Source organism: Medicago truncatula, chromosome 8 (genome assembly GCF_003473485.1).
Source record: "Medicago truncatula cultivar Jemalong A17 chromosome 8, MtrunA17r5.0-ANR, whole genome shotgun sequence".
Taxonomy (NCBI): Eukaryota; Viridiplantae; Streptophyta; class Magnoliopsida; order Fabales; family Fabaceae; genus Medicago; species Medicago truncatula.
The window spans coordinates 30,929,595-31,001,156 of record NC_053049.1 but is presented as its reverse complement, the minus strand read 5'-3'; the positions used below and the strand labels follow the sequence as shown (position 1 = coordinate 31,001,156).

Here is a 71,562-nt window from a genome sequence, read left to right as displayed (position 1 = left end):
AGAACACATGATGGTTGATCACATAGTTTGGCCGATTGTGTCTACCTCTCAAACTTTTAATCGAACTTAGGAATTTACATTGTACAGATTGCATTTACAATATTATCCCTGAACTGTATCCACTTATCGGTAACTATGAGTCATACCTAACACATGTGAATGCAAAGACCAAAGTGAAAAAGAAAAAATATGCTTATTTTGTTACCTGGTCCATGAATGGTCTTTTTGAGGACATGTGGTGGATACATCTGGAAGCTGTTGCCATGACTAGCTTCATTTCAATTGGATCATATTGCTCTCCTAATCTTGGGTCTGCTATTTCTTTCACTTGCTTTGCGTCCAATAGTGGTTTAGCCTGGCCACAACAGAAGATGGTCAATCATATGCTTTCGACAAATTATTAGTAGGTACTCCATCCGGAATGAAATATAAGCAAAAGTGGTAGTCGAAAAGTCAATGTATGTGAGGGTACATAGAGGATTTGAGTATCGATTGTAAAAGGGTTATGAAAACTTACCCAAATCACAAGACTTTGCTTGCTATTTGAATCAACCGCACGACGACCTGTCAAGAGTTCAAGTAACAATACCCCAAATGCAAAAACATCAGTCTTCTCATCCACAAGTCCATGCATGAAATACTCTGGAGCCAAATACCTGCAACAAAATTACCAACCATAGTTTCTTAAATAGAATTTACACATACAAGAAAATGCATAAAAAAATCATTTGATTTTATGCTAATGCGAACCCGAATGTGCCTTCTATTGGGAATACAACATGGTGCGCCCATTTATCCGGAAGCCACTTAGCTAATCCAAAATCTGAAATCTGCAGTTCATTCAGAATTAAGTGTTTACTATGTACAAAAAAAAAAAAATTCATATATGTTGAAGTTCACAATATTAACATATTGTGTACCTCTGCTTCATCATCATTGTTGAGTAATATGTTTGAGGCTTTGATGTCTCTGTGAATGATTCTTCTTGGACAATCTTGATGGAGATATTGCAAACCTTTGGCTACCCCAACTGCTACCTTGAACCTTATATTCCACGCCAAACATTCAGAACCTGAAATGTTATCTAATGTCACTTTCTTTAACTTTTCGATAGCAATAAATAATAAATTTTAAGTAGGGATTGCAGTGAATCAAACCAATACAAGATTAATTCAAGACTATATTCGACAGTTAATTCGTTTAAACTTTATTTGTGAACCAAATGACCTGAAATTGTATTGAAAATTGAGATTGTAAAATAAATGAATTGAACTCGAGTTATGCATAGTTGAATTTATTTGGTTCATGAATTAGCTTGAATTGAGAGTATGATTTTAGTATTTCTCTCACTATATATAATAGAAATTCACTGGTAGCCCGTACACGATTTTAAATTGCAGTCCGCAAGTGTAATATAAAATATGAGAATGATCATATTTTACCGGAATTTAAGGGTTCGCAATATAACTACAACTGCAACCACAATTTAAAACCATACATAGCTGCTATAACTATTCATACACAACAAAATAGAAAGAAGAGTTGAATTTAGAAGTAAGAGAAAGATGAAGCAATGCACCAAAGAGCAAAGAGGAAAGGCTTCCATGTGGGGCGAATTGAAGAACAAAGTAGAGGCCACGATCAATTCCAAAACCGATGAGACGCGTTGCATTTGGGTGGTTAATGTGAGCAATAATCCCAAGCTCCGACAAGAAATCACCAGCAGCTCTGTCTCCAGCTTCCTTCTCATTGTTCATTAGCCTCTTTACTGCTACAACCATTCCATCAGGTAAGCGTCCTTTGTACACTTCTGCATGACCACCTTTTCCAATCATGTTCTCTACAAGATCAGAAATCATAAGATTATAATACAATTTATCCAATTAGGTAGGAAAAACAACGACATTTCCTTCAACATTTTGTAAAACTATCAGATAAATCAGCATTTTGGTCCTTGAAATTGTAGGCGACGAATAATTTAGTCCATCAAATTTATGAAATAGCAAATTAGTCATGTAAATTAAAATACGTCATCGATCAATTCAGTCCCTCCATCTACATGGATGTATAGTAAACATATATCAAAACCAATGAAAAACCAATATATTGACTTGCTGCATTATCAAAACGGGCATAGAAACCTCAAAATTGTGGTACATAATTTGAAAAATGACTAATTGAACTGAATTTCTATTTCACAAATTTGAAGAATAAATTATCCATGTATGCAACTTCAATGCTTCATATACATATATAAGCATTAAACAAAAACATTACGGGTTTCTTATATGATACTCCCCTTGATCTCAACTATAAGCAAAAACGTCAAACAAAGTAGATGTATCTGATTCAAATTTTTAACCATACATTAATTTTGCTTGACTTATATTTGCTTATATTTAAGACCGGAGTAGTAATTATGTGAATTAAGAAACGTAGTATTTGATTAATTCCCTTCTTTATTTTGTAAATGCTAATTCCTTACCAGGATTGAAATTGTCGGTTGCAGCAACAAGATCTTCATAACTAAAGTTTCTCCAAGAAGGCTTTGTAATACCATCAAGATCAAAAGCAGCATCAAAAATATTCTCATCTTCATCGTTAGCTGTTCTTTTACGAGCCAACTTGTTCCTCAAATTCTTCCTAGAAATTTCATAACTAGCAGCAAGCAAAGGAATGCTAGAAAATCTCCTCACAGACTTAAACCTCAATGCATCAATCATAGCCTTCCATTGGTGCCCTCCATCTCCTCCTCCTGGTGATGATGGTTTACCTCCATTGCTGTAGTTGCTGCTCCCCGTGCTGTCGGAATCCGAAATAGGTACCTCAAATACACCTCTTGGTGATGCTGTTGGTGAATCATTGTTGTTTTCATTTGCAAAACCAAACTCTTTCTTTGGATTATTGTTATTACCCGTTATCATATCGACCATTCTCCATCTCTTTTCTTTCTTTTCTTGATCCCTTTTGTTCCTTAATCTCTCCATCTTTAATCCTTAATAATAAAAACCAAAACCTCAAAAAAAAAAAAAAAAAATTGAAGACAACTACCTCGTAACCATTGTATGTGGTTTTTTTTTTTCTTTCAAACTATATATATTATGATGTTTTTCTTTTTGTTTGTGTTTACATACTGCGTTGCATGGTATTGGTTATCTTGGTTAAGGGTTTATTCTAAAGATTCCAAATAGGTTCTTAATATTCATTCCCACGCCAAAAAAAATGTGAAAGGAATTAAGAAAAGTTTTTCAACCTTAATATCATTATCAAGCTGAAAATTCCTTTACACAATTTTGAGGCTGTGGGAATGAAACAAGAGAGGGAAGGAAGCAAGATTGAGATTGAGAGCAGAAGGAATGAGACAGAGATGTTTGATTCAACAAATTGGTATATCTTTGAATGGTGGTTATTCTTAGGAAGAAAGGAGAAGTGCATGGAAAAACCAGCTCAGGGTGATTGGAATCTTGACTATATTTATATTTATACACACACAATTTTCTTATTCAATTCATTTGTCTATTAATTATTTTTGTTTTGTATCCTCATTTATATTTACTTATTTATATTGGTTGATTTTGCAAGCGTAAGAATTTCATTTCATACAAGTTGGGTTAACAAGTATTCTTAAAACACCTATTAAGATATAAAAAAGAATAAATTTATATCAAAAATAACATTTTCAAGCTTTTAAAACATATGAGTAAATCATGAGTTTTTTAAGCTTCTAAAAAGGTAATTATTATTAAGCTTTTAAAAATTAAATCATATGAGTTTTTTAATTTTTTTACCTTTAATTTTTTTAACCTAAGAATGAAAGAATTTTAATTTTTTTTTATCAATGCATGAATGTGAGAATTTTTTTAGGTAGGTTATTCATATGATCAATTATTAGAACAACATATATGAAGAAAAAAAAATCTAAAAAAAGAGCTATTTACGAAATTGAAATCATAAAACTTTCTCATTAAAAGGACTTAACTTTGAGGATGGATAAGACTCTCTAATCGCTTCTTTGAGAATATTTTATCTCACTATATCAATGGATTATATTTATAGTGACATATCTTAGAAGAAAAAAGTTATAGTGATATAATAGATCTAGAGGTAATCTCTTACTTATAAAGTTTAACCTGTCTCGTTATACTAAATCTAATTTTAACATAATTTTTTCCTTCACACTTTTGCATTTAATGTTTACCTAAAGTCAAATTATGTTCCTCACTTTATGCTATTTTTTTGGAAAGGAATTACCCCGCCCTATATTACTCTATTGGCATCTACTTATAAAGCTTAATATGTCTCACTATACTAAACTTAATTTTAACGTAATTTTTTCCTCCACACTTTTGCATTTAATGTTTATCTAAAGTCAAATTATGTTCCTAATTTTATGCTATTTTTTTGGAAAGGAATTACCCTGCCCTATATTACTCGTGGCATCTCTTACTTATAAAGCTTAACCTGTCTCGCTATACTAAATCGAATTTTAACCTAATTTTTCCTCCACACTTTTGCATTTAATGTTTCTCTAAAGTCAAATTATGTTCCTAATTTTATGCTATTTTTTTGGATAGGAATTACCCGGCCCTTTATTACTCTATTGGCATCTCTTACTTATAAAGGTATAAGTTTAACATGTCTAGCTATACTAAACCTAATTTTAACATAATTCTTCCCTTCACACTTTTGCATTTAATGTTTATCTAAAGTCAAATTATGTTCCTAATTCTATGCTATTTTTTTTGGAAAGGAATTATCCCGCCCTATATTACTCTACTAGCATCTCTTATAAAGTTTAACCTGTCTCGCTATCTCTTACTTATAAAGTTTAACTTGTCTCGCTATACTAAACCTAATTTTAACATAATTTTTCCCTCCACATTTTTGCATTTAATGTTTATCTAGAGTCAAATTATATTCCTAATTTTATGCTATTTTTTTTTGGAAAGGAATTACCCCGCCCTTTATTACTCTGGCATCTCTTACTTATAAAGTTTAACCTGTCTTGCTATACTAAAACCTAATTTTAACATAATTTTTCCCTTCACACTTTTGCATTTAATGTTTATCTGAAGTCAAATTATGTTCCTAATTCTATGCTATTTTTTTTTTGGAAAGGAATTACTCCGCCCTATATTACTCTACTGGCATCTCTTATAAAGCTTAACATGTCTCGCTATACTAAACCTAATTTTTTCCTTCACACTTTTGCATTTAATGTTTATCTAAAGTCAAATTATGTTTATAATTTTATGCTATTTTTTTGGAAATGAATTACCCCACCCTATATTACTTTACTGGCATCTCTACTTATAAAGTTTAACATGTCTTGCTATACTAAACTTAATTTTAACGTAATTTTTCTCTCCACACTTTTGTATTTAATGTTTATCTAAAGTTAAATTATGTTCCTAATTTTATATGCTATTTTTTTGGAAAGGAATTACCCCGCTCTATATTACTCTAGTGGCATCTCTTACTTATAAAAAACAGATGTTTCATTATGGAATGAACTATGTCATTGCACTCATATTATTTTATATTTCATTGTCAATGACCCGTGTGTAAGCACGAGTCGATGGTCTAGTTATTAAAACTATAAAATAAGGCTCTGCTAGGGTTTTTGGGTAAACTAGGTTTTCGAAACAAGACGAGCAAGGGCCATGCGACGGTTCATCTCTTATCAAGTGAACGAGAGTTAGAGTTTTTTCTCCATCTTTGTGAGAAGCTTATGGTTGTTTCTTTTCTCCATTGAACGTGATAAGTATAGTTTTTTTTTTTTTTCGTTTTGAGTTTCTGGATTCCATTGCAGGAATTGATGAACTTCGATTGAGCGATGGGGAGGACGGGATCTTGAAATTTGAGGTGGAACAGAGCACAGAGGCTAGTGCAGATCTGAGTCTATGTCTGATCGGACGCTTTCTCACCAACAAACCTATTAAGAATCACGTCATGAAGGAGCATATATGGTAGGAAGCCGAGTGAAGGAAGGATGAGGATCCGAGTGAAGGTGGATGTCAGGAAGCCGTTGAAAGGAGGGAAGAAGATTATTACCACGAACGGAGCACCGATAACAGTTCGATTTACATATGAGAAGCTTACATTATTCTGTAACCTCTGCGGCTTGTTAGGACATGGAGATAATAATTGTGAGCAATTGCTTTTGATGGATAAAGATGATGGAGTGAGGAAGTAGGGACCAGAATTGAAAGTTGGGAGATGGTGTGGGTCCAAGTGCCTGCAAGTGGTTGTGTGAAGATAATGGTGCAGCAAATCAGTCGTCTGATGAAACTCAACTTGCGACGGAGCTGGCAAATCCCACTTGGTAACATGCGCACTGAACAACCATTCAATGCAAAAAAGACAAGAAAATAATATTGAGTAAATGGTTATTTTGGTCTCTGGCTCCACACTTCGTTATCACAAAGGTCACTAACTCGGGTTAAATATAAAGTAGGCTGAATATTCCCTTTTGGTTGACTCGGGTTAAATATAAAGTGGTATGAATATGCAGTTCCGTTATCGCTTTAGTCTTTAACGTTATATAATTATGTTAATTGATGATGTGACAAAGGGAATGTTAACTTATGAAGTGACAAAGGATTTATGGTGACAAGGAATATGAGGTGTCATAGTGACTAAAGTGAAAATAGAAAATGATCATTTTGGTTCTTGAACCGAAAATCAATATCTCAAACTCGTCTCAACGAAGTGTTGCTCTTCGTCAAGAACTGAGTCATCTTCCGTTGTTATGTGGTTGCGGGAGACTTTTGATGTTAGGTCCCTGACTGTGCATACTTACTATCAGTTAGGTCCCTGACAGTAAACACTTACTTTCACTAAGGTCCATGACAGTAAACAATTACATGTATACAACATCTGTCATGCTCCTACGCAATGGCTGCTATTCCACGGCTACAACATTTATCATGCATCCATGCAATGGCTGCTATTCCATGAACACACAACTTGCCAAAAAAATGTGATAACAAACACTAAATATTAAGTTCACAATTCACATAAGAGTAGGTTTGACGTTATCTAAAAACAAATATTAAATTAAGTGGCTTAAGTTTCAGTTCTACAGTCATACCACAGAAATGCACATGCTCATATAAATATAGGGTTAAATATGTTTTTAGTCCCCATAAATATGTCAACTTTTCGTTTTAGTCCCTCTAAAATTTTCCTTCAACTTTTAGTCCCTATAAAATTTTCAATTTTCACTTTTGGTCCCTCTTTTAAAGTAAACTCATATGTAGAATTCATATTTTTTAATAAAATTTTTCAGAAAAATTCAAAATATTATAAGAATCACTACAAAAAAAATTTAAATTTTTTTAACAAAACATGAGTTTAATATGAATTTTTATATTTTTTTCGGTTAAAAATTCATATTTAATTTTTACTTTGTTAAAAAATTCTAATTTATTTTAGGAATTTTTTTTAGAATATTTTACACATTTCTGCACAATTTTATTTAAAAATACAAAAATTAAATTAAAAATAGGGACCAAAAGTAGTGATTGAAAATTTTATAGGGACTAAAAATTGAAGGAAAATTTTAGAGGGACTAAAACGAAAAGCTGACATATTTATAGGGACCAAAAACATATTTAACCCATAAATATATTAGGACAATATTTGTAAATAATCAATTGAAATTTAGTTGAATATGTATTCTTGAAACTAATAATCTTTCTTAAAAAAATGAAATAGTATAATTTGAAGTTAACATTAAGATTAAAAAGAAGAAACTATGAAGGAATTCAATATATATACAGAATTTGCAAAAATGTGATTCATAACTAGACCTGAAAACCTGAAACAATTCTTCATATTGCTAGAATTATAAATTGATCTAAAATAGGATCATAGTAGGCCTAGTTTGTGTCTGTAAGTGTTCACTGTCAGAGAGCTTAGTGACAATAAGTATTTACTGTCAGAGACCTGCTAACTGATAGTAAGTATGCACAGTTAGAGACCTAACAACAAATCTTCCGCAGCCACAAGACAACTTCATTGAGGAAGATGACCCAATTATTAAAGAAGAGCAACACTTCGTTGGGACGAGTTTGGGGATATTGATTTTCAGTTCAGGGATAATGATTTTTGGGATATTGATTTTCGGTTCACGGACCAAAATGACAATTTTTTACTTTCACTTTAGTCCATCTGACACTTCATACTCTTTGTCAACATAAAATCTTTGCCACATCATCAGTTAACAAAATTATTTAACGTCAGAGACTAAAATGATAACGGAAGTGCACATTCAAGGATTACTTTGTATTTAATCCTGAGTCAAGAGACCTTTGTAATAACGAGGTACAAAGTCAGGATCTAAGTGACCACTTACTCAAATAATATTCATCATGACAAGAATAAATTATATGATCCTCAACAATGGAAGGCAATTACTATGGAAAAAGAATCACTGAACATGCAACAATGGGAAGTTAATGAGCTAGAGAACAAAAAAAAGAGAGGAAGAGCTTGATAGAAAAAGAAAACGTGGAGTAATAATGCAAATCATATGATATTAGATGGTAACAATACAAAGGCAACACAACAATATGTTTTAACAGTGGGTCCTGGCAATTAGGCCCACATGACCAATGATTGTGTTGAGTTGGAATTGTCGGGGATTGGATCACCCGAGTGCTGTTCCATCACTAACAGTGGCGGTGCCACATATAAGTGAGGGGATGCACTCAGTGGCGGAGCCAGGAAATTTATGGAGCCTGGGCGAAAAATTAATCGTAAATTCACATGTGACATAATATATAAACAGTCATAAATCGATTTTTTTTTTTTACCTAAAAAAAATCAAAATAAATGAAGTTTATCATTTTATCAACAAAAGTACAATTTAAAATAGGGTTATTAATTTAAATTAACCACGTAATATACGTGAAGTCTGAAAATTGACCCTGTAATTAAATAACATGTATTCTGACCATGTAATTCGAGATTTTTATTATTTATAACCTGTAATATACGCGAAGTCCAAAAAAGCAACTGAGAGATTGAATTTTTTCATGATTTTCCAGCGACGAGTTAAGAACGTTAAAATATGGCTTTAACAAAAAAATTATAAATTTTCGACAAACGACAAATTAATTATGAATTTTTAAAGTGTCAAAAGCTCAAAAAACAAAACAACAGAAATCTCGATCTATAAATCAAATTTTGAGCTCATTATTTGCAAAGACATCTATAAAAATACATAAAAGGGATTTGTAAAGTTTCATAGCATTTCGAAATCGTTTAAATTTATTTTGATTTTTCAACTGAAACGTGCAAAATTGAAATTTTGTTCCGCGTAAGCGTATACTCACAAGTCAAATTTAGTTCCCTAATTTTGTAGGCATGACTAGAACATGATAAGAAACATTCACAATGAAATTTTGTAAATTTTAAACGAGATACAAATTAATTATAAATTGTTTAAGAAATTCATAATTATGAGGGAATAAAAATTCATAATTAATTTATCCTTGGTCGAAGAAATTTAATTTTATGTAAAGCTATATTTTAACGTGCTAAACATGTAAGAAAAAAATAGTGAAAAAATTCAACATTTAGGTCACATGTTTAGACTACACGTATATTATAGGGTGGTCAAAATTAAATAAGAAGAAATTCAAGTTACAATGTTAGAGTATATATTTTGTATTTTATTGGGTCATTTTTCAAACATAAAGTATATTAAAGAGTCAATTTGAACAATTAACCCGTTAAAATAAGAGAGATGAAACTGTCAATAGTGTGCCAAATAAAATTCCAAGACCTATTTACGTGTGACAATTTTCAGATTGCCCAAATTTTTCTTTTTATAAATGTGTTAATGAGCTTTTTGGTTGAGTCTAATGTGCAAAAATTATCGATCGAGCCCGGGCGACCGCCCGGGGTCGCTACACGGTGGAACCGCCCATGGATGCACTTGCCCTGGGCTTTTAAAATTTGCACATGATTGCATTGTTTTGTTAGTATTTGAACCTCCTTATATTTTAAGGATGAACCTCCTCATATTTTAACATTGCAATTGAGCCAAACATTTTGCAACAATAATCCAAGTTTTTCTCACCCTATGAATGACACGAGTCTCACTTTTATGTTAACACAACAGTATTTGGCTCAACTAGAGATAATTGACTTCTTTTTTGATATAACTATTTTTAAAAGCCCAACTCTCTATTTGGTTTTTCCTATTACATTTGTTTTCTTTTATTTTCTTATTAATAATTGTAATTGTAATAATTGAATTCTTTCTAAAATAAAAATGAAGTGCTTGAAGATAGAACACAAATCCTAAAAGTCTTTTAAGAAGCTTTTACCACTAAACCAAGTATGTCGCAGAGTTTAATTCTTGCAAATATAATATATATTACTAAATATTTTATATTCTTTCATAACTTAATACTCCCACCATCCTAAATATTTTATATTCTTTCAAATGTCATCTTTTCCAAATAAAATAAAATAAATCTTACTTATTCTCAATTTTCATGAACTCAAATGCAAGGTGTACCCAAATTACTCTCCCTCACATTTTTTCCGTAACCAATAACTTATGCAAATTATTTTTACTTCTTTCCATGAAACATATTTCAACACAAAATGTTATACACCAAATTATTATGCTTTAGAATTATAAATTTATAATTTACACAAATTCTAACTTTCATTTGATAGATTTTGAAATTTATAATTTATACAAAATATGGAAAATATAAAAAATAATAATTAAACATTTATGCAAAAAAAATAGATATTTGATTGGAAAAAAATGACGAAAATTATAAATTTAGTAGTATAAATAAATGATAATTAAAAGAAAAAATAACTGCACAAAACTTTCATAGCTCTAGTAAAGTTGAAAGGTCTGAACCCCCTACTCCAGAATCCTGGCTACGCCACTGATCACTAAGGGACCTAATCCGAGTTCACAAATCAGATATTATATTTTTCTTTTTGAAACCCTTTGCCATGCCAATAAGATTGAGGAGATTCGTAGGATAGTGGGTTATGTGTCTTGTTTTACCGTTGATAGAGAAGGAAGAAGTGGAAGTCTAGCTATGCTTTGGAACATATGAGAGGTTTTGTGAGATTCAAAATTATTCTCGTAATTTTATAAATATCATAGTCAAGGAGGATGATAACGGTATAGAATGGAGGCTAACAAGTTTTTATGGCATTCCTTAACGAGGCCATATAAATAGAAGGGAGTCTTGGAATATTTTAAGAATGTTAGCACGACAATCGAATATTCCATGGTGTATTGTGGGCGTATTTAATGATATCTTGTCAAATGATGATAAAAAAGGGAGTGTTCCCCACCCTTAATGGCTCTTCAATGGTTTCCAGGAAGTAGTAAGTGATTGTGAATTCATCGATGTTCATCTACAAGGACATGCATATACATCATCTTGAAGATTTAGTTCGAATTATGTGGTTGAGGAGAGGCTCGATAGAGCCTTAGTCACACAAGCTAGGATGAATATTTTCCCTCACTGCGCGTTGCAAAATTTGGTGTGTGGTGCATCAGAACACTCTCCCATTATTCTTAGCACTGAAATTCATGTTTTTGAGTATAAGAAACGCCAGTTGTGGTTTTAGAATGCCTGGCTTATTGAACGGGAGCATGAAGAGGTTGTCTTGGATAGCTGGTCTCATGGTGCAAATTAGAGGTGATCATAGATAACTGACCCGGCCGCAAACCGAGTTATCCGAATCAGCCGTGGGTATTGCGGGCGGTTACAGACAGGTCTCGGGTAAGAAAAACAATAAAATTCGAGTCTGTGTGACTTGATTCGGGCGAACTCCAATTTCAAAAATTATGTCCGACGATGCCCATACTCGCCCGAGACATACTGATACTAGTATTAAATTTGAAATAAGTCTCCTCACATTCTCATATGCCTCTGCAACACTCTCCCCCCACTGCATCAGTTGCTGCCACATGCCAAGTGAATTTCCACTTTATCTCTTCCCTATGGTCTGCAATATGTGCGCGCACATAACCATGCTTTTAACTATTAACTCTTTATATACTATTACGTTAATTATTAACAATTTTAATTAAGAAAACTTTGCTACTTCCCCCTTGGTGCATGAGAGAGAAGAAGCATTTACCATTCACATCAATCATTTTTGTGTCACCTATTGCTATCACGTTCTCTATATTTTGTGTGAGAGAAAATGTAATAACAGAAGCAACCGAACCGTCTAAACCGAGACCCGTCCAGACCCAAACCCGCCCAAACCGAGTGTATTTATGGACGGAAATGGGCCTTAAAATGGGGTGGTCGATCGGTTTCATCTGCCAAGGCCATGTTGGGCCGGAACCCGCCCACTGCTCAGCCCTAGTGCTAATGAGTCTATCCTAGATCGTTTTCTCTCATGTACGGAGGAACTTGACCAATGGGGTTGGTCCCTTCGTAAACGGTATAAGGAAGATATCCGTAATTGCAAGAAAAGAATTATGGAATTGTAAGATCTTGTCAACTTTTGAAGCTGATGGTGAAGTGGTGAAATTAAAACAAAGCTTGAGTCTTCTACTTATTCAAGAGAAAACGTTCAGGAAACAACGGGCAAAAACTTTTTGATTGTGTGATGGTGATATGAATTCTAAATTTTTCCATGCGGCTGCCACCTATAGAAAGCAACATAATAAGATCAAGAAGTTGATAAATGATGAGGATATTGAAGTGACTTGAAATGAGGGGTTATGTGAACTCGCCTATTTTTCCAATATTTTTGCTGCCATAATTGTGAGCAAGAACCGATTTTACAAGATGTCCAAACGTGTCTGAACATGGAGGATAACCAAATGCTTATCGCTCCTTTTAATGATGTCGAGTTTTCTGAAGCGGTTAAAAAATCAGGCTTTGTTGCAGGAAGATCCATTACAGAAAATGTGTTTGTCGCCTTAGAAATCATATATTATTTGAAGTGCAAGACTCGAGGTAAGAAAGGGGAAGCAACATTAAAAATAGATATTAGCAAATCATATGATCGTGTTGAATGGAATTATTTTTTTAGAATTTTGGAAAGGATGGGTTTCAACTCAGTGTGGATTACATGTGTGTTACTACAGTAAGTTACCATGTTCTGATCAATGATAACAAAGTAGGTCTAATACATCCAAGGAGAGGTATAAGTCAAGGTGACCCTTTTCACCATATGTGTTTATTATTTGTGATGAAGGTATGACTGCTCTGATCAAACAAGCTGAACGAAATAGAATTCTCCATGGAGTTCAGGTTTGCCGAAGAGCGCCCACTATTAGTCATCTCTTATTTTCAAATGATAGCTTTCTTTTATTTAGAGCAAATGAGTCTGAAACAAAGATTTGAAAGGTATTCTGGATACTTTTGCTAAAGCCTCATGTCAGTTGATCAATATGAAAAAATCATAGATATTTTTTAGTAGGAATCCCCTACGGTAAAGGCTACCCTCCCTAATATTCTTCAAATGACGGAGTGTATTGGGACGGGAAAATATTTAGGACTCCCTTCTATGAAAGGCAGTAGCAAGAAATCTATTTTTAATTATATCAATGATATGGTGTGGAAGCGTATCTCTTCTTGGAGTAGTAAAGTTTTATCACAAGCGGGTAAAGAGGTTTTCATCAAGCCAGTTGCTCAAACTATTTTATCTTATTGCATGAGTGTATTCCTCCTTCCAACGTCTATAGAGGAACATATAGAGATGATGCTTAATTCAAGTTGGTGGGATGAAAAAGGTGAAAATAGAAGAGGGATTAGATTGATGTGTTGGGAAAATCTTACTATGAGGAAGGAACGAGGATAAATGGGTTTTCAGATCATCCATGGTTTTAATTTGGAAATTTTAAGGAAGCAAGGTTGGAATTTCTTAACCAACCTCGGTTCTATGGTTTCAAGAATCTTCAAAGCTAAATATTTTCTAATTGGGGATTTTTTGGGATTGTCTTTGAGACATACTCTTAATTATGTATGGTGTAGCATCTAGACATCTCAAAAATTGTTGTAGAATTGATACCGTTGGAGAATTGGTGATGGCTCCTTGATTCCTATTTGGAACACACCTTGGTTGTGGAACAAGGATAATCCTTGTATTTCTACTCCCAATTTACATTATTTAGGTAATTTTAATATTACTACTCTTATTGATATGAACACTAAGAAGTGGAATGAAAATATTATTCGGCATGTGAGGAATGTGAATGAAATTATAAAAACACCAGATCTTAACCTTGATGGAAAAGATGAAATTATTTGGAGGTTTGACAAAAAATGCTTATACTCAGTTAAGAGTGCTTATAGGGTATGTGTGGATGTGCTAATAAATCAAGATAAGTGGAAAGTGGAAGGTGATTGGAACATATTATGGGCACTACCAATTCCTCCTAAGGTAAAACATTTTATGTGGCGCCTTGGGAGAGAATACTTACCTAATCGACAAAGGTTGATGAATAAAAGTTAATTTAGTAATTTCAATATTTGTCTCTTGTGAACTATCTGTGAGAGTGCAAGTCCCCACTTTATTAAGTATACCAATGTATACGGAATCTTAGAGGATTGATAACCATTTACCGTATTGCACATATGACCTTTAGGGTGATGAGGAACAACATGACACTTGGAGGGATTCTGCCCCACGTATTTAACCACTTTTTTATAATCCCTAGTTCATAGTTGATAGAGATACATTTGCATTAGTCCAACAAAAAGGTAGGTGAATTCAAAGAATCCTAATCGCCGTTAAAATCTGAATCAAATATCCTTTTTATTTATTTCTGCTACCAAATAAACTAGCTTTGCGCAATCAAACAAAACTTGAAAACTCTCCCAATCTACTATTTTAATTTATAGGTTTAGTAAATTGCCTCGAAAACAACAATCCAATCCATGTGAAGAGGATAATTTACTACGTACTTCGAACAGTTTGGTGTACTTGCCAAATTTGTTATCATGTACCTACCATTATCATAAATGTAATGTGAAAAATGTTAAATTGGCAGTGATGCAGGTAATATCAATTAGAGGGTATATATGAGAAGAAGAAAAAGAAATAAGGTTTAAATATGATTTTAGTCCTTATAAATATTGTATTATTTCACTTTGGTCCCTTTAAGTTTTTTTGTTTGGGTTCAAACCTAATAAATTCAAAATTTCTTGATTTTAGTCTTTGGCGTAATATCTGGCACAATATAAACATGACATGTGGTCTAATAAGCTGACTTTAAGAACTAAATACACAACAATTTTTTTTAATTTTTTTTGCAAGGACTTAACCCAATCAAAAAAACTTACTTGGACTAAACTAAAAAAATGTTATAAGTGCGGGGATTAAAATCATATATATACCAAAAAATAATTAATGTTGTATTGAAAGTCAATCAATTATTTTGGCACATTTGTTATATTTTTTTTCCCAATTAGATCAGCCATTTTAAGAAGAAGAAAAAAAGGTAAAATAGATTGGGTGACATAATGGAGACAAAGGCTTGGAGGGTGACTTTCTATCTATCTCCTATATTAATCTCGCTCTTCTATAATTTTTCTTTCACTCATCTCTTTCTCAAAACCGCCTTAAAAAACATATATTTTACTTTAATTGGAATTAAGTTGATCCCAATCAGAGTAAATAATATGAATTTTTTTTAATGAAAAAGCGGTAATCCGTAGGCTTTGTTTGTGAGTTTGGAGGGAAAGAGAGAAGAGAGGTTTGGAAAGAAAAAAAAAAAGGAGCAGGTGGAAGAAATAAATGACATTGAGAGTGGGAAGGCTTTTGAAGGTTCATTTTTTTTCATAATACAAAATCCTCATCACTTGGGGATACTCAAAAATTGTAATGGGGAAGGGTTTTAGAGGGTTTACAAGACTTCAAATTTAATATATGTAGTTATAATATTCTTAAAATTAAAAATATATTAATCAAAACATTAATTTAAAAAATTATTCTTTTAGAAAATATAAAAGATTTTACTATTTTCTATATATTTTCAATCAGGGCCGTTCCTAGCGTTTAAGGGGCCTTAGGCATAGTTTGAAAAAATGGGCCCTTACATAATAAATCATAAATTTTTTTAGTTTCTTGTTATGATTTTACTAATGCTACATTTTTCTTTTCTTCGCTTTTCACTATAAGATAAAAGCTTTTTTAGGCAACATCTTCAAATAAATCAAATACTTCATAGAAACCAAAACTAAACAAAATACTATAGGATTAGAGAACAATAGCTTCTCCGAAGTAGACTGAAATTTTAGCACCTAAATAGTAGACACTGAATTTTTGACATCTAATGATAGTAAAATCAAAAAAATAAAAGTATATCAACACGTAATTAATTAAATTTTAGACATTTGGATACAAAATTCTCCAATGCTAAACACACAACAACAATAATACTTGATAAACAAAATTAGTGTTAAATGTTTTAGAGTAATCTAAGATACAATAACTCATTTGTTATACTACAAATAAATCATTCATCTTTTTATAGGCTATAAGTACCAAGTTTATATTACTATATTGATATAATTAATTTATTTTGAATACTTTCAAGGAAAGATTAAGATTAATTTCTCTAGTAGGCCCATTTTCAACTAAAATATAATTTGTTTTGTTATGAAAATTCTCCCAATTTTCTGGATAATAAATATCACATATATTTTTAATATTAGTAAGACACATTATTAGGAACAAAGGGCCCCAAAAAATATAAAAAAGTTCTTGGCACATTATTAGAAACAAAGGGCCAATTTTTTTGGGAGGGTGTATATAGAAAGCTTTGTTTCTTATGGGGTATATATAGCAAATTGCATCAAAAAGGCCAAAACAATAACAGACTGCAGCCCAGCTTTTCATGTCAATTTTCGGGCCTGCCAATATTTTCCTATATAAACCCCCATAAAACCAATTCTTACTATATACACCCCCACCAATAAAAAAAATTTTAGGGCCCCCTACCGGCATGGGCCCTAGGCCGTCGCACTCGTGGCTTAGGGCCGGCCCTGTTTTCAATCCTTCAAAGTTTTCCATTTCCCTCCAAACTTCCAAACAAAGCCTTAGTAAATATATTAAGGGTTCTACTATTTGGTTGACTTTGATAACTTTCTAAACTGTATCTATATTGTAAAAGTAAAATAAAAATCACTAATGATTGTCTCCGAAATACTATTTTAACGACCTTAAATGATAAACTTATATGAAATATGTGCATTCAGTGAATTGAAAGTTGAAATATTTGACATTTTTAAAGAATGATGATTTATTTTTTTTCAAATACTGAGTGCATGGGCGGCAGTTAGAAAAACAAAAGAATAATAATTTGTCTATCAAACAATAATATCTTCTGCCTTATTGGAGAATGGATGCAATGCAATGGGAAGATTTCGTATGATTTCTACTTATTTGATGCTGGGTTGGTGAGTAACAAATGAAGTAGTACACTATTCCGGATAGAAGGCTTTCTCGGGACAAGTGAAATTATGGCCACAATTTAAAACGTGTAGTGGGTCAAATAATTGCTTCATGATAAATTGAATCAAAAAATAGTAACATCTTGTTTTAGTATATTTATAGTAACTTCATTTCTTCCATAGTCGCTAACTTGCTCTATCATGGATACCATTAGAGATGAAGAAAAGGCACTTCACATAGTAATGTTTCCATGGCTAGCCTTTGGTCACATGATTCCATATCTTGAACTAGCCAAGCTTATAGCACAAAAGGGTCACAAAGTTAGTTATGTTTCTACACCAAGAAACATACAACGCCTCCCTAAACTACCACCAAATGTTGCTCCTCTCATCAAATTTGTAAACCTTCCATTGCCAAAAGTTGATAACCTTCCTGAAAACGCAGAGGCTACTACAGACATTCCTTATGATGTCGTACCATACCTTAAAAATGCCTTTGACAAACTTGAAAAACCTTTCACCCATTTCCTTGAAACTTCTAATGCTGGTTGGATTTTTCATGATTTTGCTAACTTTTGGATTGCTCCTACGGCATCCCAGTTGGGTATAAAATGTGCATTTTTCTCCATTTTCACTGCACCGACAATGGGTTTTTTGGGACCCGTTTCAGTTATCTTGGGTGACGAACCTGGTCGAACAAAGCCTGAGGACTTCACCGTTGCTCCGCCGTGGGTTCCGTTTCAGACAACGGTAGCATACCGTTATTTTGAGATTATAAAGACTGCGGACATTCTCTCCGACAAAATCTTAGGGACTTCTGATCTGCATCGCTATGGTTTGTCTATTCAGAACAGTGACTTCATTTTGATCCGTGGTTGTACTGAATTTGAACCCGAATGGTTTCAAGTGATCCAAAACATTCACCAGAAAACAGTTCTCCCTGCCGGTCAGCTCCCCAACACGGAGTTTGACAGCGGCCATGAAAATGACTCATGGCCGAGGATAAAGGAGTGGTTGGACAAGCAACCACATGGCACAGTGGTATATGTAGCTTTTGGTAGTGAAGCAAAACCAAGTCAAGAAGAAGTGAATGAGATAGCTTTAGGGTTAGAGAAGTCAAACCTTCCATTCTTTTGGGTCCTTAAGGTTCGACGTGGGCCTACAGATAAAGTTGTGTTGCAATTGCCAGAAGGATTTGAGGAGCGGACCAAAGGACGTGGAGTGGTATGCACTGATTGGGTCCCACAAATGAAGATATTAGGTCACATGGCAGTTGGTGGATTCTTGACTCATGCAGGGTGGACATCGGTGGTAGAGGCAGTTCAACATGAGAAGCCACTTGTGTTGTTGACGTATCTTTCAGATCAAGGAATAAATGCAAGAGTGTTGGAGGAAAAGAAGATGGGGTACTCAGTGCCTAGAGATGAGAGAGATGGGTCTTTCACAAGTGATTCGGTTGCTCACTCAATTAGGCTGATTGTGGTTGAAGAAGAGGGAATGATCTATAGAGAAAATATTAAGAACATGAAGGACTTGTTTGTCAATATTGAAAGACAAGATAAATATGTTAATAACTTGTTGAGCCACCTTACAAGTCTTTTGAAACACTGATTGTGATGTCGACTATGATTGATGCTACCACCTTATAAGTACCTTTCTCCTTTAATTTAAGTTTCTAGTATCTGCATTCATTAATAAGGTTCACCAAATTTCTTTATCTTTCTTTTAGTTTTATTATTATGGTTATTCAAATGCTGTTAGAACTAAAGAGATTGATAAGCCGATAGTTTCAATGATTTTGATGATAATACACTTATTCTAAGTGAATAAGTTATCCTTTCCCATTCAACAAAGTTATTTCAAGTGTGGAGATTTAAGTTTTGGTGTAAATGATTTGATAAGAATAATGATAGTTAGTAGTTAGATTAATTAATTGTTGGCCGATATGACGGTCACAAAAGGAACCTAGGGGAGGTAACTTTTTCAACTATTGAATTTTGCACACGTTTCGAATGATAAGAGATAAACAATGCAATAATAACAATTCAATATGATTAAGAAATCCAACTATAAATTGGACTATGATTAATCAAACTTCAATACTGTTATATCCTGATTTTGGACCTAAAAATACTCATCCAAATTGCTTTTCCACCATTGATATTTGTCAATTTACTTCTGTTTTACTCTGAATCTTTACTTTGTTTCACCTGCATATTTTACTGTCTCTGTCCCGAAGTATTTTCAATCATGATTTTGTCTTTGATTTTCTTGCATAAAACCATCCAAAGTGTCTTTCTTACATTTTATTTCAAAGCATCTGCAAAAAATCATACAAAAGGGTATTTTGGTCATTTTCTGCAGTGGAACCCATTTTTGTCCCTGTATTTGTCTATAAGTCTTTTCAATTCGACTGTATAAATCATTGTTAAGTCTTTGTAAAAAAAAAACCATTTCAAAATTGCATTTGAGTCAGTTTAGTCCCTAGGGGCATTTTGGTCTTTTCCTGTTGAAATTTCGACAGAGAGATATTTTAAAACACCTCATTTTTGTAATTGGTTCATTTTAGTCCTTTTGTTGATTTTATTCTAGGTTTCTCTTTACGTTTTGTCCAATTTACCAATTTTAGTTCAATTTTATTTTAATTGCATTTTAGTCCCTGAAACAGTTTCTAAAATTGCATTTTAGTCCAATACTTTTTAAAATTGCATTTTTAGGTCCTTTTTTGTAAATTGCAGTCCAGTCCTTCAATTTTCTTATTTTGCAGAAAGGTCCCCAAGTCCAAATGGTACAAGGCCGAGTTTGTTATGTCCAAATTACAGGTGTCACCATTTCATTGGTCCAGGATCACACTTGGCAGCTTATAAATAGTGCACAGTGCCACAGAGAGCCACACAATACACGCCACATCACAAACAGAGAGAAATTTCTCTCTCTTTTCAGTTAGGATCAAAATCCAAAATCACCAAGAACGTGTAGAACAATCTTCAAACCCTAGCTTTCCAGAACCACAATTCACCAACAAATTCATCAAATTCGCTACAGTTCTCAGAGATTCATCAAGGAATCATCATCATTGAACTGGTTTCTCTGCAATTCAAGGCGCGAATTCATCACCAATCGGTGATAAACTCCAGCACCGATCACAGAGAATCAGTGAAGAAGAAGAGGGAAAGAAGATGAAGAAATTGAACCGGTGAAGAAGAAGAAGGAACAACACCGATTTATTTTCGGTTTTAAAGCAAGAAATCAACAAACAGAATCAGATTCAAGCTTTTTCTGAAGATTCCGGTTCGAAATCTCCGATTAAAACCACAGGTAACACTTAAACTTCACTTTCTTTCTCAAAAACATCAACAAGACTGAATCAATGTAGATCTGCGGAGTTTCAAGAAGTTTCTTTCAAAAAATTGAAAACCTAAAAAAATCTTTGAAAACCGTAAACAAATTCTCCGATCTACATCGATTCCAAGCTTGCATGCAAATTCTGATATCAAATTCGTGTTTAGAATGAAGAGACGAGTGGTTTAGGGTTAGTTTGGGTTAGATCTGAAAACTTAGGTCAACCGGAACCTGGAGTTCTCGCCGGAGAAGATGAAGATTCCGGCCGATCTTCATCCTCTCCGGTCGTTTCCTGTAGAAACCGGTGAGGGGAGAAAAGAGAAGACAAGAACCTAGTGAGAGAAGGTGAGAGTTAGAGAGAGAAATGGGAGTAGCAAATGAAATAAACTGGTGCCTCCACATATATATAGGCCACTGAACCAGACCGGTCCAAGTCCAGTCCATTTTCCCTTGATCTTGGCCGTTGTACCTAGGGTTTCATCCCCTGGATCAATCCAACGCTCCCTGAGTGTCCAGGTCCAATAGGCTTGGGCTTGGGCCTTTTTTTCCCTGTGGTTTCCTGCGTTTTTGCTATTTCTTGCTATGTGCACCCTCTGTTTTTGCTATGTGAACCTCTTGTGTGCTCAAATTTTCTTGTAAAAATTCCTAAAAATTTCTATGTGTTTCTTGATGCATTTTTGATATTTTTGTGATGTTTTTACATGTTAAAAAATGATAAAAACATATGTGATGTTTTCTTGATTGATTTGCTCCCTTTCTTTGTCTAAACTTGTGAATTTTCTTGCTATAATTTGTTCATGAGATCTTGGCATGGTATGAATGATTGATATGCTATTTTGTGATGAATATGCCTCTGATCATGTGTTTGTTTTACTGTTTTTGATGTGATTTGTTAGTTTCTTGTGTTGCAAGTAATGTGTTTCTTTTTTACATTTTGGTTATTGTTGACATTTTTACCGTTTATCTCGTATTCCTTTGCTCACTTGTTCTATCATTTTACACCCCATTTTACTAACCTTTTTACTTCATGTTTCATCCATTTCATAAGCATTCTACCACCTCCATCTCAATTTCTTGTAGTTTAGGCTTTTTTACCCTTCAATTTCTATGTTAAAGTTGGCATGTAAATTTAGGTAGTTTCAATTTCTCTTTTTTAATTTCTTGCAAGACCATAGAATGTAAACTAGGGCCAATGTAACGGACAATGGACTCTAATGATGTACACCGACACAAGCACCGACACGCACACACGTTGTATGATGATTTACCGCTTTAGATGTATGCTTAGGGAACGCGATACTTAGGAAAATATTCTTTTTTAAAATAAGCAAATTCCATCACTTGAAAAAAAAATTTATAATAAACCTTGGAGTCGAAACTCCATTGAATTTTCCCTTCATTTTCTTAAGAAAAACTCAAATGAACTCTAATTCCAACTTAGACTTTTTTTTAATAATTGAACCAACCATTCACCATTTTCTTCTCTCATGCCTTTACGCCCTCTTTCCCTTCTTTAAAACCATTTTTCAAAACTTAAAATCAATTGAAACACACAAAAATATTTTTGAGAGAGAACTACATGGAATTTTGATCCCTTAAAAGGGTATGTAGGCAAGAGGTCAAAACCTCTCCAAGTCCAATAAAATAAAATCTCAAACATTTCCTCCCTCCATTCTTAAACTAAATAAACTTTCTTTTCAATAAATAAGCATAAAAATAAAGCGTAGACATAAAGTTAGGAAAGCGGTTCCTATAGAATACTATAGTCGTTACGGGTGCCTAACACCTTCCCGTAACGAAAACGACCCCCGAACTTAGAGTTTCTAAGGGTTTTCTCAATTTTACCCTTCCCAAGAAAAAATAGAGAATATCAAAGATTGAAAAGTTCAAGCCTAATTAATAACTTGATACCCCAAAATCGTGATAACAAATACACTAAACAATTACAAAACTAAAACTATATCAAGCCAAACCTATTCATAAACAAAAGCACACTACTTGAAAGATTAACACCTTGATATATGAATGGATTATTGACAAATTAATTGCCAAGATTAACACCTTGATATATGTATGTTTATAGATCTCAATCAAGAAGCAATTGAGCTCATGTTTATACAAAGTAATCAATCATTATTATAAGGTAACTAAATCATTCAATGATTTTATGTATCAAGATAAATAACTGAAAGTAAAAGGATAAGAAAGAAGAACACCAAGATTTACAGAGGTTTCTCATTTTTGTCCTCACTAGGGGTACGTCCTCTCTTCGTAGAAGAATAAGCCTCTTCTATACACTACAAGAAATATTGAATTTTCCTACAAAGATTTCCGACGAAATTTCCTAGAAAAAGGTTTCCTACAAATTAGCGACGAAATTTTCGTAGGAAAGCACATGTCAGTAAAAAAGGACAAGAAAAGTGGGGCGTGGCAGCTTGTGATTGGCTGATTTTACCGAGGAATACTTTCCTAGGAAAGCAGCGGCCCCACATGCAGAAAAAGGGCACGTGGGAGCATGTGATTGGCCTACGTTACCGACGAATATTTTCCTAGGAAAGTTGCGGCCCCAGATGCAGAAAAAGGGCGCGTGAGAGCATGTGATTGGCTTATGTTACCGACGAATATTTTCCTAGGAAAGCTGCGGCCCCACATGCAGAAAGCCGTTGGATATTTTCCTACGAAAATTTCGTCGGAAAACACGGGACCCACATTCTAACTAGTCGTTTGTTACCGTTGCAGCATTATAAATATACAACTCTTCACTCTATTTTCTTCCTTACAATTTTCACTCTATTCTCACTCAAATTTTTTTAATATCACTCAAATTTTATTCTCCATAATGTTATTATCATTGTTGAAGTTTCTAACAAAGATAATTATTGATATTTTCTTATAATTGAATTCAATTTTACATGTGTTTGAATTTATAAATATTTAATATCGTTATATTTTAAAATAAGTTACATTTTTTTTTATAGTTATGTTGGTTCTGATCCATTTTGAGGTTGGTGTTGTTGTTCGTTGCCGTTGATTTTGCTGCCTCCGCTTAGTTCGTTGACTTATTATTTGAGGTTGGTACATTTCTAACTATTGTTACAATGGTATTAGTACTAAATATTAATTATTAGAAAAATAGTTACTAAAATTATTATATTGTAATTAATAAAAATGTTATCGGGATTTTTCTATAAAAAAATGTTAGTTGGATTAACTTCTTTAAAAAAATATTTATGGGATTAAATTAAATTTCCACTTATTAGTGTTAGAGAGAGTATAATAAAAAAAGTGTTAGCTTGTAGAAAAACTTGTAGTTTAGTTAAAAATGTTTACTTTTAAAAATGTGTGTATTTATATATATTGTTAATTTAGTTATTAAAATATGTTGTATTATTTTTTGTTGTTTCCTTGTTTTCGATCCATTTTAAAGTTGGTGTTGCTGCTGGCTGGTTATTGCTTCTTTTTTTTTTGATCCACTTGTTCGTTGGCTTGTTATTTGAGGTTAGTATCTTTTATTTATTTAAAATTTATTCAATGGATTAATATTAAAAATATTAGATATTAGAAACATAGTTAGTAAAATTAAATTGTAGTAAATATGTTATTTAGATCAAATTTGTTTTACTTAAAATAAATGTAGTTAGTCAATATGTTATCGTCGTTCTTTAAAAAAAAAATTAAGTTAGTAAAGAAATATGTATAATTAAGTTTGTTAGAAAAATAATGTAAATTAGTAAAAAGAATTATGAAGTTAATTAATATGACATATGTGAATTATTTTGTGGGAATCAATTGGCGTCCGCGCTCAACATTTATTTGTGGTTCGTATTTTGTATGTGCACGCAATGTTTATTTCATACAAATTTTAGAAAATGTGATATAGATTAGAAAATGTTATATATTTTAGTCATAAAATATAAAATATTATATAATTTTTATGCGATAGCATGTTTATTTTGTACAAATTTCTAAATATTTAGGTGATTAGAAAAAAATTGTTATTTATATTAAAGAAAATATTTACGTATAAAAAATGGAACTAATTTGAGTCAACTGCAGCGGCGCGAAAAATGGATCAACATATTTTCCATCGTAGTTGGATGTACGATAGAAAATATCCGGGGAAAAGGAAACTTAAGGCGGCTTTTGTGGATGGAGTTCGTGATTTTGTTGCTTACGCCATGGCGCAAGATGCCTTCCAATTGGAGGGAGGGATAAGATGTTCGTGTGTTAAATGTACGTGTAGGTTGATTCGGAGAATTATTATTTGTGGATTTATCACGGTGAACAAGAGCCGACAAATAATACCGAGTCTGATGTTAATATGCACGCCTCAAGCAGTGAGGCGCGTATGGAGTGTGAAAACTTTGGTGTGATGGAAGATATGGTCGGTGATGCTCTTTGGGTGAACCTGTCTTACACCGAGGGTGGTGAAGAGGAAACAATCCCGAATGAGAAAGCGTTGAAGTTTTACAAGATGATGCAAGAAGTAAACAAGCCATTGTTTGAAGGGTCGTCTGATTCTAAGTTATCCATGATTGTGAGGCTTTTAGCTGCCGCGTTAGATTGGAGTGTAGCCGAAGAAGGCTCAGAGTGTTATACAGATATCATGAGGGACGCAACTCCTGTAAAGGACAATTTGCCCTTGAGTTTTTATGAGGCTCAAAAGTTGGTGGAGAAGTTGGGATTGGAAGTTAAAACTATTGATTGTTGCGTTAATGGGTGCATGTTGTTTTACGACAACGAATTTGGTAAAAATGATGGGGCGTTGGTGGCGTGTAAATTTTGCTATGCACCGAGGTATGAAGTATGTGATGATGCCGGTTCTCAGAAGAAGAAACGAGTCTCAGTCAAGTCAATGTTTTATCTGCCAATAATACCAAGATTGCAGAGATTGTTTGCATCAACTCACACGGCCGAAAAAATGACGTGGCATTATTACAATAAAACTAATTCAGGTGTGATGCGACATCCTTGTGACGGGGTGGCATGGAAGCACTTTGATCAAGTACATCGTGATTTTTGCAGAAAATCCACGTAATGTGAGGCTTGGATTATGCTCTGATGGATTTATTCTGTATATCCAAGCATCGGCAACGCCTTATTCTTGTTGGCCAATTCTTCTTACCCCGTATAATCTTCCTCCTGAGATGTGCATGTCAAAGCCTTATTTGTTTTTGAGTTGTATTGTACCAGGACCTACGAGCCCCTTAGATGGTATAGATGTGTATCTACAACCCTTAATTGATGATTTGAATAGATTGTGCAACGGTGTATCGACATATGATATTGCAAGGAAGAAGAATTTTAGAATGAGGGCAGCTTTGATGTGGACTATTAACGACTTTCCTGCATATGGAATGTTGTCTGGATGGTCGACTCATGGAAGATTGGCTTGTCCACATTGCATGGAACACACAAAGGCCATATGGTTGCATCACGGAAGAAAACATTCGTGGTTTGACTGTCATCGTCTGTTTTTACCAGCGACACATGAATTTCGTAAGAAGAGGAATTTGTTTACTAAAGGAAAAACAGAAAAAGATGGCCCGCCTCCTAGGACATCATCAGAGGAAGTATATCGTAGAGTCAATGAACTAGGACTTTTGAAATTCACAGAAGTTGGCAAAAGAGTCAGACACCCACAATACGGTAACGAGCACCATTGGACCAAAAGAAGTATCTTCTGGGATCTCCCTTACTGGAAAGATAATTTTGAAGGAAAATCGATTTACATTACAGAATAAACAGCGGAAAAATTTTCGATTTTCTTTCCTTGGATCATTACGAATTACACGTGAATCAGTGATTCGATTGTTACCTCGAAGTGTGAACCTGAAACTGAAAGCTGGAAACCGGAATCACGATCACAGCAAAGCAAGCAGCAAGCAGCAAAGCCTCTATCAAGTCCACACGAACAGTGCTCCTCCAAAACTCGGTGCTAGCCAAGGAATCGGAAGTCTCAGAGAGCTAGGGTTTCTTCAAAGCGCGTAACATCAAACTTCAGCACTAGGGTTCTATTTATAGAACTCCTTGTGCGCTATGCAAGTCAGAAGCCACTATTGGACTTCACTAAGCCCAATAACGAGTTTAGTAATTTTGCTAACTAATTAGCTTTATTTACTAAATACACCCATTATATAAGTCGTACTTATATATTTCTCTTTTGACTGTTCTTTGTGTGTGACCCTATAGGTTCTGGTCACGTTGGCAATAATATTAAATCTGATATTTAATATTATAAACAATGAGCGGTATCTAGCAACACATCATTGCTACCCAAGTGACAAGAATGTCAAGTGATCTGACGAAACCTTTCATGATAATATTCATGTGTATAATTTCTCCTTTGTCTCGATACCTTTTATTGATCTCAAGGCATAGGTATTGTCACCCTTGTATAGATCAATAATTAGATATCTTGATTCCGAAATATACTGAATAACGAATAAATCCAATATCTCATATTGACTTAGTTCGGCATGGCCATGCAGTTTTACAGTCATATTTCATCAAGAGGCCTAAAGATATATCTCCTATTTATGAGGAGGGACAAATCCCATCAAGGACACTCATGCCCCTTAGCATGATTCATCAAGTACCCATCAACCAACGTTATGATTATCCTTTTACAGACAACGTTAGAATGGCAACAAAGCACTTGAGTCCACATCTAAGGATCATAGTGGTTTCAGGTCTAAGAGCGATATACATTATTATCATTGTGAGAATATCTTATGACAATTTCATAACTTACTATGTAGTATTCTCACGGTGGGTCAATCCAATATAAATATTACTCCTAATATTTATATATATGTATAGACTTGATATCTCATATCTATGACCCATGGGATGCGGTCATCAGTCTACATACATAATAGTCTCGACGCTTGATTATTATCCTTTATTCATATTAAAGCTTTGACTACGGATACATTTAAGAATAGCTTTCTTTAAGATAATGTAATCTCATGATTAAGTCACACTTAATATATTATTACACGAACTATCTATTCTAAGGACTTTATTAACATTATCTAAATATAATAAAGAGTGCCATATATTATTCAATAATAAAAGTCATGATACATAAGATAGGTTTAACATAAACTATTGGCCTCTAGGGCTTACACCAACAAATTTATTGAGACATAATCTTGATGTTATGCACATTGAAAAGAACTTTTGTGACAATATAATTCACACGGTGATGAATGTCTCTGGTAAATCAAAAGATAATGAGAAGGCTAGAATGGACTTGCCATTGCATTGTAAGAGACCAGAAATGGAGCTACAATTTCTTCAAAATGGAAAATATCTAGCAATACCCAAGTAAATTCTTAATAATTTTATGTTCTTTGCTGTGTTCAAAGGATGTGGGTCGTGTGTCGGTCATATGGTTTATAGCTTGATCTTTAGTGAATTGAATTGTAGTAGCTGGATCTTTAGTTTATACATCAAAAGGTCTTCTACAGCTTCTGTTACATATATAGTATCATGCTAACGATGCCAAAGTACCTACCTGCTAAGAAGAGCCTAATAAAGTATGTTAGTTATCAAAATTATTTGCATTTCATGCTGATATCGATGGTTTATGAAAAAAGGAAATGACTATTATTACGTTTTTTTTGTCCCAAATTATAAGCAAAATATACCAACTTTTATCATATTTAATTATGTTATTTCAAAAAATTATCTTTTCCAAAGGAAAATTAAATGCATAGTGCATTCAATTTGCTCCTTGTTTCATTTTATCAACAATAAAATATGATTTTGGTCCCTGCAAATATGCCTCGTTTTGGTTTTAGTCCCTGTAAAATTTTTATGTTGTTTTTGGTCCCTGAAAAATATTTTGTTTTTGAAAATAGTCCCTGGAGGGACTATTTTCAAAAGTAAAATATTTTGCAGGGACCTTTTTAAAAATCAAAAGATTTTGCAGGGACTATTTTTCTAATAAATGGGTTCAGTCATCATGTGCCACGTGTGCAAATCATCACAAAAGTGGGGTCAGGGACCAAAACCAAAACGATTCATATTTGCAGGGACCAAAAACAACAAAAAAAATTACATGGACTAAAACTAAAACGAGGCATATTTGCAGGGACCAAAATCATATTTTAGCCTTTTTTTCAATAACCAATAAGTAATGAAAATTGTTTTTACATCTTCCCATAAAACTTATTTCAAGGATAACACAAGAAACTATGTTGCAAACTACTATATTTTTATTTTCTTAATAAATGTGTTTTTTTTTTTTTTTTGGAGGGAGTATGAATTGTGTATAAAAAAATCAGTGTTTAAATATATATAAATATTCATTAATTAAGTAGTGGTAACAACACTCATTCTAACAGTTTTTTTCAAACATTCACACTCTTATTTGATATTTCATTCATCTCAACATAAATGACATAATTTCACCATTTCACACATATTTACAAAAGTGTATAAATAGGTCCACCATTAAATGAGAACTTTAGTGACTTTGTAATTTTGTCAATCATCTGTGATAATCAACAATAAAGACACTCAATCTTGATAGTATCCAATGTCCCAATCCATTCCCCACCAAATGACTTTATGGTGACAGGTGCATTTTAACAGAGACAACAACATTTTATACCTTACTAGTGAATGGATGTGATGGGATGAAGAGATTTCATATAATACGATTTGTTGTTTGATTGTTTAATTAATAAATATTTCATTATATCTAAAGGTTCTTTAAGTTTTTCGTTTTTTCAAAGTTGTCCTTTAATATTCAGAAGTTTTAAAGTGGTCCTTTAAGTTTCAAAAGTCTCAAACAAATCCTTTTAGTTTTTTAATCGTTTCAAACAAGTCCTTTTAGAGGATGATGGTGATGATTCAGATGATAGCAACAAAGAGTATTATCCATCATTTGTCATGCCTAAAAAGATGACTAATTTTAAGTGGGTATTAGAACTAGATTTGGTACCAAAGATGAGTTCAAGGAAGCAATTACCAACTATGTTATCTACAATAGGACTTGTTTGAAACGATTCAAAAACTAAAAGGACTTGTTTGGGACCTTTGAAACTTAAATGACCACTTTATAAAAAATGAAAAATTTAAAGGACTTTTAGATGCATTTGACCTTAAATTTATTATAAAACTAATGTATTTTTGTAATAAAAAAACTAATATAAGAGTTTTTTTTTTAAAGGTAATGTAAGAGTATTTGGTCTGTAATATAAATTAAATAGATTAATTATTCAATAAATTTTAAATAAAAAAAAAAATTATAATTAAGATAGAAACTTCCCTAGAGACCGTGACATTATGTCAAAAATTTAAAACCTTCGTCTTGAAACTTAACTACCTAGTCATGGTTGTTGAGTGATAAATACTCCATTCGATCATGCACTACCTCTTATTACATTCTCATATACTTTATATATTTTACTTCCTCGTGACCCACGTGTAGTGCGGGTGGATAAATGTCATTTATTAACCGCTGAAATAATGGTTCACATGATAAAATTGAATTACAAAAATAACTAAATAGGATAACCTTATCCTTTTTGAGTATATTTATAGTAACTTTCATTTCTTCAATAGTAGTTAAGTTGGCTTGCTCCATCATCATGGATACAATCAGAGATGAAGAAAAGGCACTTCATATAGTAATGTTTCCATGGCTAGCCTTTGGTCACATGATTCCATATCTTGAACTAGCCAAGCTTATAGCACAAAAGGGTCACCAAGTAAGTTATGTTTCTACACCAAGAAACATACAACGCCTCCCTAAACTACCACCAAATGTTGCTCCTCTCATCAAATTTGTGAGCCTTCCATTGCCAAAAGTTGATAACCTTCCTGAAAATGCAGAGGCTACTACAGATATTCCTTATGACGTTGTACCACACCTGAAAAATGCCTTTGACAAACTTGAACAACCTTTAACTCATTTCCTTCAATCTTCTAATGCTGATTGGATTTTGCATGATTTTGTTCCTTTTTGGTTGGGTTCTGTGGCACCCCAATTAGGTATAAAATGTGTTTTTTTCTCTATTTTCACTCCACCGTTCATGGGCTTTATGGGACCGGGTTCAGTTCTCTTAGGTAACGACCCGGTTCGAACAAAGCCGGAGGACTTTCTTGTTTCTCCGTCGTGGGTTCCCTTTAAGACCACTGTGGCGTACCGTTATTTTGAGATCATCAAGATCATGGACATTCTCTCCGACAATAATGACTCAGGTTTTTCTGATGCGTATCGCTTTTGTTCATCAATTAAGAATAGTGAGTTCATTTTGATTCGTGGTTGTACCGAATTTGAACCTGAGTGGTTTCAAGTGATCCAAAATATTCACAACAAATTAGTTCTTCCCGCCGGTCAGCTCCTTAGCACGGAGTTTGAGGGCGGCGACGAAAACAACACATGGTGGTGGATGAAGGAGTGGTTAGACAAGAAACCAAATGGCACAGTGGTATATGTGGCTTTTGGTAGTGAAGCAAAACCAAGTCAAGAAGAAGTGAATGAGATAGCTTTAGGGTTGGAGAAGTCAAACCTTCCATTCTTTTGGGTCCTTAGGGTACGACGTGGGCCTACAGATAAGGTTGTGTTGCAGTTGCCAGAAGGGTTTGAAGAACGAACCAAAGTACGTGGAGTGGTATGCACTGAATGGGCCCCACAAATGAAGATATTAAGCCACGTGGCAGTTGGTGGATTCTTGACTCATGCAGGGTGGACATCGGTGGTAGAAGCAGTTCAACATGAGAAGCCACTTGTGTTGTTAACGTGTCTTGCAGATCAAGGAATAAATGCAAGAATGTTGGAAGAAAAGAAGATGGGATACTCAGTGCCTAGAGATGAGAGAGATGGGTCTTTCACAAGTGATATGGTGGCTCACTCGATTAGGTTAGTTATGGTTGAAGAAGAGGGAAGGATCTATAGGGATAATATTAAGAACATGAAGGATTTGTTTGTCAATCCTGAAAGACAAGATAGATATGTTACTAGCTTGTTGGACCACCTTAGAATTATTCCTTAGTTTTAATTAAGTAATTTCTTCTTCCTTGTTACTGCATTCATTAATAAGGTCCACCAAATTTCTTTATCTTTCATTTATATTCAATCTTGTTCACATATTGTTAGAAGTAAAGAGATTGGTAAGCCAAGACTTTCAATGATTTTGATGATAGCACACGGATTGTTAGGGAATATGTTATGGTTTGCTATTCAGCAAAGTTATTTCAAGAGTGGACTTTTAAATTTTCGTGTGAATGATTCAAATGATTAAGTTTATCTTTTGATATTTTGGTGGATATGCCAGAATCATGATGATCTATCATGATTTTCAAAAGCTGTACTTTATAGTTTCTGTAAAATCACGGTGAGTCATCGGGAATCAGTACCACTGTCGTTCTGATTCATATATAAGTAAAAACATTGGTTAAATAGAGTTTGTATATTTATTTCAAATTTCGACCACATACATCAAATTATTTAACTATTTTTTACATGTATTTGAGATTTGAGAGAGTACTTTAGACTTTGTAGGATGTGGAAGTAGTACCTGTTTGGTGTGTCCTTCAATAGTTAAAGTTGGGTCCTTAAACTATATATAAGTATAATGAACAATCTATATAGTATAAAAAATTGGTCAATTTAATTCATCTTTAAGTATATGAAAAATCCTATGCTAAAAAAAAGTATATGAAAAATTCATCAATTTAATCTTTCACATCTTATTAATAAAGATTAAATTAAGGGAATTCATCAATTTTGAGCAATAATTACTATTATTTTTTGTCAAATAGTTTAATGGTTAGAAATTCATCAATTTATTTTCATCTTTGTGTGTCTGATTGTGGTCAGATGGAGGACGCGAGTCATTTGTTTTTATCGTGCAGATTTTTTGGCTCCATTTGGCCTTTATTGCGGTCGTGGATTGGTTTTGAAGGTGCATATCATCACTTTATTATCGACCATTTAACTCAAATTATCTTTTCCACAAGTGGATTGAAATCGAGAAGGTCTTTCTTTCAGCTTATTTGGCTCCTTACTGTTTGGACTTTGTGGAATGAGCAAAATAATAGGTTGTTTAACAATAAAGAAAGCTCTATTTTTCAGCTATTATATAAAATTAAGTCTTATTCTTTATGATAGCTGAAAGCTAAAAAGACTGCGTTTGTTTTTGGCGAACATTTGTGATGGGCAAATCCTTTGTCGTGTTTAGGCATTGGCTAGTCCACTTTATGTACTTCTTAAACCGCTTGTAATTTTTTAGTGTTCTCTTCGGTACGCCTTATACTGTGACGAATACTATATAATGTTAATATAATTCTATTTTGACTTGTTAAAAAAAAAATATCTATTTGCAAATCTCTTGTTTTCTTTTTACTTCCTTTGCGGTCTACTTACTTCTTACTCCTCTTTTCTTAAAATTGAGTTACATTTTAAAAAAAAAAATATATCATCACAGTATTATGATATTATAAATTACAGATAAAATATACTTATTTAATATCCAAAATTTTCTAATCACAAATAGATTATGGCTGACAGTAAGAAATGATATATCTAGCTGAATCATTAATTAAACGAATCAAAATATATGCAGTTTAAGTTCAACTCATTTATCTAATGAACTTAATTTTCAACTCAAATTTGGTTCATGAACCAAGTTTAACGAACTAATTACCGAATCAAATTTCAAACTATTTTTGAGTTGATTCGATTTATTATTAGCACTCGTATCTACAACTGAGATTTATTACTTTATTTAGAGAGTTAGAGAGGATGCATGTGATAAACCGCCAAATTAATGATTTATTTTCTATTACGACAACTCTTTCCTCGTGGGACGCGTGAACTGTAATTTATAGGGAAATAAGTATGCATACAACCTTGTCATTTGAGTATATAAAAGTCAACGGCATATTTTCCATTGTAGCTATCTATCTTATTTCACCATGGATGAAGAAAAGGCACTTCACATAGTAATGTTTCCATGGCTAGCCTTTGGTCACATGATCCCATACCTTGAAGTGGCCAAACTTATAGCACAAAAGGGTCACCAAGTTAGCTATGTTTCTACCCCAAGAAACATACAACGCCTCCCTCAACTACCACCAAACGTTGCTCCTCTCATCAAATTTGTGAGTCTTCCAATGCCTAAAGTTGATAATCTTCCAGAAAATGCAGAGGCCACTACAGATGTCTCATGGGATGTATTTCAATACCTTAAAGATGCATTTGACAAGCTGGAACAACCTTTGACCAATTTTCTTGAATCTTCTGATGCTGATTGGATCTTGCATGATTTTGCTCCTTTTTGGTTGGGTCCTGTGGCAACAAAAATTGGTATAAAATGTGTTTTTTTCAACATTACTACTCCGCCAAATCTTGCCTTCTTAGGCCCCATTTCAGTTCTTACGGGTAAAGAGAAAGATCCTCGAACAAAGCTGGAGGACTACACGGCTCCACCACCGTGGATTCCATTTAATACTACAGTGGCATACAAATACTTTGAGATTAAGAAGAACGCGGAAGTTTTCTCCAAAAAGGACTCAGGTGTTTCTGAAATGCATCGTGTTAGTTCTTGTGTTCAAAACTGCGACACCATTTTGATTCGTGGTTGTACTGAATTTGAACCTGAGTGGTTTGAACTCCTCCAAAACCTTCTCCAGAAACCAGTTCTACCTGCCGGTCAACTCCCTAGCACAGGGTTTAACTTTGTTGATGAAAATGACACATGGCAAGGGATCAAGAAGTGGTTAGACAACCAACCTCATGGCTCAGTGGTATATGTGGCTTTTGGTAGCGAAGCAACACCGAGTCAAGAAGAAGTCAATGAGATAGCTTTAGGATTGGAGAAGTCGAATCTTCCATTCTTTTGGGTCCTTAGGGCTCAACATGGGCGTAAAGACAAGGCGGTGTTACAATTGCCGGAAGGATTTGAGGATCGCACCAAAGGGCGCGGAGTTGTATGCACTGATTGGGCTCCGCAAATGAAGATATTAGGGCACATGGCAATTGGTGTGTTCTTTTCTCACGCAGGTTGGACATCAGTGGTGGAAGCAGTTCAAAACGAGAAGCCACTTGTGTTGATGACATTTCTTGTAGACCAGGGAATAAATGCGAAGGTGTTGGAAGAAAAGAAGATGGCATACACGGTGCCTAGAGATGAGCAAGATGGGTCATTCACAAGTGACTCAGTGGCTCGCACAATTAGACTAGTTATGCTTGAAGAAGAAGGGAGGATATATAGGGAAAATATTAAAGAGGTGAAGGACTTGTTTGTCAATATTGAAAGACAAGATAGATATATTGACAACTTGTTAGACCACCTTAAAAGTCGTTTGGAACGTTGATCACAATGCTGATTTAGAATTTACCATTTTCATAATTTTATTATTACGCAATATGTTTTGTTATGTGCTTTTTTATTGTGATTTTGTGATGTATTGTGATTGTTCAACTGTGTTATATGTATGCTATTTGAATGCTTGTTGTCATTGAGTATTTGAATGAAAACAGCCTTTTAAACGTGATTTTTATAGAGATGATTTATTGTGTCTTTGGTTCTAACAAAATGAATCACTGCAACAAAATAAAAACGTAAATGATAGATGGAAGCAGCAAACACTAGATACTGTTGTACAACATAACTGGTTAACGAACGTTTCCCTTTGAAACATTTCTCTATGCAAATTGCAAAGTGTAGGTAACTGGAACAGGTATAATGTTAAGCATCAGATCCTAAAAAAACTGAACTTCTGCCATTCATTAGGCTATCATTCTTGTTATAAGTTTCTTTGAGCTTTTCAAAAAAACTGAACAGGCTCGTGATTAACATAGGCACACATGAATAATAGTCTCAAATGATAGATAAAAATTGGAAAAACCATGAACATGATGCATAATTTTAATGACCATACCAAACTGCAGACTGGTGCATTTGGAGTTGCACCTTGCAATCAAGGACCATTACTAAGATACTATTATAACCAAATAACATCTATAACAAGAATGAATGGCAAAAACTAACATGAATACTCATTCATATATCTCAAATTGTACAGTTCAGGAGGCTCTCTGAAATACCTGTTGGAGAAGAATATTTAAAAAGCATGGCAAAGTCTGTCGGTAGGAATAACAAAATATAATCTTTCAGTAGGTTGAACGGTAAACAATAGTTTTCATTGTGTTAAGTTTTCTACTTTTTTCCAACAAAGGCTCCTATTTTAGACAAATCTGGAACCCAAAATGACAACTCAGACGACCCGGTTGCAAACATAAGACTCCCAGGAGCCCACTTCACAACTGGAGGTCCAATATCAGATGTTGCACTTCTCCAACTTGCAACCTACAAAGGATAGATAAGCATTAATATTGCAATGGAAAGTACTGTTCAAACTTTAAAATGCTGTTAACCAAAGAAGTTAATGATGCCAACCCTCCCCTGCCTAATTTTTTTTTTCAATCACAAGGTTCTGGCATAATGGTTTGCTTGAAAATTATGATTCAATATATCCATAATCAATTTCAAAAAGTATTTTCTATTAGGTGGAGGTGGGGTCACAGGCCCATTATAAAGAAAGTCTCTCATAGAATGGGAGCAAGGAGGCAAAGTGAGTGGATGGGGAATAATACAAAGGGAAGGTGGCAATTGGAGTTGGGGAGACATCCATATAGTTGAAAGGTGGAGGTCAAAAGGGGGTATGTGAGAAAATTGGGGAGTAGTGGTTAAGCTTGGTCTGGGTGAGAGGACTGTTGTCTGTGTGGAAAATAAGCTAGTTATTTTGTTTAATTTCCATAATGTGGTTTTGAAGAAGCACAAGTGTTTCTTCATCGTGCAGAACATTAATGCAATAGTTTTGCTTCACTTTTATGATTGATCCGTTGGTTTTAGCCTTTTACTTCCTGGGTTGACCAGTCTCTGCTCTCTGTTCTATAAGGAGTGAACAGAAATTACAGGGGCATGGGTGTTATGGATGTCCAAGTCCCAAATCAATTAGTACAAGATGCTTGATGGAGTATTTAAGTGGTTTGATTCTTCTCCCTTAGCCTTCAAGGGAGGATTTTCCAAATGTTTAAATACCTATAAATTGGTATCAGAACCTGGTTGCCCAGGCTCATAAAGAGATACCTAAGAAGAGGCTGACCGGAAAGGCCGAGTACACTGTTAAAGAGTACAGCTGCTGGAACGTCGTCTCTCAAGGGCAGTGCTATGATAGGGACTTGGATATTATGGGATGTCTAAGTCCTACATCAAGTAGTATGAGATGTTTGGTTGAATATTTAGTGATTTGATTCTTTCCTCTTGATAGCTAGCATTTAAAGGAGGTTCCCCATGTGCTTATATATTTGTCAATAAAAATATAATGTGGGGTATTAATCTTCACACCTCTCAATATACAAAAAATATTAAAATTTCACATACAACATTATGTTTTCTGCTATTCTCAAGGAAATCGAACAGCAAGGGAAAAAAAGGATCGACAAAATGCAAACTATTTTTAGAAAAACAATGATCACTAGTGGCTTCCATCCCATCAAATGTGATGCCAGAATGTGTACTATGGCACTCAAGATAGAACATATCCTTCATGGGATATAACTATAAGTTATAAATTTTCAAAAGTTGCTATAATAATTAATTAATAGCATACCCATAGAATTTGGGTTCTGTCCAACTCAACCTACTAAGGTGAGGGATACCTCGCACTTAAAAACATTTTTCAGACCATAACTCATCTAACTTGGTAGGCTGTAACAATGAAGGCATGCCTCGCACAAGCACGGAAAGCTGAACATGAAAAAGTGGCCCAACTTAAGCATATTATCCTTGGTCGAGAATTACTATCTGTTGGAAATTCTGCCTTTATTGTGGTCCACCCCTAACCGCCTAATTGTGGCATTTGAGTTGCCTTCATTGCAGCCTTAAACACCTTCATTGTGTTGGGTTTGAAGGGGTGGATTTAGTCCCATATTGCTTATAGATATAAAATCTAAGACTATCATAAAGGTACAAATTAAGTAAAAAATATGAAGAAAAAAGAACAGTTGTGAAATGCGGGAAAAAGAAAGAATATAGCTTAACATACCTCTTTACCACTCCGAACACTCCATGCATAGATGCTGCCGTCCCCAGAACCTGCAAAATTCAGGCTTAAAATTTAGCATAACAAACCTAGCAAGAAACGAACAGAAGCCAACAGAATTACACACATTGATTGATTGTAAAGCTTTCTTCCAAAACATAGTTTAAGGTATGGAATGCAGGGGTCATAAAGTTCCACATTCCATCTAAAGAATACAAGAAAGGTTTATGCAAAAAATTGTGGATGACGTCAATGAGTTAATAAGTGCATAATCACTAGAAAAGTGTTGGGTAATCCAAAAACTCTTACTTGATATTACAAACATTCCATCAGGGCTGAAAGAAGCTTCTAATGTGGAGTTGCATGAGACAGGTGTGACATTATATGCGAATAACTGTGTACACGTGATAAAGAAGAGCAATCACATAGAAAGCCTTTCAAAGCAAATATAAAACAATTGAAAGAAGTATTTGAGCTGAGGAAAGTAGGGACGATACGAACAAGTGTACCACGGAATGAGTCAAGAACATGGATATGTCCATCTGTAGTTGTTACAAGCAAGAGTCTCCCATCATTACTAAACTTCACAACATTCGCATCAGAAACATCTCCCCCAACAGAAAATAGCTCAAAGGGACCCTGTAGAGTGAATTGCACAATAATAGATTATTAATCTATATAACATTACAAATTTACAAACCAAAACAACAATGTTTTTCATGTGAAATTTGCAAACCTTTTCATACATCCTTGCATCAAACATTCTTATGTATCCTCCAAAGGCTATTGCAAAGACAAGCCCTTGATCATCATATGATATAGCAGGCCTTCCTTGTACATGTAGCAGTCCCTATTTAGTTTTTAAAGAAAGTAAGAAGCCCCTAAAAAAGTTATATGATGTATTAGATACAAAAGGATTAAGAAATATGCAAGCAGTAGTGTTCAAATTCTACTACCTGGCACTTCTCGGCCCTTTGATCCCATAGTAAGACAGTTCGATCTAAAGATCCAGATATAAAGCAATCTTTCCGAGGGCACAAGCTAAGTGAGACAACCCTAGGAAAAGAACAAATATGTATCTTGTTATGTGACAAAATGGGAATGTACATGAACACTACATACAATTTGAGATTGGAGTGTATATAACAAACCTGTCATGATGACCTTTGAAATATCTCAAGTACTTGTTATCATGCAATGATAGAAGCCGCAAAGATTCTGGATTAATTGATCATATTAGTAATGAATATACAAAAATTTACGGATTACACAGAGATCAATGAAGATGGAAATAGGTATATAACACATACCATCCCAACCATTCTTAGAAGAGTAAATGACAGTTGTAGGATGAGATGTGAAGCAAACCAAATCAACCCCATATTTCTTACTGTTAATTGTCTTCAAAGATCTGGTAACAGTTAGGAAATCTCAAAATTTCAGGTTGATGAACAAATATAGATCAATTGGTAGAGAAAATGACTCGTATGGATGACACAACACAGGACATTAATATATAATACTGAGAAAATAATGTAGTTTCAAAAACTCAACATTATTTCTAATGACATGATAAATTTCTTCATTGTGACTATTTACTCAACAATCTATTTACGAATGTAGTATCCAGGTCATGTCATAAATTTTAAGAATCCCAATCCGGTACAAGAATCCATCGCATATACTCATGGTATAATGTTGTAAATAGTATTAGAGCATATGCAACCCTAAATTAGAATTTTGAAGCTTTACCCAATTTTGGGAGGCCCATTTTTGCTAAGTCAGTTTTAACAAAACTATTGAAGTTTCACTCCTACACCAGAGTCTTCATATATTGTCACCTTAATTTGTCTTAAACAAAAAAAACATTTTTCCTCAACTCTCTCTCTCCCTTTCCTCTTTGAGAAGACAATGTTTCTCCCAGCCCCCATTATCTTAACTCCAAATTTTTCTTCCAATCCACACATCTGATCCTCCCTGTTCTTCCAATATCCCCGTCTCCTGGCCCTATCTCCCTTGTTCTCAGTCTCTTCCACCATCTCCATTGGAAAGGGAGGACAACACATCAACCAAAGCAGAACCCATTGAAAAAAAGGACAAGAAAATGGGCTAGAATGCCTAGCCTCCGTCTTCTGCCATTTTTGGCTTCTGCTATCACCGTTGTTGATCTCGCAAGCGAGCGAGCCTCCTGCTCCAGCATCCTTCATAAAACGCGGCTCACCTCCATTGTAAATAGTTTTGGGTTTTCTTTCCTCTATTTTTCTAGTTTTGCATCTGTTTAATTTCCTATTAAACCGTTTGATATCAATGCATCTTTTCCCTTTTCTTTTCCACTTCTGAAAATGATTATTTGGTTGCTATCTAGGCATCGATTCAATTTTCTTATTAATAAGCAACCAATTTTTACTAACTATCAACTGATTTTTTCTGACTTACTACAGAGATGAGAATGAAATAAGCAGTGCCGCTTGTGTTTAAGCAATTGAAAAGCAGCAACTAGCGATAAAATTGCACTAAGAGGCATCATAAGCTTTGCTGAAATAAAAGTAACGATAAAAGAAAAGAAAACACGATTATAAGATGAGTAAACTACCACTTGTTCAAAAAAAAAAAGATGAGTAAACTACCAAATTAGTCCCTGACTTTGTAGGGCGCATTCAAATAAGTCCCTGAAAGTATGAATATTTCAAAAAGGTCTGACTATATTATTAAACTGTCGAGTTGGTTCCTATATTTAACCACTGAGGAATGTCAGGGACACTCTCTTTTAAACAATCCCCCTAACACTTATTCTCTTATTGGATGAAATTAATGTATGTCCCACCACTTTAAGTGGAACCCATTTCCAAAGTGTGAGACCCACATTAATTTAAACCAATGAGGAAGTTAGTGTTGAAAAGAGAGTGTTGCTAGCACTACTCTTAACCACTTACCAATTAGGTCCCTATATTTTAACAACTTACTTACTATCAATGTAGGACCTAACATCTCTAAGAAGGACTAATATAAGTAAAATTTGACAAAGTCAGAGACCTTTTTGAAATATTCGTAATCTAAGGGACCTAATTGAGAGCATCCTACAAAGTCGGGGGCAAATTTGGTGGTTCACTCATTATAAGAACGTTGAATGCAGTAATTTCAACGAAGTTAATAAGCTGATTCTACATGAATTGTTCACATAATTAAAAAAATAAATAAATAAAATTAGGTCTTACGTTCCAGCAGCAACGTCATATAAACGAATTGATTCATCATCACTAGCAGTAACTAGATAACTTGATGCCCTATGAAAATCCATCGAACTAATTCTACCATTCTGTAAAAAAATGCACAAAACAGAAATAATTAAACCCAATTATGCTATGAAAAACCCTAAAATGTTGATTTTGATTAAACAGAAAAAAAGAAATAAAGGAAAAAGTAGAAATTGGTTACGTAATCTTTGAAGGACATTCCAACTTCCATACTGAGAAGAATTTCTTCACTGAGATCCAAAGAAACTTTCTCTTCTTTTTCCCCTGGTGTTCCTGAGAAGAAAAACACGAAAATGTGAGCGAAAAACGAAGTAAAAAAGAAACGGAACGAGCGTGTAAAATCGGTAGTGATAATTTAGGTGTACCACCCATTGTTGAAGATGAATTTCGCGTTGGTGTATGAAATGTTGATGGAGATTTTGTGGGATTGGAGTGAGTGAGAAGAAACCTCAATCACACAGCTTGAAGAAGCAGGCGAGTTTTTGTTTTGAAGATGACTTGTTTCTCTTTTTTTTTTTTTTTTTGTACTAAAGAGGGCCTTTGGCCCGACTTGTTTTTAATTTACTTTTCGTTAAAATAAAAGTTTTTGTTTTTTTTTTTTTTTTTGGTCTTAAAGTTTTTGTTTTTTTAACAGCCGTTAAAATAAAAGTTAAATATTCTTTAAAAAAAAAAAAGTTAAATATGTTTTTTATCCTTTATTTAAATGTTTATAAAAAATTTGTTAGTTTTTTGCTTCTGCAGAAATATTTCATCACCGTAGCCTTTCTAAAGGGCGCTGAAGCCTTTGGGAGAGGCTAAGAGCCCTTTCCGAGGCTCCGTTCATATTTCTTCATTTTTTAATGAGTTTTTACAAAAATGATTAGAATATTATTGTAATCTTTCTACAAAAATTAGTTTTTTTAATTAAATATAAATTTTTTTAATGCTTAAAAATTTATATTTCATTCATATTGTGTTAAAAAAAATTGAGAAAGATTTTCATAATATTCTACTCATTTTTGAAAAAATTCATTAAAAAATACGAAGGTTAAACATGAGTAGCATAAAAAGTAGAGAAAAAAAATAATGATGGATAATTTTTTAGGGAAAAGTCTAAGACCATCTACAATGAGAGGTCCTTCCCTATTTAGCATCATGCTAAAGACATTCTCATTGTTTGACATCAATGAATATGGTGTTTATAAAATGGGTGCTTTTATAGACACTCTCTCCTATTACTCATGGGTGCCACATGTATAACTAATTCTATTTTTTTCCTATTCAATTGTTGCAATATTTTAATATTAAAACGTAAATTTTATAATATTTGCAAGAGCAATATTTAATCGATCAACATGAATCTTCAACAAAAACCATTTTTTACAACAACAAATAATTTACCCATTTGAATGAAAGAAAAAAAACATATGATGATTTTTAATTTGTTCGATTTTAGCATACGGTGATTAAAAAAAAAATGCTCGCTTTTTTTTTGTAATTTATATCTTAACTACTTTAATATTTTAAAATTATATAATTATATATGAGTATATAAATTATTGTTAACATTTAATAATATAAAATTATTGTTTGGACCCAATTAATAATTGTTTTGGGTGTTAGGTTAGAGAGATTGAATGTTTACTCAATATTAATTATAAAATGAATTATGTGTATAGTTGAGACCCGTTTAAACATTCAAATAAGGTATTGCACTGTGGATCGTCTAACAAAAATGGTGTGTTTATGGTTGGAAGGGAGAATGATTTTCCAATGATGAGAATTTACAATCCTACAATTGATATATAATTTAAATATTCAACAACTTAGATTTAAGAAGGGTTAATTACCTCTTGTACCAACTTCGATATTAATCTATATATATTTATAAGGGAAATGTTAATTTCATATTTATATCAAATTTATTTATAAACTAATTTTCAAAATTAAATTAGTTTATATACTATTGTTTATAAAGGAAAATTATATATAAATTAATGTCCATAAATAAATGTTTTCTTTTCATTGAAATCTACCAAATATGGGTAAAAATTTGACAAAAACAAAAAAGAATGATTCTGCAAATAAGTTCAAAGCATCTAGATTATTAGTATATAATAAAAAAATATCTACAAATGTGACAAAACCTACAAATATGATGAAATAAAAGTGCCTGAAATAGAACAAAGTGATTTGGCACAAATGGTTATTGAACTTCATCAAAGGAGAAATTGCTAAGGAGCGAGAACCTGCCTTTGATTCTTGGATGGAACAATTCTTGGAGAAACTATATTACCTCACAACTTAACTCCATATTACTAGAGCCCCTTCCCTTAGAAAACCAGAGGATTAACCAAAAAAAAAAAGTGTGTGAAATATTCATATATATTAATATGAATATTAGTTGAGAAAAAACCTCACTGGCGGAGGCAGAAATTTTAGATTGAAGGGGCAATATTCATATATTTTAATACGAAAAATACAATTTCAACAACAACAAAAAAAAACTTCATATTAGTTGAGATTCTTCCGGCTAAAAGTAAAATACATCATTGCAATAATATATAAATGAAAGAGTCCACATGTCCTAACTTAATGGGAAAAAAAATATTGAAATTGTTATGTTGAACGATGTGACTAGGTTTGAATTCCGGCTTTTCAAATTGTATGTGTGTGTGTGAGAGAGTATTCAATGACGGTTGTCATTTCGTCTATCTATCAACTATTAAAGTATTTACATTTTCATTATACATAGTAGAATTTATTGAGTTGAGAATAATGCAAGTATTAGTGTATAATCATAAAAAGTAATTAAAGTTGTATTGAAAATTGAAATTATCATTTAGTTTAGAATAAAATTTTACTACAAATGAATCTCACTTTGCACTAAAGAAATACTTACTCCATAAAATAAAATTTTACTACAAATGAATCTCACATTGCACTAAAGATGTACTACTCCCTCCTTCCAAATTATAAGTCGTTTTGAAAAAAGTTGTCCCAAATTATAAGTTGTTTTACAATTTCAATGAAGCATTAATGTTACTTTTTCTATTATACCTTTCATTATTTATTACTCTCCCTACTTTCAGTTCTTTAATTTGTCTTTCTTATATCGTTTATTAAAGATATTTTTGTAAAACAACTCATAATATCTCTTTTCCATACAAAATTAATTACATTTATTAATACATGTGAAATGACAAAAACGTCATATAATTTGAGACAGATAGAATACTATATTATGATAAATTGATCAATTCATCAATAAATAAGATACTAAATAATTTGACTAATTTTACTTTGGTAAAATAAGTTTTTTTTTTTACGAAGTAACGAGGACATATACTTTTTTTTTTTTTGAGCAACGAGGACATATACTTGCCATAACACCATTATGTACTAGAATCAATTAGCCTGATTTTTTCACAAATTCCGTAACTCATGATTGGCTTAAGACCAATTCGGTGGGCCCGATGACATTCATTTTTGTAGCAATTGTTTGGTGGGCGTGGAGGAATAGAAACATGATGTGTTTAGGCAACGAAAATTGGACTATAAATCATCTTGCCTCCAACATTCAAGGTATTGTTGACACTTTTAAGTCCTCTTACCCTTCCTCTTCTAACAACACTATGGAAGATATATTTGTCAAGTGGAATCATAACAACCACTCTAGCGTCATTTTTAATGTTGATGGAAGTTGTCTTGGTTCCCCCACTAGAACTGGTTATGAAGGAATTCTTAGAAATGATGTAGACTTTTACTTGTATGAGTTTTTCGGATATATCCATGATTCTTCTAACATTCTTTATGCTGAGCTCTATTCCATCTACCAGTGCCTCTCGCTCGCTAAATATAAGGGCATTGTTGATCTTTTTTGCTATTTTGATTCCTTATTATGTATCAACATCATCACCAGCCTCCTCTTGAAGTTTCATGCTTACACTATTTTGATTCACGACATAAAAGAGCTGATGGAGTAGAATCAAGCAACTATTAGCCACACCCTCGAGGAGGGCAACCATTGTGCGGATTTTATGGCCAAGCTTGGTGCCTCGTCTAACTATGAGCTCATGCGTCACGATTCTCCACCTACGGAGCTCTTGCCCCTCCTTCAGTCTGATGCTGCTGGAACTTTTTATTTGAGACTTTAGTTCTCTTTTTCTTTTTGTTATTTTCGGTTCTTTCCTTGTTCTTTAGCCTTTGTAACAAAAAAAAAAATGCCCACGCAATTCTATAATTAGCTCCACCCATGTTGTGCCGCACGACATGGAAACCTACACTATTTACATCATCTGGTCACTATTATAAGCAAAAATGTATTTTCTAAATTCATTCAATAAATTATGTATATAATCAATAATATAGACCGCATACATAATTTATTGGATGAACCTAAAATATGGATGTTTGCTTATAATAGTGACAAGAGGTAAATTGATACCCACATATAAATGTTGTTTTGTCATTGAAATCCACCATATATTAGTAAAATTGGTCAAAGAGAAATCATTTTGAAATATTCATATAGTCAATTATCTATTTAAAAGCACCTTACAAAATCAGAGATTAATTTAATGATTTATTTTTTTAACTTAAAAAAATAAATCATTAATTATTCATATAGTCAATTATTTTTTTAAGTCATTAAATTAGACAAATAATGACCCCCACATTATTCATTGTTGACACTAACCGACATCGACGCAGGACAGGAGAACTTCAAGCTTGTCTCCCACAAAGAGCATCAATAAACCTTAGATTCTACGAGTAAATGTTATTTCATCCTTTTGTCTTTTTGTAACAAAATTAATTAAAAGTTGCTTGGACCAATCTTTCCAATTATAGATGATTCTTCCAATACCTCCAACTTTGACATCTTTATTAGCAACTTCATATCATGTTTTGTCACTATATATAGAGCATATACCCCATTGTAGTCACATCTTTTTCTTCCAAAAGTTTACTATTATTATAATAATATAAATCCAATGGCAGGTCAAATATTCTTGTTATATTTTAGGACAAATTGTGTATTAATAAAAAAATGTATTAATATTTTAGGACAAAACATTTAGGACAAAATGTTTCCCCATGTTACTTACCTATATTATGATTTACTTGCAGTATGAATTCTGAATTGTATAGCCAATTTTTTTTTTTTTTAGAATTAGAAGGTTAACACCAAAAAAAGTTATGAGTTGATGCTGAAAAAAATTAGCATTGTTATGAATTTGAACTCTAACATATACCAAAATATAAGCTCTCTCGAAAGAAATAATTAAAGTCTATTTTTTCTGCCTAGGAGTTTAGAAGAATCAATGTTTCTGGAAAGTGATTGTAGTAATATAATACTACATGATACATTTCTGTCTACATATAGTTTGAGAGATTCAACTAGCACTTTACATGCCATATCCCTGTAATGGTCCAGATAGGGGATTTTTTCAAATCACAGATGTAGAAAAAAGTAATATAGTACCCTATCCAGACCCTACTCATTGTCATCCCTACACATGTGGCCGCCTCCTCTGATACAATGCGAGCAAAGGAGTTCGCTCTGTGTGTTTGGGATGACATTATTTTTCATCTTATGAATGATGATTTTCTAATCTGAAATAAAACGGTAAGTATTAAAAAGAAACCTTTAAGCATAACAGTAACACTTGTAGCAACCATACTTCAAGTTGAAACTGTGTCGGATGTGTTCGGATGTCTGACACATGTCACGCAACATTTATTTTATGAGTCTTGAAACATTCTTTAAGTATATGTTGCAACTTGCAAGAATAAATTCATCTATTTGAGTCACATGTGATTCTTGCTCCTAAAACCAAGAAAATAGGACCCATATCATATAACTATAGTCTACAACAACAATGCTACTATAGTTATGTACAGTTTCCTTTCACCCATTATTCTAACTTGAGTCTTCTAAATTCAAGGTTTGTGATTTCATTTAAAAAAAAAGAGCTTCTTTTGGCATTTCCAAAAGAGAGAGGACTGTAGCTAGAATATGTTTTGATGAAAGACCTGCTTCATCAATCTGATCATTGGGTGCTCCATGGTCAATGTACCTATCAGGAAGCATCATTGATCTCAACTGCATGTAGATAAAGTTCACAAGGGAATTAGCACTTCACTTAGGAACATTCAAGAGAAAAATTTATATGAAAATTGAAATAACTATGTATCTTGATACATACTGCATATACAAGTGTGATACGACACAAATACATAAATTATTTAAACTCATGACATGACACGACTTATATACGTTAATAAACTTATATGCATCACACCCTCAACGAAGATGTATTTTACAAAGAATCCCAAATGTATCCGACAATATATTTTTTAAAAACAAGAAAAAAACAATCAGATATACTTCTAGGATATATTCAGAGTATCCTAGGAGTATCGGTATCTGATACATATTTGACACGGATAACACTACCATTTTAGATTATCATAGCTTCATAGGTAAATCATTGAAAGGGGAGTGACTAATTCATAAAGGAAGGTGTGTTTACCTTAAGTGGTCCATCAAGGAGACCAGCTAAGCTTAAGAATTGAGAAACATGTGATCCAAAACCTCCAATGGAACCCTCCTCCACTGTGATCAGTATTTCATGCTCTCTAGCCAGTAGCCTAATGAGATCAGTATCCAAAGGTTTGCAAAACCTAGCATCAGAAACTGTCACATAAACCCCTACTGCTCTAAGCATTTCTGCTGCTTTCATGCATTGCTGAACCATACAGCCATATCCCAAAATCGCAACTCTGCTTCCTTCAAGCAGAATTCTGCCTTTTCCAATCTGTATAACGAAACATAAATATTTCAATTTAGTTGACTAACTATTCAGCATTCTGTTTTGATTATTGTGTAATAGTTATATATGCTTACTATGAAGTCCTAACACAGACATGGATAACAGATATGATACTGAAACACAGACACGTAGACACCCGTAATAATTTAAAAAAATAGAAGTGATTGAATGTAACTGTATGTGTCAATGTCGAAGACTGATAGGTGTTGGACACCGGACACACCTTCAATCGAGATATGGGTGCTACATAGTATGCTAATTACCTCAAGCGGGGTTCCTTTGTTATGGAGAGGAAGATCAGCTCCAATTCCATTTCCTCTTGGAAATCTAAAGCAACTTGGTCTATCATCTATAGCTGCTGCAGTTGCAACCATGTTCATCAGTTCAGCTTCATCAGATGGAGCCATGACAATCATGTTGGGCAAGCAAGCCATGAAGGTGATATCAAATGCTCCACAATGGGTTGGCCCATCTGCACCAACTAAACCAGCTCTATCCATCGCAAATCGAACAGGTAGTTTTTGAAGATCAACATCATGGACTACCTGATCATATCCACGTTGTAGGAATGTTGAATAAATAGCACAAAATGGCTTGAGACCTTCAGTGGCTAACCCTGCTGCAAATGTAACAGCATGTTGTTCAGCTATGCCGACATCGAAACATCGGTCTGGAAACCTTTTCTGGAAGTAATTTAGGCCAGTTCCACCACCCATTGCTGCATGAATTGCCACTATCTTATTGTCCATTTCAGCTTCCTTTATCAATGAATCAGCAAAGTACTGTGTGTATGCCAGTGTAGAGGGTTTTGGCTTGAACTGGTGGCCTGTTTTCGGATCAAACTTGACAACACCTGAAAATGTGTGAAAGTATAAGCACCCTTATGAATTGCTCATTATAATTACTACTTCGGACTTAACTATAAGCAAAAAAGTACATGCATATATATGGTCCAAATATGAACTAGATCCATGGATTTTTTTGCTTATGTTTAAGTCCAGGGGAAGTATATGTTAACATTTGAAGCAATAAAAAAAAAAATAGTCCATTCTGACCATGCATTCTATCAGCTGCTGCTACAGCTGGAGGGTATCCCTTTCCTTTCTCCGTAACAATATGAATCAAAACTGGACCTGAAGCTGGCGTTGCTTTCACTTTCTCAAATATGTTGACTAAATCTTCAATGTTATGACCATCCATAGGACCAATGTAGTACATACCAAGCTCCTCAAAGAGTGAAGAACCAGAACCACTAATGAAATCTCTTGCATACTTATCAACTTTTGATGCAACTAGGTGTGTTTGTCCTCCTATTTGCTTTGTGATGTTCTGTAAAAGATAAATTAGAGTCAGATTCCAAAAGGGTATTGAAGTTTTTGAGTAATATAGGGGTCTAAAGGGACTTACTTTCGTGGCTTCTCTAAGTTTGCGAAATTTTCTGCTTGCTTGAATTTTGCTTAAAGTACTACTTAGGGCTCCAACTGGTGTTGCAGGGCCATCAAGTGTCGCAGTTGGCAAAGAAACTTGCTTGTTGTCATTCAGAATAACTATCAAGTTAGAATCGAGGAATCCTGCATTGTTCAAGGCCTCATAAGCTTGGCCGGCAGTCATGGCACCATCTCCAATCACTGAAATCACACTGTTCTTCTTTCCTAACAGATCCCTTGCAATTGCCATACCTATTAATATTTTTTTTATTTGAAACAAATGAAAAGTTATTCATACATGGATTTACACATTGATTTGATTAAAATATATATAAGTTATGCTTACATTACGAGTACATTCAACGCAAAATTTGACGAAATTGAGTTAAACTTACCATACACAGGTCAAGTGGTAATATAAAATCGATGGCGGGATAAAAAGGTAATTGCAACTTAATATCATCGTATTTATTGCTTTTCGTTAAAAAAAAAATCCGTAACAATCAACATTAGTGTTACAATATATATGTATTGGTTTTAAGATCGAAGAATCTTACCAAGACCAGCTGATATACTTGTGGAACTGTGGCCGACTCCAAAAGCATCATGAACACTCTCATCCCTTTTGGGAAAACCTGCTAGTCCTGATGTCTTCCTAATGGTATGCATCCTTGACCTTCTACCTGTGAGAATCTTGTGGGGATATGCCTGCAATTTGGATATTTCATTTTAGTCCCTCTTATTCATGACAAAAACATTTGATTATAATGGTCAAGATTTTAAGGCTGTCTTTTTTTAATGTAAGGCTATGTCTAGTGTAAGAGAAATCTTGAGTACAAAAGAACTAATTGATAGGATTGTTGATAAAGGTTATTATCACATGTGTTAGCAAGTAGGTGAGGGAATATTTTATTTTAAATTGAGGTTGCGGATACGAAACACGGTCGATGTGGAAAAATGCGAAAAATGTGGGAAAACACAAAAGAAGCGGCAAAAGTTGCGGTTGGGACCACAATAAAAAACAATGTGTAACGGATCATATATTAGGAAATAGTTTATGTTGCATTAATTCGTGTAATCACACGTTTACGGACTAGAACTCGATCGGATTTTCCATATTCTAACTTCATATTATGGACTCAATTTACAAAGTTCAAATACAAACCATCATATTAAAATCGGATCGAGTTACTACGTGAATACATAATATTCAAATAACTGAAAACTGAAATTTTATTACCAAAGAATTTCTTTCTACATACAAGATTCAATTTTCCCTACAAAGATCAAATATAAAATGAGATTAAAAGTTCAACCTGATGGCCAACATCCCATATGATCTTGTCATCCGGAGTGTCGAAAACATGATGAAGAGCAACTGATAACTCCACCACTCCCAAGCTTGAGCTAAGATGCCCACCAGTGTCTGACACACTGTGTACAATGTCAGCCCTCAATTCAGCAGCCAATTGTTCCAGATCCTAAAAAATACACACAAAACCATCAAAAATCATAGAAAAACAATTTTTTTTAAAAGGGTATCAAAAATTATTATTAATTAAAATAATGCGGTAAATATCATTTTACAACTATCTACGAGGAGATTTAAACTCTGTCCCTTTAGGTTATAAGTCAAACAGTCAAATCAAGCACATCATGGACAAAGAAAAACAACTTTTGTATTAGTCACAGTCAATTAAATGTACCATACATATTCCATAACCTATGAAACATAAATCCTAGTTTTTGATAAAGGATTCAAACCTCTGTGGTCAGGTTCTTCATATGAACTGGAAAATTAACTGTATCCAACAATGGTGTTGGTGGTTTTTCAGCAGAGAAATTGATCTTCCATTCATCTTTTTCTTTCCTTATAACAGTCCTCTCCTCATCACTGTTTGATGAAGCCATCACACAGAACTGATCACAAAAACAAGTCACACATAAACATCATCAGCAATAAAAATCTTAATTATCATATATACAACAAAAAAATATCATATACAAAAAAAAAACATTGGTTAATGATATTAATATTTCATGTGCATGGGATGAATAAACCAACCTGGTTTCTGTAACCATGGTTTGGATTTGGAGCTATGAATTTGTGGCATTGAAGAAGAGAGTGGTTTGGTTTAAGGAGGCAACTAGAGAGAGCCATTTTTTTTCTTTTCTTGAGAAGGTGAGAATGAATGAAATTGTGAAAGGTGCTCTTAAGTTATAAAGTGTGATGTATTAAAAATATAATAGAGAACTTCTCTTTTACATATATTTATAATAGAGTGAAGATGCCTAAGCCCTAAGGAAAACAACAAATAAATCAATCATTTGCACTCTGTTTGGCAAAACCAAATTTTGAGTTTAAAGGATTTTTTTTTTTTTTAAAACTCGATTTCCGATATAAGAATCGATTAATTTGAGATGACCAGTCTCACGCCCATTTGTGTGTGTGTGTGTGTGTGTGGGGGGGGGGGGGGGGGGGGGGTAATGTTGGGGAATCGAACTCGAGACCTTGAGAGGAGCAAACTTTAAGATCCCAATCCAACTTCAAATGAGTTTTGAGTTTAAACGGTTAATAGTAATAATTTTTAATCTGACTCAGTTACCTTTCGATCGAACTTAAGATTACCAAAATCCCTTTACCTAAGAATTGAAAAATCAACACTATTTTTTTTTTAAGTTTATAGCTCATACTTTATGTAATACTAGCTTATAAGCTTTAATATATCTAAAAAAAATTATTCGACGAACATATAGTTTTTTTTTACTAGTTTATAGCTCAAGTAGCTTATAGCTTCTATCTTATATTTTGTTCACGAAGTTTTTTTTTATGAATCTATATCTTCTTTTGATATAAGCTAGTTCAAGTAACTTATAGTCTATATCTTATATCTTGTAAAAATAAAAAAACGTATATCTTATAATTTTTCATTTTAATGTTATTCTTTTTTAGAGGCGCTAATTTTATTCTTGTTATCTAAATTTAAAAAAATACTAATTTAAAATATATTTTTATGTCGTTTTGTATCTATCAAACAAAAAAAATGATAGAGACTAATTGACGTTTCATCATAAAAGACTAAAATGGCGGATTTAGTATACTTTAAAATTACTTATCGTATTTATATAGTTTAGAAATAAATTGAAGAATCGATGATCAACCGGAGTCGTGTCGGTGGAATAGACTATATTTCCAAAAGAGAAATGATATTTGTACAACCACTTTTGTACAATATTTTGATAACTTTCTCTCTCATACTCACATTATACTCTTATTCTCTCTCTTCCTTTTTCTCTCTCCATTGTTTTTTACCAATGAAAAGAGAGAAAAAAGAAGTTGTTAAAAAAATTGTCTCAATTAAATGTTCAAATATCGCTCCTCTTTCCAAAATATGGTTAACCAAAGTTGGAATTTTGACCTCAAAAACACCTACATTTAATTTCGACGTGCCACAAATAATATTACTCGTATTAAAGAAAACCTACAAAAAATAACCAATTTTTGTTAAGAGATCGATGGTTTGAGAAGTAAATCGAAAATCTATTGAGAAAACAATCCGATACTGAATTTTTTTGTCAATTAATTATTGTGCATTAATTACTTTGGTCTGGTCTTCTCCTTCTTTTTTTGACTCAAAAAATTAGTCTTATCTTGCATGTACCTTCTTTAATTTATTCATTTTTTTTAAGACCTTCATTATTAATATTATTACCTTAAATTTTTAGTAATAGAAAAATTTTATATTCAATAGCCGGTCAAAAAAGTTTCCTTTTTATTCAACAGTAACAAAATTAGTTAGGAAACATTTCCATTAATTTATTGCAGACGGAAAATGGCTAAGAAGAGAAAAAAAAAAAAAAATTCAACAAAATTGAAGTTCCTATAAGAAAAAAAAAATTGATGTTGTTGATTAAAAATGATTGAAGTCCCTTCCTAATAAAAGTACAAATTGATGTTGATTAATCATTGAAAACATCATTTTTTTTTTTTTTATCAAAAAAACGTGTTTCTCAATATATATTTTTTGTACCATCTTTTTTGTGTTTACGGGAACGTGTTTCTCAATCTTCTTGGCTTCTTGCATGTGTTGTGAAAATCTTTCTTATCCAAAAATATTTCTTTAAATTACATAAATTTAATAATTTTTATACAAAAAATATTTGCATGACGATTTTTTTTTAAGAAGCTAAAATAACATTATGTATTTACCATCAACGCTAATTCCTTCCGGCACAAAAGTATAAATAATTACAATGATAAACAAAACCATGAAAGCAAAAAGAAACAGGAAAGCATACTAAGCAATTGCTCATAAACACATGAGTGGATTGAGCCTCTAAAGATGATAGTCAAAAACGAATGTTGTATATTTCGATTTCAACCACCAAAAAGACTAAAGTTTAATGTTATCAAGTAAACACTATTGATTTGCTCCTTTTGTTGAAAAAGATGATTGGTTCTTTCTTTCCAAGTGATCCATACACAATAGATCCATGAAAGATACACACCTGATTTATAATTCTTTGATACTCCATGAAAATGTCCAAATTGGAGAAAATGATCTGGAGGGCGCTCTGGCTAAACTGTGTCAATCCCTAACCATTGCAAAATCAAATACCGCAAATCGTACCAAAAAATCACATCTCAAAAACATATAAGTTCACATTCTCGTAGCTACCACAACCTTCCACGCAAAGCTGAGCATTATTTTGAAGCACATCCCGCCTAATTAAATTATTTGTTGTTGGAATACGATTATGAAATAGTCGCCTAACAAAGTGGTTTGCTTTCAAAGAAACTACCTTAGGTAGTGACATGTGGTTATGGCCTATACAAGAATTTTTCAGGCCGGTGTAGAAGACATGTTCTCCATTGATGACATATAATTATAAGTGTTACTGACGTTATACCTTTAAGACCGATGTAAATGCATAACTACATGTCTTTTACACCAGCCTGGAAAATTCTTGTAAATGCCATAACAACGAATCTTTTATTTAAATTATTTCAAAATTCTTTTAATCATAAAATTATGTGTCATGAAGAGATTTGTAAGTGGATAAAAAGAAAGTTATTGTTTAAAAAAAACATGTTCATTCTCCTCTACAACTTTACCAAGATTTCATTAAAAGACAGATAATCACGTCAATGAGCTTCATTAAAAAACGAATAATCACGCTAATTTAACGATAACTTTCACATCTTGATTGATTTATATGTAATTATGTTAGCCCATTCTATTCTCTAAAAAAATCATAGTGATGGTTAATTATTTATTTACCTTGGTGATTAATTATGGATAGTGAAAATTGACATCATATATTATATGGAATAAGACAACTCAATTGGAAGTATGTATTATTGAGCGGCAACTTTTGAACAAAAGAATTCCAGCTAAAGATAATTTGTTGCGTCGTGGAATTTTGCATGATGATAGTTCTCATCTTTGCTTGAGAGGTTGCAAGTCTAACAAATATGTTGATCGTTCATTTTCTCAATGTGATTGGTTTGATAAAATTTGGATCCTCATTCGAAATTGGACCGGCATTTATGACGTTCTTGCCTTTTCTTCTTCTGATCATGCCACTGTATTAGGTGGTTTGGTTGTGAACTTGGACTCAAAACTCACACCAATAAACTTAGATGTGTGAATCAATGGTAAGTGACAACCAATAACCAAAACAATTGCAAGCAATAACAGCAATTTAAAGCAAAACCACGATCAAACAGAAGAATAACAAGATAAAAGAGTAATAGAAAATCGAGAACAACACCAAGAATTTGCTCATCCAATTCGATGCAGATTTGACCTGCATAGGGAAAAAAAGAGATTTATCCAATTCATTATCAAAGAGTTTCTTTACATAGATACAAATAGGTACAAGAAATTAGCTTTCAACAAGCTCTCTAAGAGCAAACCCTAATTTCTACCATTTTACCGAATCTCTTCTCTCAACCAAGAGACTTAATGATTTATGTATCCAAGGTGTTTACAAGTATATCCAAACCCTAGAATATATAGCAACTTGCAAGTAAAAATTAATCTATTTGAGTCACATGTGATTCTTGTTCCGAACACCAAGAAAATAGGACCCATATCATATAACTATAGTCTACAACAACAATATTACTATAGTTATTTACAGTTTCCTTTCACCAATTATGCTAACTTGAGTCTTCTAAATTCAAGACTTGTAATTTCACTTAAACAAAAGAGCTTCTTTTGGCATGTCCAAAAGGGAGAGGACTGTAGCTAGAATATGCTTTGATGAAAGACCTGCTTCATCAATCTGATCATTGGGTGCACCATGGTCAATGTACCTATCAGGAAGCATCATTGATCTCAACTGCATGTAGGTAAAGTTCACAAGCGAATTAGCACTTCACTTAGGAACATTCAAGAGCAAAATTAATATGAAAAAATTGAAATAACTATGTAGCCTCGATACATACTACATATACAAGTGTGATACGAAACAAATACATAAATTATTTAAACTCATGACATGACACGACTTATATACGTTAATAAAATATCACAGAGTATCTTAGGAGTATCGGTATCAGATACATATTTGACACGGATAACACTACCATTTTAGATTATCATGGCTTCATAGTTAAATCATTGAAAGGGGAGTGAATAATTCATAACGGAAGGTGTGTTTACCTTAAGTGGTCCATCAAGGAGACCAGCTAAGCTTAAGAATTGTGAAACATGTGATCCAAAACCTCCAATGGAACCCTCCTCCACTGTGATCAGTATTTCATGCTCTCTAGCCAGTAGCCTAATGAGATCAGTATCCAAAGGTTTGCAAAACCTAGCATCAGCAACTGTCACATAAACCCCTACCGCTCTAAGCATTTCTGCTGCTTTCATGCATTGCTGAACCATACAGCCGTATCCCAAAATCGCAACTCTGCTTCCTTCAAGCAGAATTCTGCCTTTTCCAATCTGTATAACAAAACATAATAGTTATATATGCTTACTATGAAGCCCTAACACAGACACGGATAACAGATATGATACTGACACATAGACACGTAGACACACATGATAATTTAACAAAACAAAAAGGTGATTGAATGTAACTGTATGTGCCGGTGTCTAACACTGACAAGTGTTGGACACCGGAACACCTTCAATTTGAGCTATCAATGCTACATAGTATGCTAACCTCAAGCGGGGTTCCTTTGTTATTAAGAGGAAGATTGGCTCCAATTCCATTTCCTCTTGGAAATCTAAAGCAACTTGGTCTATCATCTATAGCTGCTGCAGTTGCAACCATGTTCATCAGTTCAGCTTCATCAGATGGAGCCATGACAATCATGTTGGGCAAGCAAGCCATGAAGGTGATATCAAATGCTCCACAATGGGTTGGCCCATCTGCACCAACTAAACCAGCTCTATCCATCGCAAATCGAACAGGTAGTTTTTGAAGATCAACATCATGGACTACCTGATCATATCCGCGTTGTAGGAATGATGAATAAATAGCACAAAATGGCTTGAGACCTTCAGCGGCTAACCCTGCTGCAAATGTAACAGCATGTTGTTCAGCTATGCCGACATCGAAACATCGGTCTGGAAACCTTTTCTGGAAGTAATTTAGACCAGTTCCACCACCCATTGCTGCATGAATTGCCACTATCTTATTGTCCATTTCAGCTTCCTTTATCAATGAATCAGCAAAGTACTGTGTGTATGCCAGTGTAGAGGGTTTTGGCTTGAACTGGTGGCCTGTTTTTGGATCAAACTTGACAACACCTGAAAATGTGTGAAAGTATAAGCACCATTATGAATTGTTCATTATAATTACTACTTCGGACTTAACTATATGCAATAAAGTACATGCATACATATATATGAACTAGATTCATGGATTTTTTTGCTTATGTTTAAGTCCAGGGGAAGTATATGTTAACATTTGAAGCAATAAAAAAATAGCACATTCTCACCATGCATTCTATCAGCTGCTGCAAGAGCTGGAGGGTATCCCTTTCCTTTTTCTGTAACAATGTGAATCAAAACTGGACCTGGAGCTGGCATTGCTTTCACTTTCTCAAATATGTTGACTAAATCTTCAATGTTATGACCATCCATAGGACCAATGTAGTACATACCAAGCTCCTCAAAGAGTGAAGAACCAGAACCACTAATGAAATCTCTTGCATACTTATCAACTTTCGATGCAACTAGGTGTGTTTGTCCTCCTATTTGCTTTGTGATGTTCTGTAGAAGATAATTTAGAGTCAGATTCGAAAAAGGCATTGAAGTTTTTGACTTATTTAAACTTATATACTTACATAAACACTTTTGAGACTATTTAGAGAGATTATGGAAACAGCTTATGACATCTTTATAACTTGTTTTGAGCTATATTTCCATAAACTCTCAAAAATAGTTTTATGTGAAAAAGTTTATAGCTTATAAAAGAACAGTTTCACTTTATTTTATCTTTTGTCAAAGAAATAACTTTTACATGAACAATTATAAGATAAATGTTTATGCTATCAGTTCAAATTAACTTGCTTATCCAAACAAGGTCTGAGACAAATTAAAGGGACTTACTTTCGTCGCTTCTCTAAGTTTGCGAAATTTTCTGCTTGCTTGAATTTTGCTTAAAGTGCTGCTGAGGGCTCCAACTGGTGTTGCAGGGCCATCAAGTGTTGCAGTTGGCAAAGAAACTTGCTTGTTGTCATTCAGAATAACTATCAAGTTAGAATCAATGAATCCTGCATTGTTCATGGCCTCATAAGCTTGGCCGGCAGTCATTGCTCCATCTCCAATCACTGAAATCACACTGTTCTTCTTTCCCAACAGATCCCTTGCAACTGCCATACCTATTAATATTTTTTATTTGAAACAAATGAAAAGTTATTCATACATGGATTTACACATTGATTTGATTACGAAAACATTTGACACGAAATTTGACGAAATTGAATTAAACTTACCATACACCGGTCAAGTGGTAATATAAATCGATTGCGGGATAAAAAGGTAATTGCAACTTAATCGCAGCGTATTTATTTATTTTCGTTAAAAAAAATCCGTAACAATCAACATATGTGTTACAATACATGTATTGGTTTTAAGATCGAAGAATCTTACCAAGACCAGCTGATATACTTGTGGAACTGTGGCCGACTCCAAAAGCATCATGAACACTCTCATCCCTTTTGGGAAAACCTGCTAGTCCTGATGTCTTCCTAATGGTATGCATCCTTGACCTTCTACCTGTGAGAATCTTGTGGGGATATGCCTGCAATTTGGATATTTCATTTTAGTCCCTCTTATTCATGACAAAAACATTTGATTATAATGGTCAATATTTTAAGGCTGTCTTTTTTGAATGTAAGGCTATGTGTAGTGTAAGAGAAATCTTGTGTACAAAAGAATTAATGGATAGGATTGCTGATAAAGTTTATAGTCACATGTGTTAGCAAGTAGGTGAGGGAAAGTTTTATTTTAAATTGATGTTGCGGATACGAAACACGGTCGATGTGTAAAAATGCGAAAAATGTGAAAAAACACATCAGATGCGGCAAAAGTTGCGGTTGGGGACCACAATTAAAACAATGTGTAACGGATCGTATATTAGGAAATAGTTTGCCTTCCATTACACGTTTACAGATCAAACTTTCAATATTCTGACTTCATATTTCAGACCTATTTTGCAAAGTTTAAATACAAACCATCATATAAAGATCGGATGACTGAAGTCGAGTGACTACGTGAATACATAATATCAAAAATCTTAAATTTTGTTACAAGAGAATTTTTCCCTACAAGAAGATTCAATTTTCCCTACAAAAATCTCTATTGAAATTACAAGATAAAATATAAAAGAGATTAAAAGTTCAACCTGATGGCCAACATCCCATATGATCTTGTCATCCGGAGTGTCGAAAACATGATGAAGAGCAACTGATAACTCCACCACTCCCAAGCTTGAGCTAAGATGACCACCGGTGTCTGACACACTGTGTACAATGTCAGCCCTCAATTCAGCAGCCAATTGTTCCAGATCCTAAAAAATACACACATAATCATACACACAAAACCATCAAAAATCATAGAAAAACAATTTTTTTAAAAGGGTATTAGTCACAGTCAATAAAATGTACCATGCTTATTCCATAACATATCAAACATAATTCCTAGGTTTAATAAAGGATTCAAACCTCTGTGGTCAGGTTCTTCATATGAACTGGAAAATTAACTGTATCCAACAATGGTGTTGGTGGTTTTTCAGCAGAGAAATTGATCTTCCATTCATCTTTTTCTTTCCTTATAATAGTCCTTTCCCCATCACTGCTTGATGAAGCCATCACACAGAACTGATCACAAAAACAAATCACACATAAACATCATCATCAATAAAAATCTTAATCATCATATATACAAAAAAAAAAAAAAAAAAAAAAAACATTGGTTAATGATGATATTAATATTTCATGAGCATGTGATGATAAAACCAACCTGGTTTCTGAAACCATGGTTTGGATTTGGAGCTTTGAATTTGTGGCATTGAAGAAGAGAATGGTTTGGTTTAAGGAGGCAACTAGAGAGAGCCATGATTGTAAGAAGGTGAGAATGAATGAAATTGTATAAGCTGTTTGTAAGTTATATAGTGTGATGAAATATAAAGAGACAACACAAGAGACAGAGGTAGCTCTTTAATTTGTTTGTGTTGGTTTCTTATATTTAAAATATTGAATGCAGAACTTCTCTTATACATATATTTATAATAGAGTGAAGATGGCTAAGCCCAAAGGAAAACAACAAATAAATCAATCATTTGCAATCTGTTTGGCAAAACCAATTTTTGAGTTTAAAGGATTCTTTAAAATAAAAAAAAATTAAAAAAAAAACTCGATTTCTTATCCAAGATTAACTTGAGAGGATCAACCTCACCGTCCACTTGTGGGGCTCTATTTAAAGTCAGAGCAAAGCTGAAGAATCGAACTTGAGATATTGAGAAGAGCCAACTCTAAGATTTCAAGTCAACCACTAAACCAACTCCAAATAAATTTTGAGTTTAAAGTGGTTAATAATTCTTACCTGACTTACTTCCCTTTCAACCAAACTTAGAATTACCAAAGTCTTTTTTACCTAAGAATTGAAAAATCAACAGTTTCCCCAGCCCCTGCATATAATAATGCATTGTCCTACCAACTGAGCTATGCTCACGGGACTGAGGTTTTATCTTCTTTTAATATAAGTAGCTTATAGTTTATATCTTATATCTCAAAAAAAAATACTTATATCTTATCATTTAACATGTTAATTTTATTCTTCTTTTAGATGCGCTAATTTATTTATTTTTTTTTGACAAAACGCTAATTTTATTCTTAATATCTTAATTCAAAATATCCTAATTTAAAATATATTTTTATGTCGTTTTGTATCTATCATCTAATTCAACAACTTATTTTTACGTAACCAAAAAAAATAATATTTTTACAAACAATATTAATTTTTACTAAGATGATATAGACTAATTGCTAAAAAAAATTGATGGAGACTAATTAACGTTTTATCAAAAAGGATTAAATTGACGGACGTATTTATATAGTTTAAAAATAAATTGAAGAATCGATGATCAACATGAGTCGTGTCCGGTGAAATAGACTATATTTCCAAAATGTGGTTAATCAAAGTTAGAATTTTGACCCTAAAAAACATCCACATTTAATTTCAACGTGCCTCGAATAATATTACTCTTAATAAAGAAAACAAAAAAAAAACAATTTTTTTTTTAAGAGAGCGATGGTTTTTTTGGTGGTAGTTGAGATTTGAACATCAGATTTTGCATATTTTATGCATACACGCGGACAGAGAGTGATGGTTTAACAAGTAAATTGAAGATTCTCTCAAAAAGAAAACAAGTACTTCCTCCGTTTCAAAATATAAGCAAATTTTATTTTTTAGGTTCATTCAATTAATGATGATTTATGCGGTTTATAATATGGACCACATATATCATTAATTAAATGTATCAAAAAGTAAAATTTATCTATATTTTAAAACGGTAGGAGTAAATCGAAGATTTATTGAGAAAACAATCCGGTATTGAATTTTTGTGTCAATTAACTATTGCGCATTAATTACTTTGGTCTGGTCTGCTCCTTCTTTTTTTGACTCAAAAAATTAGTCTTCTCCTGCATGTACCTTCATTATTTATTCATTTTTTTAAGACCTTCATATTAATATTTTTTATTCCCTCAAACAAATTAATATTTTTTATTATTTTTATTATCTTAAATTTTTAGTATTAGAAAAATTTTATATTCAATAGTCGGTCAAAAAAGTTTCCTTTTTATTCAACAGTAACAAAATTAGTTAGGAAACGTTTTCCATTAATTTATTGCAGACGGAAAATGGCTACGAAGAGAAAAAAATATTTTCAAAAAAATTGAAGTTCCTCGAAAAAAACAAAATTGAAGTTGTTGATTAAAAATAATTGAAGTCCCTTCCAGAGAAAAGTACAAATTGATGTCGGTTAATCATTGAGAACATCTTTTTTTTTTTTTTTTTTTTTTTTACAAAAAAACGTGTTTCTCAATTTCTTGCATCATCTTTTCTGTGTTTACGGGAACGTGTTTCTCAATCTTGTTAGCTTCTTGCATGCGTTGTGAAAATCATTCATATCAAGAAATTTTTCTTTAAATTACTACATAAGTTTCGTAATATTTTATAGGCCAAATACCTCCTTGAGTCCTTTAAATTTTACGTTTGTTTTAGATAGGTTTTTTAAGTTTCGACTTTGAACGTTTCAATTTCAAATAGGTCATTTCTATCAAATCAACTTTAGCTTAACGGAGGTTGATAGAAAGGTCCTATCTGAAATAAACTCGAAACTTAAAAGACCTATCTAAAACCTTAGAAACTTAAAGGACCTATCCGAAACAAACTCAAAACTTAAAGTACTTATCTGAAACCTTAGAAACTTAAAGGATTTATCTGAAACAAACATGAAACTTAAAGGACTCGGGGAGGTATTTGACCTATTTTATACAAAAAAAAATTGCATGGCGATTTTTTTTAAGAAGTCAAATTAATATTATACTCCCTCCGATCCTATTTATTGCAGAATATTGGGTCACCGAAAGTTGATATATCTGGTTCAAAATTCAGTCCAAATACATCAACTTTTGTTGACCCAACTTTCTCTTATAAATAGGACCGGAGGTATTTACCAACAATGTTAAACACATAACTGGACTAAACCCCCAAAGATGATAGTAAAACAAAGTCGTAGTATATTTTGATTTCAATCATAAAAAAGGCTGAAGCTTAATGTTATCAAGTAATGTTATTGAATTCACTCCTTTTATTGAAAAAGACAATGAGTTCTTTTTTTCCAAGTGATTCATACGCAATATATCCATAAAAGATATATAGTTGATTTATAATTCTTTAATACTCGATACAAATGACCAAATTGGAGAAAATGATCTGGAAGGTGCTTCGGCTAAACTGTGTCAATTCCTAACCATTGCAAAATCAAATACCAAATCGTACAGAAAAAATCACATCTCATAGCTATGTATCTTCCACGGAGAGCTGGGCATTATTTTGAAGCACACCCCACCTGATTAAATTATCCGTCGTTGGAATGCGATTTTGAAACACTCGCCTCACAAAGAGGTTTACTTTCAAAGAAACCACTTTATGCCAAATAATATCAAAATTATCATAACTAATGTTGTTCTCCATTGATGACAGATAATTATAAGCGTTCTTGACATTATACTTTTTAAACGGAGATAAATGTTAGAACCACATGTTTTCTGTATCGGCTTAAAAAATTATTGTAAATGCCATAACGGTGAATCTTTTATTTAAATGATTTTAAAACTCTTTTCATCATAAAGTTGCGTGTTACGAAAAGATTTGTAAGTGGATAAAAAGAAAGTTATTGTTTAAAAAAAATGTTCATTCTCCTCTACAACTTTACCAAGATTTCATTATAAGACGAATAATCACGTCAATGAGCTTCATTCAAAGACGGATAATCACGCCAATTTAACAGTAGCTTTTACTTCTCGATTGATTTATATGTAATTATTTTAGCCATTATATTCTCTAAAAAAGTAATAGTAGTAGTTAATTATTTATTGGAGAATATAAACCAGTGCTCCCGGGACATTGGTTAAACACCAAATGAAGTAAGTTTTTATTAAAAGTAATGTAATTATTACTTAATAAAAAGTGATAGTTTATATTTCCAAGACAAAAAATTCTATTTATAGATTCTTTAACCAGTGCCCCCCGGAACACCAGTTAACAAGATCCTTATTTATTTACCGTGGTGATTAATTATGGATAGTGAAATTTAACAACACAAATATATATATATATATTATGTGGAATACGACAACTCAATTCTAAGTATTTATATTTGAGTGGAAACTTTTGAACAATAGAATTTCAACTAAAGATAATTTGTTGCGTCGTGGAATTTTGCATGATAGTTCTAATCTTTGCTTGAGAGGTTGCAATTCTAACAAATATGTTGATCGTTTATTTTTTCAATGTGATTGGTTTTATAAAATTTGGATCCTCATTCTAAATTGGATCGACATTTATGGCGTTGTTGCTTTTTCTGCTTCTGATCATGCCACTCAATTAGGTAGCTTGGTTGTGAACTTGGACTCAAAACTCACACCAGTAAGTTTAGATGTATGAAGCAATGGTAAGTGACAACCAATACCCAAAACAATTGCAAGCAATAACAACCACAATTTAAAGCAAAAACACTATCAAACAAAAGAATAACAAGATAAAAGAGTAATAGAGAATCGAGAACAACACTCCAAGAATTTGCTCATCCAATACGATCCAGATTTGACCTATGTATGGAGAAGATAGATCTCTCCAATTTATCATCAAAGAGTTTCTTTACATAGAGATACAAATAGTTACAAGAAACTAGCTTTCAACTAGCTCTCAAGAGCAAACCCTAATTTCTACAATTTTCTCGAATTTCTTCCCATAACCAAGAGACTTAATGATTTTTGTATCCAAGATGTTTACATTTGTTTCCCAACCCTAGAATATATCGCAAAAGTAACCAAATAGTAGGCTATAATTTTCTAAGGATCTCCTCTTTTCGTAAACCCTAGGTTTCCTTGCTCCCACCTCTTGCATTTTTCCCATGTGTTCCCACCGCATGAATCCCTCCCTAAAAGGAACTAACCGTTTTCCAAGAGTCATGTCTTTTGTTTCTCCAAGATTCACGTTTATAGATCTGGACGTAGGTATGGGCTTTGGCAGCATCTTGCGCGTCGCACACCCTTCCGTGGGTATCACGTATGAGGTAGAAGTAGGACATCTTAGAAACCTTCAACATTTGTTCATCACGCAACAACCATAAATCCTAGTTTTCCTCACTTTCACCTCTTGCGTGTTTCCCATGTATTTCTACCTCATGAATCTATCCCCAAAAGGAACCAACCATTTCCTAAGAGCTTCCTCTTTTGGTTCTCCAAGATTCACATTTTCCACACTTTTTAACTCTATATCCGAGTTGTTCCTTTTATAGATTTGGGCGTGGGCGTGGGCTTTCGCAGCATCTTGCGTATCGTGCAGCCCTCCGTGCACATCTTGCAGGAGACAGAAGAAAAACATCATGCGAACCTTCAACATCTACGCATCACACAACAATCATAAGCCAACTTATGAAGATTTTACACATTCACATGAGATTTCAAGATACAATTCAAGAACATGTTTGTGTGTTGCAGTAATTGGAAGGAAAGAAACGCTTATGTGTTTTCGTAATTTAGAGGGTTCAATTCATCATGTTTTGGGTAAGGTGAAAGTAAAGTCTTTTAGGTTGCTCAAATCTAAATTTTGTCATTTATCTTTTGATTTGTATGTTTGATAGATAAATCCCTTCTTTTGTCTTGGGATGCCTACTACTTAGTGTTTTCTTTAGTCCTTTTAGCCGGTTTGGCTTTGTGATTCTTGTGTTTGACCTTTTCTTTTCTATCCTATCACATTCACATCTTATGTTGGAATGACAAGTGTTTAACTTAATCCTATTTTGACTTATAAAAAGAAAAAATAATTGATTGATATTTTTCTAATGAAAAAAATCACAGATCCTCCTAGTTTGGTCATTCATAAAACCTCTTTCATATAAAACGTAATATCATTAAAAAAAATATAAAAAAAAGGTTATGCGAGTATATTTAATTCCTTCAGCGAGAAATTAATCTTCATCTCTTTTTGGGTATGAAAACATTGGAGAAAAATTATTTCTATTTATTTATAAAATTTCCCGTTTATCAATATTTTTTTATTTTATTTTATGAATATGCATAACGACAACCATCTAGATAAGAACCAGAGAGAAAGTCTCCTGTATATTCAGAGAAGATGTTTAAAAATAACACAGATGCTGTTTGTTTTTAAGTTTTTATATAATTGTTCGTTAAATTTGGTATTATATTACTTTTTTTCCTTTTCTTCAAGTAACCTAGTGGCCAGAGCTCACACAATTTAATTGTGGTGAGGTGGGGTGTCCGAAGTTCAACCCTCGAACCCTGCATATAATATATAATATGCAATATCCCTACCAACTGAGTTAAGCTCACGAAGATTTGATACTATACTACTTTAATGCGAAGAAAAATGGCTTTGTTGAAGGAAAAATACTTTTTAAAATAAGAGTCTTGTTAACGAGTGATCCCGGGGCACTCTTTAAGCATTCCTAATAAAAAAATTATTTTTTAAAATAATTAAAGACTTCAATTTCCAATGCAATAAATGCACAAACTTTAATAAAATCTTACCACTTTTGATGCTTAAAGAGTGATCCGGGAGCACTCGTTAACATTTCCCTTAACATAAATCATGGTGATTAAGTACTAAAAAATACTTCCTTCAAAAACAAAAAAAAAAGTACTAAAAATAGTTTACGATCCTTAAAAAAAGTAATAAAAATAGTTTGTTAAAAATAAAAATACTGAAGATAGAAGCTAGCATTGTTTTTTTTGTGAAATAGAAGAAACTATTATTATTCTCCTCAAAAATTTTGATTTTGACTAATTTTGGTGGTTGAAATCGAAATACACTAATTTTGATTTTGACTATCAAAAATGGCGAAGGAGTCTTCTAACTTGCTTAAACATTATTTTCTAGCTTGTTGTTTCTTTGTTTCTGCGCCTTATTGGCTTGTACATGATTGTTTTGTGTACCCATTGTGCCTAGGTGTTTTTGCACGTCTTGTGCTTTAGCGTCTAGGTTTGTTTAATATATATTCCATTTTGGTTTTTTCAAAAAAAAATCTCCTCAAAAATAGAAACTATTACCATAATTTTTATAATAAAACCGTGTGATTCTCTCCTTTGTTTTATATGTTTTGTAAAAACCTCGAACTCTTTTGTGCTAAAGAATATATCCATGTGTTGTCCGGTTAACTTTGCTCTCGACTGGTAAAAACATTGTGATGTAGAGGTTGAGATTCGAATTTCGAATTCCTCACTTATGCATATCAATTCATTGACACTAGATTACTTGCTACAAAAATGAATTTTCATGTGTTTATCTTATTCAATCCAACTTTTAATTTTGATAAATCTCTACTTGTTATCATTTATACGAATTTAGAGGGAGAAATGACTTTTTTTTTATTAAAAATCACGGTAAATATATTTATACTTTCTGCAGAGAAAGAAGTAAAAAAAATTGGACAGTAAAAACTAATTATGTTGCAGAACATCATTTGAAACCCGCATTTAGACAGTTAAAATGATATATATCGTCAATCTTTATCAGACGATTCAGAAAAAGAAAAATTAGAATTCATAAAAAAATACTTTTAATTCATAAAAAATTCAATGTTTTCCCTAAAAAAAAAAAATTATGTTTAACGAGGATTTCTATTGCAATCCAATAATACTTAATAGCACAATCCCTAAAAACAAAATACTTTTAATACTTAATAGCACCTTGATGATTTCTACAATCAAAGCTTATAAATTTGATTGTGTTTACACTCAGAACTCAGAGAGTGCTAAACTAACTTAAAGATCAATGAACTTCTGACACTTTAGATATTCTAATATTAAAAGTTTGTAAGAATTTTTTGAAGTGTTTGTGTGCTATAAAATTCAATAGAGTTTTGGCGCACTTAAAATTCGTGAAGTCTATTGTTTTCTTCAAACTCTCAAGGTCTTTAAACAGGAGAAGAGAATAGAGTCGTTGTTTGAAGAAGTGTCGGTGCATCAATTCTTCCTTAATAAGCTTTGATCAAGTTTGAAAGCTCTGCCTCTAATGGATAATTCTGTTGAATTGTACTAGATATGTTGCATTCTCTTTGCCTTTGAAAATTTTGTTTGTTTTTGCATGTGGTTTAGAGAAGACAAACAATACTTCAAAACTTGAAAGTGACCTCTCTTCAGGAGAAGACAAAATTGGTCAGAGTCCATCAAAGTTGACTATGACATATCCATCAGAATATCGACCATTGACGTGTCCATCAGAATGTGCTTCCATCATAATTTGTTTCCTTCATAATCTGCTAGGGTTCATGGAACTTCTTATCAAAGCTTTGACAATTTGTTGACATTTCTTCAAATCATAATCTTAGTCTTTCATAGCTTGGTGGTTCACAACCAACAAGTTGACTTTGAAAGTAATAATTTAATTCCATAGTCTTGCACACTTAAACACACATTAGAGTACAATTATTCTTTCACACATTGTTACCATCAAACCCTTATAGGTATTGTTCTAAAATCCACTTTGATTCAACGAAAATGATTGTTAATTTTTAAACAAAAAACATTAAAATATAGGATTAATTTTTTAATAAAGTTTTAGAATTTAAAAGTATCACATGACTATTATAACATCTCAATTATGTTGACACCTTAAAATCACAACTTATCATTTGAAGAAACCTAGTAAATATTATTAAATAATATATAAATAAATTAGAGAGTTTGAGGATTAGATTAAAACTCAAGAAAAAAAAATCCTATAGCAATTGCTTCACTAAAAATCTTATCGGAAAAATCAAATGGAATAAGCCACAATGAAAGAGCAAAAAAGTGTGGTGTAATAAAAGTTAGAAAAGACATAAACATAACCTAATCTGTTGTGAAAAAAAGTTTTTTTTTTCTGAAAGGTTTTTGTTTTTTTTTTTTTGTTGTGAAAAAAAGTTGTCCATAATAAAAGGTAGAGCGTGCCATGAAGTAAAATTATGAGTAAAAAATCTAAAATTAACTAACTTAAAAGCACAAATATATATTTAAAAATTCATTTGATGGGTAAGCATAACACAATTTTTTCATCTATTCAATAAACACAAAATAATCATATCAATAGGTTTAAAAGTTATGACCACAACAATTGAGTCAGATTCAAACAATAGGTTAAACCACCTATTCAATTGCATACATTGTTGTCATTGTCATGAAAGAATGAAGAGATACAAAGGTTCACAACAAAGCAATCCACAAAAGTAGTAACACTACCTCTAAAATTACCACTACAATTTGTAGGTTCCAAAGAGCCATCAATTTGAAATAATGCTTTTAAACATTACAATGATGACCCTTTACAGATAAAAATTTATTATTTTAAACTCCAATATTGAGGAAGACATTACATTTGGGGTGATTACCAGAAAATGAAGCATTAGCAAAAACTATGAATATAGCTTGATACATAGAGATCCAAGAGTTCTCAAATTGCATCTTTCTATGACAATGCCAAATTACATACGCAAAAAAATAATAATCACAACATAAATCAAATCAGACAAATGTTTTCTATATGATTTATTACTAGCATTGATCATAGAAGATGTGTTATTGAAAGAGTGCTTTGGCCTTTGAGGGCAGAGAATCAAGGTTGGCACATTAGAAGCTTGAAAATTCAATATTTTGATGTTATTTAATATATTTGTATGTGTAGCTAATTTCTTTTTATTTTGGTATAAGGTGTAGTTAGTAATGTATTTGATGTGAACTCTTAATTTGACTAGTTATATATAATCTTTGACTGAATTAAAACCAATGTAAGTTTGACATATTGCCAAAGCACACCGAAAATAGGACAATGAATTAAGTGATGATCTCCCGTTTCATTATTATTACCACATCTGGACACAATTGAGCATCGACCGAGATGATACTTCTACGCACCAAATTCTCCTTTGTGGGCCATATGTTGTGGAGAAGACGCCACACACAAACTGACCCATCACCCACATTAGAACGCCACTGCGAAACATTTGTAACAGTATCCTTCAAAGTAACATTAGAAAGAAAAGATGTACACTCTCCCACTAGGTCTTCCTCCAGACGTCGCCAACCCCAAGCTTCTCCTCCTTCCTCCCAACCTAAGGAAAACAATTATGCTACCGTCTTATCCTTATTAACAGATAACACAAAAAGTCTCCTAAATCTCACCCGAAAAGGGGCCGCCCCCACCCAACAGTCAGACCAAAAATAGGTTTTTAAATCATTATCTATTTTCATCTAAATACTCTTTTCAAACCAATTGTCACACTTGACCCCAATCCCCACACGAATTTTCACAATCTTCCTCCACCAAGCAAACCTGTCTCTCCCACCATTTTTGATCCGCCCCCTCTCCTCACCATAACGAGAGGAGAACACCTTATACCACATACCCTCCCTATCCACCAGACACCCAACACCGTTTACCTAATAAAGCAATGTTAAATTCCTTCATCTGCCTCACTGTAACGCCCACTTTCGTTTAATAGTTATTTAATCGAGTTTAGGCAATTATATTATAATTATATAATATATGCATGATTTTGATATGTTTTGATGATATGATTGATGACGTGATAAGTTATGAGTTTTGGAGGATTTGATTATGATATGAGATTTATGTTATTGATAAATAGAATAAAGATTTGAAAAATATTTAGTTGAGGGCTGTTTTGATATTTTAGATAGTTTTGGGGGAGAAAGTGAGATAAGATAAGTAATTAGAAAAAGATATAAATAGGAGAAGACCTAATATTTTAGAAACTCATTGTACGTGAAAACTTTTGGAAAAGGGAGAAAAAGCTTAGAAGGGAGAAGAGCATAGAGAGAGCTGCGATTTCTTCATAACCAGGTAAGGGTGAGACTAGTAATTCAATAGCATTGATTGTTGTAATTCTGATGATTAATTGACAAAGTTAGGATTGATTTAGAAAAGTTTTGGAATTAGGTTAAAACCTTAAAAATTGATGATCAAACGGTAAAACTTGTTTAGATTGATGTAGAAACCGTCCTTTAACCTTAGAATATGTTTAGGATGAATTCTGGAATCAAAACCAAGCTTTGAAACATGTTGTAGGATGGATTTTTGAGAAAAACCCTAGTCTGCCCGTGCTTCTGTTCATCGCTCGCCACGGCGAGTGATGATCCTCGCCTCGCGAGTGATGATCTTCATCGCTCGCCACGCGAGCCCTTCCTTTTCGCCTCGCGAGTTGTCTGGTTCAACTCGCCATGGCGAGCAATCCCCTTCGCCTCGCGAGTTGTGTGACGCAGCTCGCCACTGCGAGCCACCTTACTCGCCATAGCGAGCTAAGGCAGAGTGTATGTTAGATTTCGTGTTTCGACCTTTTTAGTTGAATCTTTTATGCCTTTGAGTACCTGAACATACCTAGTATTGATTAGGAATGAATGTAGGATCAGAGGGAACCCAGAACAAGCTCAGTTTGTGAGTTGAGTGGTGCTCGCCATGGCGAGTAAGTACTCTCGCCTCGGGAGTACAACCAGGATGAACTTGCTTATGTGTTTGTGCGATCTGTGTCGCACTTTTTGATCAAGAGTGAACCCCTAATTGGTAATGAAACCTTATGATAACGTTTAATGCAGTCTGTAAAGCTATTGGGTTAAGTTGATATTATTTGAGCATGATTAAGGTATTATGATATAATTGAAATGATTATGATTCTAGCAAATTGTTGTTGATATATTGATATCTCCTTGCTGTTATGCGACTTGACTATGCTGCTGTTGTTATTTAACTGAGTATGCAATGTTTATATATGAATATAATGAAATGATGACGTTTTGCATCAAGTTATTGAATGCACATGATTACGATGATTATGATGTTTTGTTCATATGTGTCCATGCATAGCATATCATTGAGCTTAGTCCTCACCACGAAAATTAGGAGCTTTGTCCTCCGCACGTTTTATAGGAGCTTTGTCCTCCGCACGATTAAAGTATATTAATACTTAT

The 71,562-nt window shown here is 33.2% G+C and overlaps 8 protein-coding genes across 9 annotated transcripts in view; 4 read left to right on the top strand and 4 right to left on the bottom strand.

Annotated features, from left to right (window-relative positions):
• Nucleotides 1-3,358, bottom strand: part of LOC25501408 (receptor-like cytosolic serine/threonine-protein kinase RBK1) — a 3,857-nt gene extending 499 nt beyond the window's left edge. Inside the window, exons 1-6 of the mRNA XM_013590626.3 lie at nucleotides 2,486-3,358; nucleotides 1,580-1,840; nucleotides 921-1,072; nucleotides 751-830; nucleotides 518-656; nucleotides 206-355 (exon numbers count right to left, since the gene is read on the bottom strand). Coding sequence (XP_013446080.1) covers nucleotides 206-355; nucleotides 518-656; nucleotides 751-830; nucleotides 921-1,072; nucleotides 1,580-1,840; nucleotides 2,486-2,987 — 1,284 coding nt within the window. The 5' untranslated portion in view covers nucleotides 2,988-3,358. The remainder of the gene's footprint in view (nucleotides 1-205; nucleotides 356-517; nucleotides 657-750; nucleotides 831-920; nucleotides 1,073-1,579; nucleotides 1,841-2,485) is intronic.
• Nucleotides 3,359-17,475: 14,117 nt separating this feature from the next.
• LOC25501406 (UDP-glycosyltransferase 91A1) lies at nucleotides 17,476-19,304 on the top strand. Its single transcript, XM_013590624.3, has one exon. It carries the CDS (start codon nucleotides 17,616-17,618, stop codon nucleotides 19,023-19,025), a length of 1,410 nt encoding a protein of 469 aa, XP_013446078.1. The 5' UTR covers nucleotides 17,476-17,615; the 3' UTR covers nucleotides 19,026-19,304.
• Nucleotides 19,305-25,077: 5,773 nt separating this feature from the next.
• LOC120577551 (uncharacterized) lies at nucleotides 25,078-26,500 on the top strand. Its single transcript, XM_039829130.1, has 2 exons — nucleotides 25,078-25,711; nucleotides 25,782-26,500. The coding sequence occupies exons 1-2, from the start codon at nucleotides 25,078-25,080 to the stop codon at nucleotides 26,498-26,500; spliced, it is 1,353 nt and encodes a 450-aa protein (XP_039685064.1).
• Nucleotides 26,501-30,234: 3,734 nt separating this feature from the next.
• On the top strand, nucleotides 30,235-31,989 carry LOC25501405 (UDP-glycosyltransferase 91A1). The gene has a single exon (XM_013590623.3). The coding sequence runs from the start codon at nucleotides 30,362-30,364 to the stop codon at nucleotides 31,766-31,768; it is 1,407 nt and encodes a 468-aa protein (XP_013446077.1). The 5' UTR covers nucleotides 30,235-30,361; the 3' UTR covers nucleotides 31,769-31,989.
• A 1,606-nt stretch (nucleotides 31,990-33,595) lies between these two features.
• LOC25501404 (UDP-glycosyltransferase 91A1) lies at nucleotides 33,596-35,283 on the top strand. The gene has a single exon (XM_013590622.3). It carries the CDS (start codon nucleotides 33,693-33,695, stop codon nucleotides 35,091-35,093), a length of 1,401 nt encoding a protein of 466 aa, XP_013446076.1. The 5' UTR covers nucleotides 33,596-33,692; the 3' UTR covers nucleotides 35,094-35,283.
• A 473-nt stretch (nucleotides 35,284-35,756) lies between these two features.
• LOC25501403 (protein ANTHESIS POMOTING FACTOR 1) lies at nucleotides 35,757-41,604 on the bottom strand. 2 transcript variants are annotated; one of them, XM_013590621.3, is made up of 11 exons: nucleotides 41,449-41,604; nucleotides 41,262-41,353; nucleotides 41,042-41,142; nucleotides 39,137-39,237; nucleotides 38,978-39,044; nucleotides 38,783-38,882; nucleotides 38,563-38,676; nucleotides 38,328-38,465; nucleotides 38,136-38,220; nucleotides 37,830-37,879; nucleotides 35,757-36,088 (listed from the first exon to the last, which is right to left on the bottom strand). In XM_013590621.3, exons 1-11 carry the CDS (start codon nucleotides 41,450-41,452, stop codon nucleotides 35,939-35,941), a joined length of 1,002 nt encoding a protein of 333 aa, XP_013446075.1. In that variant the 5' UTR covers nucleotides 41,453-41,604; the 3' UTR covers nucleotides 35,757-35,938. The 2 variants fall into 2 exon arrangements, with proteins under 2 accessions (XP_013446075.1, XP_013446074.1); XM_013590620.3 differs by having other exon boundaries at nucleotides 41,446-41,599.
• Nucleotides 41,605-46,710: 5,106 nt separating this feature from the next.
• Nucleotides 46,711-51,550, bottom strand: LOC11441515 (probable 1-deoxy-D-xylulose-5-phosphate synthase 2, chloroplastic). The gene is made up of 9 exons (NM_001422022.1): nucleotides 51,388-51,550; nucleotides 51,087-51,242; nucleotides 50,639-50,803; nucleotides 49,880-50,030; nucleotides 49,303-49,574; nucleotides 48,951-49,224; nucleotides 48,159-48,748; nucleotides 47,596-47,880; nucleotides 46,711-47,165 (listed from the first exon to the last, which is right to left on the bottom strand). The coding sequence occupies exons 1-9, from the start codon at nucleotides 51,481-51,483 to the stop codon at nucleotides 47,022-47,024; spliced, it is 2,133 nt and encodes a 710-aa protein (NP_001408951.1). The 5' UTR covers nucleotides 51,484-51,550; the 3' UTR covers nucleotides 46,711-47,021.
• A 3,566-nt stretch (nucleotides 51,551-55,116) lies between these two features.
• LOC25501402 (probable 1-deoxy-D-xylulose-5-phosphate synthase 2, chloroplastic) lies at nucleotides 55,117-60,045 on the bottom strand. The gene is made up of 9 exons (XM_013590619.3): nucleotides 59,810-60,045; nucleotides 59,512-59,667; nucleotides 59,193-59,357; nucleotides 58,439-58,589; nucleotides 57,896-58,167; nucleotides 57,283-57,556; nucleotides 56,502-57,091; nucleotides 55,994-56,278; nucleotides 55,117-55,670 (listed from the first exon to the last, which is right to left on the bottom strand). Exons 1-9 carry the CDS (start codon nucleotides 59,903-59,905, stop codon nucleotides 55,524-55,526), a joined length of 2,136 nt encoding a protein of 711 aa, XP_013446073.1. The 5' UTR covers nucleotides 59,906-60,045; the 3' UTR covers nucleotides 55,117-55,523.
• Between the last annotated feature and the right edge of the window lie 11,517 nt (nucleotides 60,046-71,562).

Bases quoted from the DNA above. Each gene is read 5' to 3' on its own strand.
- LOC25501406 (XM_013590624.3), top strand. From the start codon at position 17,616: ATGGATACCATTAGAGATGAAGAAAAGGCACTTCACATAGTAATGTTT.
- LOC120577551 (XM_039829130.1), top strand. From the start codon at position 25,078: ATGCACGCCTCAAGCAGTGAGGCGCGTATGGAGTGTGAAAACTTTGGT. The intron at 25,712-25,781 runs GTGTGATGCGAC...TGATTTTTGCAG, and splicing joins TTACAATAAAACTAATTCAG to AAAATCCACGTAATGTGAGG.
- LOC25501405 (XM_013590623.3), top strand. From the start codon at position 30,362: ATGGATACAATCAGAGATGAAGAAAAGGCACTTCATATAGTAATGTTT.
- LOC25501404 (XM_013590622.3), top strand. From the start codon at position 33,693: ATGGATGAAGAAAAGGCACTTCACATAGTAATGTTTCCATGGCTAGCC.
- LOC25501403 (XM_013590620.3), bottom strand. The intron at 39,238-41,041 runs GTAAGACCTAAT...AACTGTTACCAG, and splicing joins TATGACGTTGCTGCTGGAAC to ATCTTTGAAGACAATTAACA. The intron at 38,466-38,562 runs GTTTGCAAATTT...TTCACTCTACAG, and splicing joins ATGCAAGGATGTATGAAAAG to GGTCCCTTTGAGCTATTTTC.
- LOC11441515 (NM_001422022.1), bottom strand. From the start codon at position 51,483: ATGGCTCTCTCTAGTTGCCTCCTTAAACCAAACCACTCTCTTCTTCAA. The intron at 50,031-50,638 runs GTTGAACTTTTA...TCCAAATTGCAG, and splicing joins TATGGGATGTTGGCCATCAG to GCATATCCCCACAAGATTCT. The intron at 49,575-49,879 runs GTAAGATTCTTC...AAATATTAATAG, and splicing joins AAGTATATCAGCTGGTCTTG to GTATGGCAATTGCAAGGGAT.
- LOC25501402 (XM_013590619.3), bottom strand. From the start codon at position 59,905: ATGGCTCTCTCTAGTTGCCTCCTTAAACCAAACCATTCTCTTCTTCAA. The intron at 58,590-59,192 runs GTTGAACTTTTA...TCCAAATTGCAG, and splicing joins TATGGGATGTTGGCCATCAG to GCATATCCCCACAAGATTCT. The intron at 55,671-55,993 runs GTAAACACACCT...ACCTACATGCAG, and splicing joins TCCTTGATGGACCACTTAAG to TTGAGATCAATGATGCTTCC.